Here is a 72089-nt window from a genome sequence, read left to right as displayed (position 1 = left end):
AATACAATGCAAAAATTATGTGACTTGTTCCAATCCCCCTTTGCCCATTATATTTAGAAATGCAATATGATAGAAAATGTGATGCAAGGAGATGATGCATGCCTAAACATCTTTAAACAAACATGTGTGATGCAAATCAACAACTCAAAAGCCATATATTGTAGTAAGGATGTTTAAAATAGGATTTTTTTTAGATATGATTACTTAAATATCTTTAAACGAATATGTGTGATGTAAATCAACAACTCAAAAGCCATATATTGTAGTAAGGATGTTTAAAATAAAATTATCTTAAATATGATTACTTAAATATCTTTAAACGATCATGTGTGATGCAAATCAACAACTCAAAAGCCATATATTGCAGTAAGAATGTTTAAAATAAGATTTTCTTAGATATATTCATTCTATTAGACAAGATTAGTCACTTTAACCAAACTCATAAATCTCAATATTCATTAACTTAACCAAATTGATAAATCTCAAAATAAGTTTTTTTTTTTAAATCCAAAAATAAGTTCCCCATTCAAAGTTTGAATACATCGCATTTTAAGCTATCATATTTATTTTAAAAAGTAGTTTCAACTTCTTAGTAAACCTATTGTGAATAAACCTAGCAAACACGAGAGATAAAGCACTACTATTTTATAACAAATAAATTAATACTATGCTTTAAAAAATGAGCTACCGCTATTTATAAGAAATAACTTACCAATCTATCTCATAAAAAATTAAAATTAAAGAGATGGCTTAGAAGAGATTTAAATTATATAGTTGCGCAAATGAGCCAGCTAAGATTCTCGTAGCTATCGACCCCCCATTAAATTTTACTAACAGTGGCAACCTATGGACCAACACAAACTGTTTCAAAAACCGCTGTCCGTCCACACAGTCATGACTCCTTGTGAAACCTGCAACTGTGGCCAGAGAGCATACCATTTTAGTGAACAAAACGGAAGTTGTTGTTCCATGCGAAACGCGTGATTTGATGGGTTGGCGTGGCTGAACATAAGGTTTTCATGAGCACCAAATAGCAAACCGGCACTCCCATGTATATTATATAACCCCTGAATGCTGCTCCTATGACTCGAAGCTTCATTTGGCGAGTAGATCTGTCGCCTAAGTTTACAGAGTAATAACCGCTTAGCTGTCACTATGAGAATTATATTTTATGGACCATGCCGGATCTTACAAAAAGTTTGCAACATGAATGGAGTGGGTAGGACTGGAAAGAATTAGATTAAACTCTGCATAATGGAGGATAGTGAATCTGAGAATGAAATTGTGAGATTTTCACTACGTCTATGCCATTTGGAAGAAGAAATTAATAGAATGGAGGATAGTGAACTGAAATTTCTGTTAAAATCTTTTCAACCTTTACATTCTTTTCAAAGTGAGTCCGGCTACATGTACGGATCCATGGCCTTCATGGACGGGGGTGGGAAAGTGGTTGCAGCTCTAGGAGGAGTAATTCTGCATTCAATATTCGACTATGAATGATATCGAAGGAGGAGGAAAAGAAATGCATGATGAGGACTCCGGCGTCTCTGACAGCCTTATTGATAACCTGCAAACAGCATCCACTAGTGTAGCAGTTGAGCAACAAAATATGGATGCCTATTTCAAGAGCTTGCACGAGTACAAACCTGCGCGTTGGGAAGTGGAACTTTATTTTGTTTGTCATTGCCGAGCTGATGAGGCTGTCGTTGGGGCGTTCGTGTGATTCATTTTGGAGAGTTTTTGGTGGTGTTTTACCATCGATGATCCCTGTCCCAGTCTCTCGTTGTTGGGTGCGTCTTTGCTGAGGGTTTCTCTGGTTGCCTTGGTGCTCCCTTTGTCTACATCGCTCATGTCTTTTGTGTTGTTGTGCACAATATTTGAGAGTTTTTCTCCCGAGGCAATTTTTTGGCAACTATTTGCCAGGTTGCTGTTTGGTTATTGTTTTCCAATGATGTGGTCTTCCCATCCACTTTACCTTGGTTGTTTGTGTGGCCTTGGTTGTTTGTGCTCCAGGTTTTTGTTTGCAGAGTTTTTCTGTTTCAAACGTTTGGGTAGAGCTTACTTGAATAGGTATTTAATTTGTGCATTTAATTAGAGAGCAAATATTTTTATTGCTTAATTAATAATTAATTTACATCAATTTGGATGTGAAACTGGAAAATGGAAGAGATTTTTTTGTATTTCTTGTGCAGTGGAATCAGAAAAGCATTTCATTTTTTTAATGTGATACTTTGAGACACATCAGAGCCAGTTATGAGACTGTTACAAAGTTGAGTCAGCTCATCATCAATTTGAGTAAGAAAACTATTAAATTGCAAAAAGCAAAAAACACAAAAAGACAAATAGTCCTATATACTATTTTTAATCTCATAAACTTTAAAATATCATTCCATTCAATTCATTCAAAATATAATTTTATTTATTTCTATAAATTACTAACACTTAATTTGTACATTTACAAAAAGTATTTATATTTATTTATATAAATAAAGTTACAGTTTTTTATGAGGAAAAAATAAACTAACATGATTATGGTGGAAGTTTTATATACAAATAGTAAATATATTCAATTTAAATGTGTAACAGTATAATTTGCTAGCATTTTTATGTACATTAAATTGTTGTATAAGATCTTGCTCACTTTTACATAGTTATTTAACCATTAAAATCTCGAAAAACATACATAAATTTATATATATATATAATCTCTATCACTGTAAACCTGTTTTTTTTTAAAACACATTTTTAATTATTAAACCCATTTAAACTGTAAAAATGAAAATCGTTATCGCTCACAAATTTATTATGCGGCACATTTTAACAAAAAATTTACATGTTTCCCTTTTGGCATCAGAGAAGGGATGCAATTTCGTTATGGCTCACAAATTTATTATGTCGCACATTTTAACAAAAACCCTTTTGGGATCAGAGAAGGGATGCAACTAGTTTAGATATTTGGATTTATATAATGAAAGAAAAAGACGGTTACTATTTTATGTGAGTTCATGAATTTGCTGCATCACTGTAAATAATTTTGTGGGTGGAAATTTTATTTATTTTTAAATATAAATATAATAATTTTATAAGTATAGTGAGTAAGGGGTATATATTTTATTAAAAATTATAAATATAAAATTAATAAAAAATTAAATTTTTTGATAATATAAATTAAAAATAATTAGGGATATGAATAAATTTAAATCAAATTTTTATCCATATAAATTAAAAATAATCAATTATAATAATAAATTTCTATTTTTATTGATAAAAATAAAAATAAAAATAAAAAATATTCAAAATAAAAAAGTATTTTTAAACATTTAAAAATTTATATAGAAAATAATGTTTTGCATCATCCCATTTACTTAGTTACTTATCAGCTTTATCATCTAAATATTGATTTACTTATCACCTTCTCATCTAAACTTGTTGCAACTCATTTTGTTAATTACATTGAGGAACTTATGTTAAATTCATTTTGTTCACCTCAATAATAAATTATTAAGCGTTCACCTCAATAATAAATTATTTAGTGGGCACTATAGCTATGGAAAATGATGCCAGGTTCTTTTATTGGCAGATTGTGCTAAAGTTAGAATTTAATTTAATGCGTATTAGTGAATCAATCCACAAATTGATAAGATAAATTTTTGGTTAATGAAGATGATAAATACCAAATTAGACATTAAAGATAAAAGTAGTTGTCTCTTATTTGGTGATTAACTTACTTTCATGCATTTTGGGTTTTGATTAGAGAATGACTAAAAGTAGGTGAGGTGAGGAATTATGGAATGAATGAATGAATGAAATTTTAATGTCTATGAGACTAAAAATAGTCTATGAGACCATGAGTCTCCATACTTTTAGCCTTTTGCAATCCAATCTTTTTCTTATTCAAATTAATGATGCGCTGACCCAACCTTCTAACATTCCCCTTATTGAAAAGACAATGCCAAGCAACTCATGTTAACATACCTTTGTAACTTTCTTTGGTGTCTTTGAAAGCATCACATTCCAAAATGAAATGTTTTCTCGATTCCACTGCCCCATAATTGCGAAAAGTACACACTCTTTCTCCTTAAGTTTCTTTAGGTCTTTTCCACCGACACGTTTCCCACCAAATTTGATGCATTGAACAACAAGAATCTTTGCTCTCCATGCAATGCTAGCTCCATTGTACTCTTTTTGTTGGAGATCACAAGTGGGGTTGAATTCCTGAACATAGTGATTCTTCTTTCTACCCAACGCTTTTCTCCATATATGCTTATGGAGCTTCTCCATAACAAAATTCTTTAACTCCTTATCATTTGTGGTACATACATTGAGGTAAATATTCCATTTTTGCATTCATTTATTGTTTTGTATCATCCATGATTTATTTCTTTCACTCATTCCTTCATTGTAAATAACTTTAGCCATCTACCTACTTCCATGTTCTCAATTATTTTTAGATACCTCATGAGATGCACCAGGGCAATTACTTCAATGGGATCTGCTCGTGTTTCACTCAACATTATCTCATAAGGAACTGAACTTTTTATTTTGAACTTGCTCATCATCAAGCGTTTTTGGATTTTCTCAATTTGCTTCAATTTTAAGACAAGGATGTTGCTAGCCCACAGTTCACACTCATATAATATCACTTGACAAACTAGGACCCTACAAAACACTTTGATCATTTTCCAATCCCATAACTCTCCCTCTCTACATCTGTTTTGAAGAGCATATAATGCTTTCCACCCTTCCAAAATTCTCTTCTTTCTGTAGTCCTCCCAAGTAAGCTTGTGGATTATATCGAGGAAATATATGACCTTTAACTACTAATTTTAAATATATTTTAATTTTATTTACAATTTCTCCTTAGTGTTACCATTGACCTATTAATTGTACAGTAGACTTACATCTATTTTGAAGAGCATATAATGCTTTCCACCCTCCCAAAATTCTCTTCTTTCTGTAGTCCTCCCAATTAAGCTTGTGGATTATATCAAGGAAATATATGACCTCTAACTGCTAATTTTTAATATATTTTAACTTTATTTACAATTTCTCCTTAGTGTTACCTATTAATTGTCCCCTAGTCTTTTTTTATTAAAAATTGTAACTTGATTTTTGACTCTTCAGAAAATTTATGAACTATTCTAATTTTATTTACAATTTCTTCCTAATTTAACCATTGACTTATTAATTGTGTTGCTTACTTTGTTTCCTCATCTATTTAAGGATCTCAAAACTTGTGTGATAGTCATCAAACTTTCTAGTATCTCATGATGAATAAGGTGTCACCTGAAAAGTTAGACAAGCCAAACGTCTTACACAGTTTTCTTCTTAAAGTTTCCAATAATAAAATTTAAACTTCAACAATGATGACCATTCAACTTCAATAACCTTCGATTTGACATTCAATTACTAAATTTCAAAAGCTATTCGTAATAATTTCCAATAATATTTTACACACTAATTTACACTTCAACAATTACAGCCATTGAAATTTAATAACCATTACTCTGACATTCAATTATTGGAACTAGCCATCAAAAGTTTCAGAAAGTTTAGAGTGTGTAAGAACTGAGCCCTGAGATATAACATAGGAATGTTTCCATCAATGGGCAAAGGGGGTGCCATGATTCTCCTCAACCCCTCTCCAGCTTTTCATTTCCATTGGTCTGGGGGCAGAGGCACTAACATGAGAGTAGAGTTCTTGGCCCTTTGGGGCATTTTAGGTTGTGCCTCTTGGCTCACCTTAGATGAGATTCACATTGCTGGTGACTCAAAGGTGGTTATTGATTGGACCTTGTGGCATATTTCTTTTTCAGTGCCCTCCTTATTCTACTGAATGGATCAAATCTATTCCGTGAAGGACTATTTTACTTCAATCACCTTTGATCACATTGTCAGGGAATAGAACAACCACATTGACCTATTTTCCAAATGTGGAGTCTCTCCCACATTTGGACATATATTTTTAAAAGCTTCTTGCAGGGGAGGGCAATCTGATTTGGCTCCTTTTCCATCTCATGAAGGATCCTTTGTGCCATTTTCCGATCCTTTTTTTGTTGTTGCACATGATATATCTCCTAATGGATTTATCTTAGAGACTTCTCCTGGCCTATCCTTAGTCTGCAATATTTTTTGACTTATCAATTTTGGACATGTTATGGTGGCTACACATTCAAAGGATGGAAGCCTCCCATCCAAAATTATTATCTTGATGCTTTAGTCCTTCAAGGTGCATAGATGTTTCAGATATTTTTGAACTCTGATGAATGTAACCTCTTTTATTTTTATAACGAAAAATGTGTGTTTGGTAGAAAAAAACTCCACTACTTATTAACAACTCTTCTGAAATTCAGTTGGCCAAGAATCCCAAGTTCTATGATCAAAGCAAGCATATTAATACCAAATACCACTTGATTCGACATTATGTAGAGGCCAAAGTTATTTATCTGACACATTGTCCTACTTCATAGGAAATTGTAGACATATTTACTAAGGAACTAGGACGTGAAAAGTTTGAAACCGTATGAATGTTACTTGGCATGTTAGATGTCCCTTCAGATTAAGGGGGGAATGTTAACTAATCCGTAGCCAAGGATTGTAGCCATTAGACTCCTAGTACAACATCAACACCACCCATTGGAATGGAAAGCATTGGGCTATTCATTACATATTATCCCATGGATATCTTGATATTATGGCACTTTCTAGAGCAATTTATGGTTCCTCCACTTGCAAATATCACTTGATACTTTGGTGTTGGATATAGGAAGTAATTCAATTCCTTGGCTATCTTACAATGAATAAAATTATGGGTACTGCCAGAATGAATCAACACTATTAACTTTTTCTTCTTGATATGTCCTTCTATCTTGATAGTTTGAGGAGGGTAATTCCAGCCAATGCATTACAAGATATGATCAAATTCATTTCTTCTTTCTTTAGGGTTTGTTCCTCGTGTATATCCTCTTCTTTTGACATTTCTTGTTCCTTTCTTCCTACTCTTCACAATCTATGAAAATAATTTCTTCTCAACACATTGATGACATTTAGTGTATTTGATATCACAACTATAACAAAGCCCTTTCGCTCTTTTTTCTTCCAATTGTTGTGGTGTCAAACTTGTAGGTTGTGGAAGGCTAGGGGCAATAACACTTCCATATTTATAGTTGTAAGTGGTAGGCTTCCTTGTTGCCATAATTTTTCTTTCCATTTTTCTTGCCAACACGAATGCCTTCTCCAATGAATCAGGTTCCCAAAGGCGAACCTCATGTTGGATGTTATCGTTTAAAGTCCCTATGAACACATCAATACTATGCTCCTATGGAATATATTTTACCCTTATATTCAATTTTTGGAAGTCCTAAATGTGCTCTATAATTGAACACTTTTGTTTGAGATTTATCAATTGGATAAAAAAGGTGTTGCTTTTTGTATCCTTATAATGTGCTATAATTTCTTCCATAAAAATTGCCCAAGTGAAAATTGTTAATGAGAGCAAAGCCATCGATACCATACAAACTGATTTGGTTCCAAATAGAAAGTTCCAATGCATACCTTTTGTGTGTTTTGCACATTATGGATATTGAAATATTGCTCCATCTGTAGTATCCATGTTACGAGATCCTTTCCATCAAACTTCCTCATATCGATATTTGGAACATGGTGGGTCTTCAATCCAATGTTAGAGTCTATGAAATCATGATTAACATTTTTTTTTGTTCTCATCATGAGCTTCCTTTACTACCCTTTCGCCATTAGTAAGTATTTCTTGTAGCAACTTTGTCAAATCTGTCTTCAAATCTTCCATGTTTCCTTTAAGTTTTTATTCTATACCATCCATCTTAGCTTCCACGTCATTCATCTTAGCTTCCATGCCTTTATTTAAACCATCCATCTTAGCTTCCATGCCTTTTTTTAAACCATCCATCTTAGCTTCTGTTACTTTTTGTGAGAGTGCATTTTGTTGCACTTAGTCTCGTAATTTTGATACATCATGTTGAATTTCTCCCTCTTCTTCATGATTCATGCTAGATATTTCTGGTTTCGTACTAGGTGTTTCCATTTATTTTTTCAGGGCATCAATTAATGATAACTATGCTTCACTATGCCCTTTGAATTCCTTCAAACTATTTTTTCAAACCAAATTTATGCAAAATTTAAAAAAAAATACACACATTTTTTCACTTTGTAAGAGATCGATATTGAATCTGTTTTATATTTTTAATTTCAAATCTCCAAGGTCTAAAATTGCATCATGTGGTAGCCCTCTGAGCCCTCTTTCCAACCTTGCATGTCTTATCAAGATTAGATTCTCCAAGGAAGAGTTATGCCGAATCTCCCATGATGACTGGATTATAGACTAGTTCAATAGAGCGAACTTGTTTAGGATTTACCATTTGAGCTTGAGATCCACATACAATGGGAGGATGAGCTCAAGGGATAAGAGGTGAAATATCCAAGGTGTGGTCAGATAGGATTCGATTTCTTATCCATGGTAAATAGTTAAAACAACCTTTGGAAGCTTCTGGAAGAGGAAGCTTCAAAATAGTTTTTAATTTTCTCGAATTTCTAGAATCAACGTACCTACAAAAAGGCGTAACTTATGCTAAAAAACGCTAGTGCAGAAGGGAGAAACAAACACTGAATGCAAGTGGCTAAGGAAGCAGAGTGCAATGGGGCTAAAAACGCTGATTTTGAGTAATTAGTTCCATAAATTCATACTTTTAAGAGAGGTAATGCTTAGGGATTTATGAAGAGATGATGACATCATGTTCACGGATATTGATTGATCTAGTTTGTAGGTGTATTGACCAAATGTGATAGAATGGCCTATAACAGATTAGCCCCTAAAGTACAAAGTCAGAAGTGACAGCTTATGACTGAAGTGATTTACCTTGTGACAAGTCCAAATCAAGAAAAACTGGTCGAGATCATCATCTGATACAATACATTTTCATCATGATATCTTTGTTGAGGGAGGCATACGCATTCTCATCACATAAGCTAACATTACATGTACAATGATCAAGAAGTCTCGTCCACTAATGACAAAGAGTGGAATCATGGTTGGATGACTATCTGTATTATCATAGCCATCATACTTTGTAATATAGTATTAATCTTGAAGTCAAAACCCAGATGGATGGAACTAGATTCGAGGTCTTATATCTCGTTCAGTCGATCATTCAATGTACAAGTCTAACCATGTGAATAAATGAGTTGAAGTCGAAGATGGTAGACACCATATGATTGCTGACCAATGAGGTAAGTCATTAACAAAAGTGAGAGAAAACAGTGATGATTTTAATGGCTCTTAAGATATAACATTACAATCTGTATGCTGTGAATTGATGAGTTGGAGTCGAACACCACACATAATCTATCGATCGAAGGCCAATTATGGAAACCTATCCTTGAGAGAAAGGAAGATTTACATTGATGTATGCAAGCCCAAAGGTACCAAAAGAAGTTTCTAAGTCAACTTCTTGGATATTGAGTTGATTCCAATAAGAAGTGACCCATCACAAAATGGCCTTGATGTATCCGCCATCAAAGACATGAAATGGGTATCAAGATTTGAGACAAAAAGATGCTAATGTGGAACTAGTTCAGGAATGATAGACACGAATGAAGGCTTAATAGTATCGTAGAAGATATCAACATAAGGACTTATCTTGAACACATCGACGACACTTTATGGACTTATAAACATTGACCCAAAACCAAATGCGAAGGCTTTGATATGGTATGATGATGAACCAAAAAGGAAAGCAGATTTCCCAAACCAACAATCAAGGAGATGAAGTGAAAGAGTGTTGTGTTGAAGAGCAACTCACTACCAATAATAGGTCAAATATCCCATTTTCCAATTTCCCCAACCATTTCTGGTCAACACCTCTTTATTTTTAACAAGCTCAAGGAGGATAACATATTCTTGATCTATAAGTTCATCCTTCAGATGAATCCCTCTTATTAGTTTTAACAAACCTTGAGAAGGAGTGGTTTGGTCTCATTGTGTTCGACAAGTCCATCATTGTTTGATGTTTTTATGAGTCTAGTGAAGGTACAATTCGACTCCTTTTTCATTTTTAGAGAGCTTGAAAAAGAGGCGAAAAGGAAAACTCTAACGGTTCCTTTTCATAAAATTGTCTCTTTAGTCTAAAAAGGAATAAAATGATACTCAGGAGAACCTCTTAGCCATGTTCAATAAAGGTATCCTTTTTTTGTAAATAGTCTATCTTAGTTGGGAAAAGAGTTAAACTTATATTGAGTAGACATATTTTCATTTACTTTAATGAGCTCAAAAATAAAAGTGCTTGACAATCTTTTCAAATTTAGGGAGTCTGAAAAGAGTTGAAAGAGGACTCGAGGGGGTTCATTTTTCGTGAGTTTACAAAGCCCTAAAAAGTAATAAAATTTTAATCCATTATCAAAATGACCTGTATCAACCAAAAAATGTTATAAAATCCTTTAAACTACTTTTATCTTGCTCATAACACCATCAAAAGAAAAAAATATAGATGATCATGGTAAAATTATGTTAAAATATTAAAATATAATAAAATAATCATAAAATTGACCATAAATAGGTAATATGTCATTTTATTTTCACCATTTACGTTTTACCTCCTTTTGTTTGGAGCTCTGAGTGCTTTTCTCCCCCAAACTTCAGTAGCTAATTGTGGCCAATCTGATGGACGATTTCGAGTGTTGTCTCTTCCAAGTAGGAGATCTTCCCTTTCTCTTTATTTTCACAGTTTCGTTTTTTCATATCATGCATGATATTTTGAGTTTTATGAGATTTGTGGGTATAATTATGCGCCCTATCTCTAGCACACCCCAAACATGTTGAAGAGTGCACTGGGAAAAAATGATAACATAGGGAGGGTTTGTTGCAACACTCTGTCTCCCTTTAGGAGGGTGCACTAAATGCAAACCGAAAACGGTTTTTATGATTTTTTCCCAATTTTCTCCCTAATTTTTGAATGATATTTGTTATAATGATTATTTTGATGATGGTGTAGGTGTCTACTAGAGAAAAATGGCTTTGATTTGGTCAGAAAGAGAACATGAGACTCAAGACATAGATGTTGCCAATGATCTAACAACTATTTAAGCTTTGAGAAACTATGGGCTTCTCAATTATTTTGGCTCCCTGGAATTAGAGCTCATATGGAATTATTGGAGTATCTAGTTAGAGCATGGGACATTCAAGCTCAATGCTTTAGGTTTTTGGCACACATGGTGAGAATACATGTGGAAGTTATTTATTTTTTGACAGTTTTATTGACGAGGGCTGCTCATGTATTGTTATCTGGTTCGAAAAGGTGCATAGAGTCTGTTAAGGACTATGCCACTGTACATTGTAGGCCATATTCCCAACCTAAACAATATGGGAAGATTGAGATTAAGGATGCGAGACAATTTCCTCTGAAAACAATCCTCTTTACCATAGCCAGATTAGTGGGAAACACTATTTTGAATTTGATGAACAGTTCCCAAATGCAATATGCTCTAGAGTGCATATAGCCAACTCTGTTCAACTGGAGTGAGGGGGTATTGGGAAACATGAAGGATCAACTCAAAACTACAAAGGATGAATGATGCAATAACTTTTGTTATGGATCCATCTTCATTTCACTTGCTCCTGGATTTGTTTTGTAGCATAAACCTCCATTAGGGTTTTAGTGTCCTTTTTCTCTAAGAAAACTAAATAACAATTAGCATTGAAGGATGAATTTGTTCATTCATTGAGTACCTTGTGGAAATTATTTGGTGTCCATGGCGTATTCAACCATGTTGGTCTTGCTAAGGAGGTCGACCTTTGACTTGAGAATCTATTCATCCGAGTAGAGTTGTTTCTCCCCCAAAAACTCTAGAAGAGGGAAAACTAGATGGTTGTCTAGATGGGGAGAAATATCTGATGTTAGATCGTACTCCACCATTTCTGTTGTTGCTTCCTCACCCAAGGGTTTAAGGTGATTTACAATTTAGACTGCAAGGCAAGGAAATAGAAACGACGTTGTGCCACATTATTGCTACAATGGGTGGTCACTAAGAGTTGGTTTTGGGCGGAGCCATATGTCAGGCTTGCACATCTACAAGGCTACGATAATGTGAGCCCTTAATCCATAAATTTAAGTGGTTACGACTTTAGAAATCATAATAGTGTAGTGAAAAGATTAATATTTGAGCTGGTTCTGATACCCATTTGTGAAACACAGATACCAATTTCCGAAACACAGATGCGAAATACAGACAAAATTTGTGAAACACAGATGCACAATAGAAATTTGCGAAACATAGATGCGCAATACAGATAGAAATTTGTGAAACATAGATGTGCAATAGCAATTTGTGAAACACAAGCGAAACTCAGATAGTATTTTATTTCCAAGATGATCTTACAATAACTCTTTGGTCCTATATATAAGGACCTTCAAGAGTCTTGGCATCATTTATTTTCAAATCATCCTCTCTATAAATTTTGAAACCTTATCCTACCAAATCTTCATAGTACAATAATATAAAGAGGAAATCACTATGACATAACTAAATTTTATACACAGTGGAGATTCCTTGAAAAAAGGAACCCACGAAAGGAAAATAAAGGACTCTTGAAAATGATAAAAACTGATACACAGTGAAGATTCCTTGAAAAAGGAACCCAAGAAAAGAAACTAAAGGAATCTTGAAATGATAAAAGTTGATACATAGTGGAGATTCCTAGAAATAGGAACCCACGAAAGGAAATAAAGATAAAGACAATCATATGGATAATCTTAAAAATTATACACAGGGGAGATTCTATATGGAGGAACCCCCAAAAGATGGATAATCACCAGTCTTGACCTTTGGGACTTCTGTCAAATTCATAGTCTGAAGCATAGTTGTCTAATGAATACTAATGGAATACCTCATGATGTGGATTGAGATTGATACCAGGTACAATTTGAGCTAACCAAGGTGGTTGATTTCCAAAACAAGCAAAAAATGCAGATGATGACACAAACGGGGCACGATTTTATGTGATGATGCCAATTTCTCTAGAATAATCAAGGCTTAAAATAAAGTAGTTTTTTTCTTGAGATTCTTCGGGAATGGGAATGACTATTGTGCCACGAAAAATGAGGTTGAATCCAAAAATATTATACCTAGAACTTCCTTCTTCCATATCTCCATGTAAAATACATAAAGTCCATCTTGGACTTTTCCCATTAAGTTATTCCTTCCGAGGAGGGAAAGAATACATAAGTAGATCCATCCATTGGCTCAAAAACCTGAGAGGGGAAGTTACATCCTCGCAATACATAAATATGAAAATTTCTCTCCATGCTCTAGCATACTGCATAATACCATAATAATCGATCTAGGATAAATTTGGATCAAAGATGTAGACAATTCTAGGATGTCTGGCTCATGCCTGTCCTAAATAGAGATGGAAATTATTGATAATATTCCAATCAATATTATAACTAAATCTCCCTTAATTAGAGTTATACCACTTCTCTAGGATTATTTTCATAATATCTTTAAGCAGGGCTAAGATCTTTTGAGAAAAACATTCCCAACAAAATTGGTAACAAAAAGAGGTACAAAGACTAACTTGGGATCTTGATCTGGAAGAAGAAGATTCTCCTATTTCGAACTTTTTGATAGTAAACTCATTTTTTCCTCCTATTCCTTCTTTGGTCAACATGTCTGCAAGATAATTTTCTTTTCCTGCTTTGTAAACAATGCTGAAGTCAAATCCTTCAAGCCAGAGTGCCCATCAGAGTACTCTTGAATTTCCCTGCTCTAGTAGTTTTCTGTTCTGCAACATTCCTTTCATATGTTTAAGGTCAATCTTTACAATGAAAGAAACACTTTTTAGGAAAAACCTAAATCTTTTGATTCCATTTTTCACAACCAATATTTCTTTGTGGGATGAAGGATACTTCCTCTCAGCCTCTGAAAAAGTACCTGAAGCATAAGCACAAACTTCTTCTTTTTTAGAATGTTTCTGTAGGAGAATAGTGGCCCAAGTATGCTCAGATGCATCAGTTTCTAGGATAAAAGGCAGGTCTTGTGGTAATGATAAATATGGAAGGTCTTTAATTCTTTTCTTAATATTCCATACAACTTCTGTCATTTGCGGCACCCAAGCTAAGTTTTTCTTCAACCTTTGCTGGAGGATCTTGGTATCTTTAGCTTGTTTTGGATAGAACTGCCTGATGTAGTTTAGGCATCCTAGGAATATTTGTACTGTCTTGACATCAGGTAATATATCTGGAAAATTGAGCAATGACTGTAAAACATGGGGTTGTAGCTGCACTTTTCCTAAAGATATGATCATTCCAAGATATTCAATCTTAGTTTGTGCTATCACAAATTTTTCTTTAGAAGCTGAGAGTACTAAACCATGCTAAAAAACCACTTGGTAGAAAATTTCCAGATGCTTCTTATGCTGCTGAATATCTTTGATATAGACTAATAAATTGTAGAGCCTCTATTCTACACCTACTTGTCTACCATTTTCCTCAGTTTTTCCTTATCTTTCCTTCACTTTTGCCTCATTTTCACCATAAAACCACCCAGATCATTACATTAGGTGTCATTAAGCATGATCAAGCAAGTTTTGCTAATGAATGACTATTTGTTTAGATTTTGACTTACTTGCAGGAATCCCGCAGTTATCTGACGATCCTGCAGCTATCTGAAGATCCTGCAGCCTTTTTGTTAAACGCAATGTTCCACGTGTCGGTTTGCTAGATGATCCACATGGGCACTTAGGTATCAACGTGCTCGAGGTTCCTGTCCCATTTTTCCAGCCATCCACGTCATCTTTACCCATGGTCAAAGCTGGTCAAGTTACGGTCAACTCAAGGCTGTTTAACGGTGATTGTGAGCTGCTTGGTCACGTCATCTTAAACGGTGACTTGTCCACGTTCTACAGGTGGTAGGGGACATGATCCAACATGGGATTCATTACCCATGACGACAGAAGCATTAAACTCATCCACGCAGCCGTATGATGTGTCAAGGGACCATAAATACGCATGACTGTTTGTTGTTTTTCAGTTAATTAGCTGTACGAGTAGGCTATCTTAGAAACCTCTATAAATAGCTGCGTTTGCGTACGCTCATCAGACTTTTATTAGTTGTAATTTTTGAACTTGTGTTAAATTTAAGAGCGTTGTGAACTCTGTTTTTTTAGTGCTATCCTAGTACTCTGTTTTGTACACTTTTTGCAAATGGAGGAATAGACATAGCACCGTTTTGAAGTTTCCAGATCTCTGAGTTTTCTTGTGGCTGAATGAACAGAGGGCCCCTGCTCATCTCAGCCTCTGTAAAGTATTTTATGTGCTGTATTTCTTTATTTTCTTATTCATTTCCTTAAGCATGTATAGTTTCATTTACTTGTTTTCCTTTCTTTCAAGCTGATCAGTGTTATTTCTTTGCAGGTTTCTTTTAGCCCGGGATTTATTTTTATGTGTGTGTGTTTGCTTTACAAACTAATGGTATTTGAAGTTGACAAATTCAAGTGCTGCTTTTGTTTTTATAGCTGATTTTTAATCTTATTTCTCAAAGAGCTGCTAACACATGAATGATCTTCATCATAAACTGTTATCTTTTAAGATCAGAATATCACTAACCTGCAGTCAGTTTTGAGTGCTTTTTAGACTGTTCTTTCACTACTTTCTAACCATACTTTGCATAGTACATATGGCTGAAGTAGAGAGTTAGAAAGAGAAAAATATTACCTCTAGTCTTTAAAGTAGAGTTTTGATTTTAAGTGCTTCTTAGACTATTCTTTCACTACTTTCTAATCATACTTTGCATAGTACATATGGCTGAAGTAGAGAATTAGAAAGAGCAAACCATTATCATTAGTCTTTCAAGCAGATTTTTCTCACTTTTCTAATTCAACTTAAGCTACTTTCTATCCGTGCTTTACACAGTACATGTGCTTTGAAGCATCGAGTTAGAGAGAGATAATCTTTATTTTTGGGTTTTAAAAGTGACTTTTTTTTCTTTTATTAGCAGCAGCTTGAACGGTGTCTAGTGCCATTGGAAGTGGTCATTTGCTTTCAATTTTATTTCAAGTCATTTCAGTTCACTTATTCCTTTCAAGCATTTCCTTTCAAGCAAGTAGTTAGAGATCACTAAACACACACTTTCACTCATTTAGGATTCACTCTACACACACCATCACTCACTTGTTTATAAATTATCACTTCATCTTAGGAACATAATTAACCACAACAACACCCCCAACGATAAGAAAAACTCTAAGAGGTTACTTAAGTACATATAGTACACCTTCGCTTCATCAGCTTACGAGCCCCGGGTTGACAATAAATACTAGCAATTTAGATAACACTAAATTGACTAAACATTTTGGCGCCGTTGCTGGGGAAGTGAAATTAAGTAGCCATATTCTTAGAAGAAAAAAAAATATAAAGTTTCAAGGAAAGAAGTTAATAGCCTATCTAAGTATGCTCTCCTCTTGCACTTTGAAGTGATCTGGAGGATCAGAAAGGAGAAAGTTATTGATTTAATAGTTTCTTGAGTATGCTCTCTTCTTGCACCTAGAGTGAACTGGAAGAACAGAAAAAGAACTATTTAACTTGACTTGAAGATAAAATAAAAAAAATGACATGCATAGAGCTAGAGATTCTAGTGGAAGGTTTTTAGCTAGAGCTCGAAGTTCAATTTTTACAAGTCCATCTGCTTCAAGAGATAGACAAGAGACACCTCCCTTATCTCCAACCGAAACTCCTAGTCCTGAAATTCAAGAGCCAAGAGTTGACTCTCCTATACCTTCTATTGAGTTTGAACTAGGAAGAGACTCTTCTCTTTCTCCTATAAGAAAACCAATTGTAATTGAGGAAATAGACTCACCTGAGGAGGAAGGAGAAATCTCTTCTCATTCACCCTTTGTAGAAGAACCAGAAGATTTTGAAATCCCTAGGAGAATCATCATGGCAGAGGAAGAAGGAGGCGGTAGAGGTAGAGGTAGAGGAGGAGGAGGAAATAACAATAACAATGGAGGAGGTAGAGGTCCCATTGGAGGAAATAGAGACGGGGATAATTCATTTGGGTTTCCCATTGTTAATGAGGACTCCCGAGCCACCATGAAAAACATATCACCATCCGTCCTCCCAAATTTTCATGGATTAAGAACTGAGGACCCTGAAACATTCTTGTTTGAATTTGAAGTTGTGTGTCGAACCTATGACTATCTGGATGATACTCAGAAACTCAAACTGTTCCCATCAACATTAAAAGATCAAGCTTTGAAATGGTTCATGGGGTTACTTACTCAATCCATTAGGACCTAGGATGAAATGAAACAAACCTTTTTGGATAGGTATTTGGACTATTGTATGCCTACTAATCATAAGGATGAGGTTTTTAAAATGGTGCAAAAAGAAGATGAGAGCTTAGAAGATTTACTTGAGAGATTTCAATATAATTTAAAAAGAGCAAAAATGAGTACCTTGGATGAAGAGACCTTAAAAGCCCTCTTATTAAAAGCCATTAGGGATGAATGGATAGATATCTTAAACATGATGGGAAAGGGGGATATTTCTCAAATTTCTCTCAATGATATAGCAGAACTTTGTATCCATCTCTCAAGGGGCAAATCAAAAACTCAAAAAGGGCCTAGAGATCCTTCTCTCCTTAGGGCAAATAAATCTGCAACAGGATCAGTGAGTAGGGCTGAAATCGGTAATATGCTAGATGAATTTAAAACTGACATCTTAGGGAGTCTCAGTGAACAAATTGATACCCTTAAGATTCAAAATAAACAAAAATCAGAAGCCGAGGCTATGACTATCTTTTGCCCGAAATGTAGAAAGAAGCATGCTTTAAGGGAATGTCCCTTGGAGGCACAAGTTGTGGAAACCTGTGTAATTTGCTCAGAAACCCATGAGACCAAGGAATGTCCTTCAATCCCTGGCCTCAAAGCAGTCTTTCAAGAAGATCCAAGTACGCTTGAATCTCTTTGTTTTGTTGCAAGAAGACCTTGGCAGGGGCAGCAAAATCAAGGGTTTAACAACTCTATGAATTTCCAACCCCCACCAAATTGGAATCCTTGGCAACAACCATGGTCACAACCACAAAATCCTTTCCAAGCATGGTTGCAAAGCATGCAAATGCAAAATCCTTATGGGAGATTTGCCCAATTCTATCAATATCCTCAATCCTTTCAAAATCAGCAAGCTCCCCAACTTCCAAATCAAGGTCAACAATTGTCATTACCATTCCCTCAACAACAACAACCTCCTCCACAAAATCAAAATTCTCAACTCTTGTTACAATCTCAACAGAGGCCAAATCAACTTCCCTCTCAACCTCAACCAAACCCCAATAATAGGAATCCTCAAAGTGCTTATGTGATGGAAGGTCAACCACTCATGGAAGGTCAACCATTCCCTACCTATATGGTTGTTCCTCTCAATGAAGTCCAACTCAGATCAGGTAGAATCCTAGACCAACCTTCTACAAGTGCTCAACAACCAAGAATTTCTGAGGAAGAATCTCTCAAAGCCAATAAGGGTTCTGAAGTATCCCTTCAAAACCCAAGCATTAAAGAAAAAGAAAAAGAATCAACTCCCTTAGTAGAGCAACCCACATCTTCAGCTATTCCTCCTTTTCCTGAAAGATTGCAAATTGATAAAGGAGTGGAGAAGCAGATTTGGTTGCCTGACTATAGCTTTCTAGATGAATTGAAAAATGTTTGTATCAAGATTCCCTTGTTAACAGCCATTAAGGAGATTCCCATTCTAGTAAAGACAATAAAGGAGATGAGTTTGAAAAAAACAATAAAAAGAACCAGAGATACCAAAAGGATACATCTAGTTGGAAAAATTGCAGACATTATGATGGGTAAAATTACCATGCAAAAATATGTAGATCCCGGTAGCCCTATTGTTAAAACTCATATTAATGGGGTTGAAATCCCAAATACCTTGATTGACTTAGGAGCCGCTATCAACATTATGAGTAGACAGACCATGGATCAGTTAAAACTTCCTAACCTTCTCTTTACACCTACTTTGTTGCAACTTGCAGATAGATCAATCATTAAACCTGATGGTGTATTGGAAGACATTCCAGTCTCACTAGACTCTTAGGAATATCCAGTTGATTTTATGATTTTAACTCCCAAGAACAATCTAGGAGGACATCCTCTTATTCTAGGAAGACCTTGGCTGGCCACAGCTGATGCTTTCATAAGTTGTAGGTCGGGAGACATGTATATATCAGATGGTAATTCTACCATGAAATTCAACTTGTATCCTCCCGCAAAGGCAATAACAGAAATAGGAGAAGATGAGTGGATTGATGATGAGGATACTCTTCAACCTGTTCTAACCATCTCTGAGATCAGTGAGGACAGTCAAATTCTAAATACATTAGAAAATTTTGAGGTACCTTTAGAATATGACTCTTCACAGTTTCAGTTAGATGCAGATATTGAATACCTCTCCTCTAGACAGATGTCTCTCTTCTCAATGGAAGAGTTTGGTAGTTCTACAGTTGAAATCTTTCCAGGAAAAACATTAAACATTAACAAGAACTTGGAAAGACTACAACAAGAAGAATTAACTAAACTGTTGCAAAAACATTCCACTGCCTTTGCATGGGAATATACTGACATGAAAGGAATCGACCCTAAGACTTGTATTCATCATATTTATATTGAAGAAAACAGCAGACCCATTAGGCAGCCACAAAGACGGATGAATCCAAATCTTAGGGAAATTGTGAAAGAAGAACTGCAGAAATTGCTCAAGGTAAACTTCATTTACCCCATTTCAGATAGCCAATGGGTTTCTCCCTTGGTTATAGTGCCCAAAAAGAATGGTAAATGGAGAGTTTGCATTGACTATCGAGAATTGAACAAGGCAACCTTAAAGGATCATTTTCCTCTACCTTTTATTGATCAGGTACTAGACACTTTAGCAGGTAAAAAGTATTTCTCATTCTTGGATGGTTTTAGTGGTTACAATCAGATTCAGGTAGCACCTGAAGATCAAGACAAAACCACCTTTACTTGTCCTTGGGGAACTTTTGCCTATAGAGTACTCCCTTTTGGATTGTGCAATGCACCCGCTACATTTCAAAGGGCTGTACTAGGAATCTTCTCAGATCTGATTCATGATTGTGTAGAGGTATACATGGACGATTTCACAGTCTATGGTAATACATTTGAAGAAGCTTTGGCAAATTTGGAAAAAGTACTGGTAAGATGTAAGGAAACAAATCTTTCTTTAAGTCATGAAAAGTGTTTTATGATGTTTACTGAAGGGATTGTTTTAGGACATCATATCTCAGGAGATGGAATCAAAGTTGATAGATCTAAAGTAGAAGTCATCTCTAAGTTACCTATTCCAAATTGCCAAAGAGATGTTAGAAGTTTTCTTGGGTTTACTGGTTATTACAGAAGATTTATTGAAAACTTCACTAAGATAGCATCCCCTCTTTTCAAACTACTTACTAAAGATTGTGAATTTAAGTGGGATCCTGAATGTCAATCTGCCTTTGAAGCTTTAAAGACTAGAATATCTGAAGCACCCATTTTAAGGGGTCCAAATTGGAAACTCCCTTTCCACATTTCTACTGATGCTTCAGATACAGCTTTAGGAGCTGTTTTGGGACAAAAGGATTTGATCCCTTATGCCATTTATTACACAAGTAAGAATTTGACTCCTACTGAGTTAAATTATACTGTTACTGAAAAGGAATTTCTAGCCGTTGTTCATGCTATAAACAAGTTTAGACACTATATAACCGACTATGAAACCTTTGTCCACACTGATCACTCTGCCATTAGATACCTCATGAACAAACCAGTCACTAATGGTAGAGTTACAAGATGGCTTTTGCTTTTACAAGAATTCAACATAACTGTGTTAGATCGACCAGGTAAACAGAACACAGTAGCTGACTTCTTGTCTAGAATCCAAAACACTAATGAGGACTCTCCTGTAGAGGATAAATTTCCAGATGAGTATTTGTTTGCAGTAACTACCAAAACCCCTTGGTATGCTGATATTGCTAATTATTTAGTTACTGGAAAGTTACCTTTACATTTATTTCCTAATGAGAAAAGGAAAATCATTCAGGATAGTTCACATTATTCTTGGATTTCTAATGAATTGTTCAGAACAGGGCCAGATTTGATGATCAGAAGATGTGTACGGGAGGATGAGATGCCTGACATCCTTAAGGCATGTCATGACGAACCTTGTGGCGGAAATCTTTCTGATAAGAGGACTGCCTATAAAATCCTTTCATCAGGATATTATTGGCCTTCTCTCTTTAAGGATGCGAAGCAATATGTTAAGAGGTGTGACAGTTGTCAGAGAATTGGGAGACCAACTCTTTCAAATGAAATGCCACTACAACCACAGGTATGCATCGAACCTTTCGAGAAATGGGCTCTAGATTTTGTTGGACCAATTAATCCGCCATCCAAGCAAAATAGATATATACTGGTTTGTACTGATTATGTTACCAAGTGGGTAGAAGCTATAGCATTAACTTCTGCTACTGAAAATTCAGTTGTTCAATTTCTTTTCAAGGATATTTTCACTCGTTTTGGTGTCCCAAGAGAAATTGTAACAGATCAGGGAAGCCAATTTACATCAAGGATGATAGAGAAGCTGATGGAGGAATATAAGATCAAGCATAGAACATCTACTCCATACCATCCGCAAGCGAATGGTCAAGTAGAATCTACAAATAAAGTTCTTGAAAGCATCATCACAAAGACTGTTCATCTTCATAGAAGAGATTGGGCAGAAAGGCTTCCTGAAGCCTTATGGGCCTATAGAACTACATGGAGGAACACCACAAGACATTCTCCCTATGAACTTGTTTATGGGAAGGAAGTCCTGTTCCCCATTGAGTTACAAATCAAGACCTTCAAGACAGCAGTTCAATTGGGGATGAGCTTATCAGAAGCCCAGAAGCACAGAATGGACCAGTTAAACGAACTAGATGAAATGAGACAAGATGCAATTCTAAGAACCGATCTAGTTCAGCACCAAAGAAGCAAATGGCATGATCGACATATCAAAGAAAAGAAGTTTCAAAAGGGTGATTGGGCACTCTTGTTTGATTCAAAATTTAAGGACTTCAAAGGAAAATTTCAAACTCATTGGCTTGGGCCATATGAGATTGATGAAGTCTTTAATAATGGAGCAGTTAGAGTGAAGACTATTGATGAACTTCAAACTCCCTTTATTGTGAATGGCCACTGGTTGAAAGTCTACCACAAGCCACTCTCAAAAGAGGAGTTTGTTAAGTTATTCCAAGGCGATTCTGAAATGAGGCTGGTTGAGAAGAATTCTTCTCCTCCATCAGCCTAATCTCTGTTTCTTTCAATTTCAATAAAAAAAAAAAAAAAGAGGAAAAAAAAAGGAAAAATAAATAAATGTATGAGCCTGAAAACCAATATTTGATTGGCAGTCTCATGCATAAAACATGAGGTGAAAATCAGGGTCACCTGACACCTCATGTTTTCCAAAAAAATCTCTCTCTCTTTCATCTCATTTCATTTATTCCATCTCACCATTTCCTTCCATCTCGCCATCCTCACTTCACCTCACTGCTTTCCACTCATTCATTCATTCATTCCGTTTCATTTCATTAATAAAGTTTTTTTTAGGCAACTAAAGTATTTTATGCAGCTGGAAGACTTCATTACAGTTCCTGCAGCTATTTGACAATTCCGCAGCCGTTTAGCCTTTCTGCAGCCTTCTGCACCTGCACAAGAAACACAGTCTGTCTGAAGAAAATATGTACAATTCAAAATCATCAAAGACAAGGAGGAAAGAATCATGTGCTAGCAATAAAGTTAACAAAAGGTTAGTAGCAAATTATCAGAAGCCAAATCAAATGCGGATCTGAGGTATGTTTAAAATTTTAAACCTATAGTTATTTCATTACGCGGAATTTTCTGGGTTATGTCTTGTCGGCCACTAATCGTAATGATTACCCATTTTCTTTTCCCATGCGACCACAAATCCACGAATCCTCCACGTCTACCAGCTCATAATACCCATGATTTTTGAAATCACATATGGCTGTTTCTATCATTAAGGTCTCGTACCCTAATGACGTAACCTACCGTATTACGTCTCTCAGTTCTCATCCCGCAGCCATGTGTCAATCCACAGCCGAAATCGGAGAATATAGCCGTTCCATTCATCATTTCGAAACCCTCTGCGCTCATAACACTCCATTCCTCGCTATCATCTCCCTTATTCCGTTTCACTCACTACGATTACCTCCATAAACCATACTCTGTTTTTCCCTCTGCTGTATAGCCAGTAAACGTGTGATACAGTTGTATTACGACTGCTAGTCACCGTTTCACTGTGTTCACGCTGTTATCCACCACTTAACTCTGATTCAAGCCATGAATTCTCGGTGTCTGAGGCTGTTGATGCACCCATATATCCTCTATTCCACAAAGTCTGAACAGGAACCGAGGAATTACTGTGTAAAGTCACGGAATTACTGTGTAAAGTCACCATCAAAGTCGTGTTTTAAACAGAGCTGAGGAGTCGATGGGAAAACTTTTAAGGGCTGAACCAGAAGGTTCGAAATTCTTGGAGGCATACCCTCAGGTTGAGGAGGCATTGCAAAAAGCCAATTGGCTACAGTGCATCAAGAAGTTTAAGGGCTACCACAAAGAAGTAACAAAAGCCTTTGCAAGGTCATTCAAGGATAAAGACAGTCAAGTAGAGGTGGGTGATTTAACATTTGCAGTCAGTGAAGGAAGCATAGCAAGGGCTACATCTCTTCCACAAACCGGTGAACGTTGGTTCAAAAACCGAGCAGTCCAGGATCAACAATGGAAGCGGATTTTTAAAAACCCAGGTATGGATACAAGTGTTTTCACCAAAGGAATTCCTATCTCTCATGTTAAAGAAGAATGGAAAATTCTACTGTTGTTAGTGCAAAAATTTTTCACGTGTGAAGGGAGATTTGGAGTATTGTACGTTTATCATGGTAAAATTATGCTGCAATTTCAAGGAGAACATGATATAAATCTTCCCTACTTTCTATTCCAAAGCCTTAGGAAAATGTGTTCCATGGCTCAACGGAATCCACGAAACATAGAAGCTTACCTCTGTCACCATAGTCTTGTTAAGTTATTGATAGAAGAACAATTAAAAGAAAAACAAGACACATGGGAGAAATTCCTTGTAAGGAATCATTTTGAAGAACCTGGAGAATCTTCTATACCTAGGAAAAGCAGAAGGAAGAGAAAAGAAAGTATCTCTGAGACTGATATCTTAGAGGAAACTGTTCAAGGACAAACTGTAGAGGAAATAGAAGTACACCATCCTGAACCTGAGATTGAACCCACTGAAGACAGTGCTCAAGAGATTATCTCAGAAACCCTCGCTGAACTTGCCAAAGAAGCTGCCAAAAAGAGAAGAGAAGATAAAAAGAAACAAAAACAAGACAAGGGAAAATCCATAATTCAAGAAACCGATCAGACTCCAGAGCATTCTAGTGATGAAGAAAGAGATAGCCAGCCCTTAGCACAAAGGTCAGCTAAACTCCATGAGAAAATTGCCCTCTCCAAGAAAGTAAAAGTACAAAAACCAAGGAAAAAGGCACAAAAAGAAACACAGAGTGCTGCCACTGTAAGAAGGAGTAGTAGATTGCAGAATAAAGGGAAAGCCACAAGGACACTCTTCGTTGATCTAAGCACACCTGAGAAGGGTGCTATAAAAACAGACCTTGAGGATAGTCCACAATGTGAGGCAGCTACTCCTCCAAGGGAGGACAGTCCGTTTCAGCCGGAGTTTGAAACTAAAACTGAGCATGAATATAGTCCAAGGAAGTTACCAATTGTTGACCCAATTCAACAAGAGGTGTACAACTATTTTGAAACATTGGAGCAGAACACTGCTGGCCCAAGTAATGTCATACCTCATGAGCAGCAAATAGACTTACTCAAACAAGAGATCTATGAACTTGAGGTGCTACACCGTCACATTAAACAGAGAAATGAAGAAATGAAGCAGCAAGCTGATATTGCCAAAGCAATCCAAGATAACACCTTTCTTCACATGAGCATGTGGCAGAAGAAACACAGCAGACTCAAGAAGAGATGTAGAAGGCTGAACAGAGCCTTAATCAATTTGAAATTCAGATGCATGTTCAAGAGACCAAAGGTTAATGTTTCCACACAAAGGAAGAGGAGGAGATTGGATGTCTTAGCTGAGGCATCCCAGCAGGTGGATTGAATTGTGTTTTCATTGCATGAGGACATGCAATACCCTCGGAGTGGGGGTATGTAGAGCCTCTATTCTACACCTACTTGTCTACCATTTTCCTCAGTTTTTCCTTATCTTTCCTTCACTTTTGCCTCATTTTCACCATAAAACCACCCAGATCATTACATTAGGTGTCATTAAGCATGATCAAGCAAGTTTTGCTAATGAATGACTATTTGTTTAGATTTTGACTTACTTGCAGGAATCCCGCAGCTATCTGACGATCCTGCAGCTATCTAAAGATCCTGCAGCCTTTTTGTTAAACGCAATGTTCCACGTGTCGGTTTGCTAGATGATCCACATGGGCACTTAGGTATCAACGTGCTCGAGGTTCCTGTCCCATTTTTCCAGCCATCCACGTCATCTTTACCCATGGTCAAAGCTGGTCAAGTTACGGTCAACTCAACGCTGTTTAACGGTGATTGTGAGCTGCTTGGTCACGTCATCTTAAACGGTGACTTGTCCACGTTATACAGGTGGCAGGGGACATGATCCAACATGGGATTCATTACCCATGACGACAGAAGCATTAAACTCATCCACGCAGCTGTATGATGTGTCAAGGGACCATAAATACGCATGACTGTTTGTTGTTTTTCAGTTAATTAGCTGTACGAGTAGGCTATCTTAGAAACCTCTATAAATAGCTGCGTCTGCGTACGCTCATCAGACTTTTATTAGTTGTAATTTCTGAACTTGTGTTAAATTTAAGAGCGTTGTGAACTCTGTTTTTTTAGTGCTATCCTAGCACTCTGTTTTGTACACTTTTTGCAAATGGAGGAATAGACATAGCACCGTTTTGAAGTTTCCAGATCTCTGAGTTTTCTTGTGGCTGAATGAACAGAGGGCCCCTGCTCATCTCAGCCTCTGTAAAGTATTTTATGTGTTGTATTTCTTTATTTTCTTATTCATTTCCTTAAGCATGTATAGTTTCATTTACTTGTTTTCCTTTCTTTCAAGCTGATCAGTGTTATTTCTTTGCAGGTTTCTTTTAGCCCGAGATTTATTTTTATGTGTGTGTGTGTTTGCTTTACAAACTAATGGTATTTGAAGTTGACAAATTCAAGTGCTGCTTTTGTTTTTATAGCTGATTTTTAATCTTATTTCTCAAAGAGCTGCTAACACATGAATGATCTTCATCATAAACTGTTATCTTTTAAGATCAGAATATCACTAACCTGCAGTCAGTTTTGAGTGCTTTTTAGACTGTTCTTTCACTACTTTCTAACCATACTTTGCATAGTACATATGGCTGAAGTAGAGAGTTAGAAAGAGCAAAATATTACCACTAGTCTTTAAAGTAGAGTTTTGATTTTAAGTGCTTCTTAGACTATTCTTTCACTACTTTCTAATCATACTTTGCATAGTACATATGGCTGAAGTAGAGAATTAGAAAGAGCAAACCATTATCATTAGTCTTTCAAGCAGATTTTTCTCACTTTTCTAATTCAACTTAAGCTACTTTCTATCTGTGCTTTACACAGTACATGTGCTTTGAAGCATCGAGTTAGAGAGAGATAATCTTTATTTTTGGGTTTTAAAAGTGACTTTCTTTTCTTTTATTAGCAGCAGCTTGAACGGTGTCTAGTGCCATTGGAAGTGGTCATTTGCTTTCAATTTTATTTCAAGTCATTTCAGTTCACTTATTCCTTTCAAGCATTTCCTTTCAAGCAAGTAGTTAGAGATCACTAAACACACACTTTCACTCATTTAGGATTCACTCTACACACACCATCACTCACTTGTTTATAAATTATCACTTCATCTTAGGAACATAATTAACCACAACAACACCCCCAACGATAAGAAAAACTCTAAGAGGTTACTTAAGTACATATTTCACACCTTCGCTTCATCAGCTTACGAGCCCCGGGTTGACAATAAATACTAGCAATTTAGATAACACTAAATTGACTAAACATAAATCATCAATAAATACAATAATAAAATCATATGATTTAAATATATCCTCCATTCGCTTCTGAAACTCGAGTGGTGCATTTTTTAGACCAAATGACATAACCGTCCACTGATATTGTCTGCCAGGTACTACAAAAGCTATTTTGTACCTATCTTCGAGGTTAATGCCAAATTTCCAGAAACCACTTTTTAAATCAAATTTGCTAAAAACATTTTCTCTCGAAATTTTAGAAAATAGTGTATGCTTACGAGGAAGAAGATACTTGATTGGTTCTAATGCTTCATTCAAAGCCTTGTAGTTTATGACAAGTTGTTGGCTTGTGGGGGCCTGACCCAGGTTCAACGTTAGTTAGCCAAACAAATCCCTACACTACTGGCCCTTTTAACATCAGTCCGCGGAGTGTGGACTAAAGTCTCACCCCAAGCAGTATGGGGGGATGCTGGAACCAAGTTTCCGCACCCTTGAGATGGATGTGATGTCGTTTTATTCTAGCTATACCTGCCTTCATGCAAGTTTCTTAACAATCTATTCCACCCTTCAGTACCTTCACGAAAGGGTACAATCATCTTCTGCCCAACCCTAACCAGGGGCTGAAGTGCTTTCGCGCTACTAGGGCAGCGAATTGCGATATCTTCCTAACTAGGCTAAGTGTTTTTATTATCATATCTTAGTTAGCTTCGCGTAAACAAATGTTCTTACTCGCAGTCACTTATCCAAGACAATTATATATATTCGTGCATCATATAAGCATTATAAGTGAAATTTATACCCAATATAATAGATGCATAACCAGGAAATAAAGACATAGAAATTGTAGAAAACTTCTCTTTATTGATAATTCCAAACAATTACTGACTCAACCCTCCTTGCACACTTAACTGCCTGGGTCTGCACACTTAGTTGTGGATTTCTAGGCCTCTGTGCACTCAGCTGCAGAGCCTTTACTTACACGACAACCCAAAACATAGATTTCTACTTAGAACTATCTCTCATGCATCATATCTTGCTTGATTCCATTATTCAATAATTGCCTCTAACTTCTTAGAGCTTAGCTCTATTTGTATAATCCCATGGTCCGCGGACCATGGGTAGATCTTCTATAGCTGACAGTACATTTTCAAAATAAGGGCGAACATCCCTATGACTCTTTAACATCTACACACTCTGTGACCACAAAATGCGGAGTCTTTACACTTGGATTACAAAATTATGACCAAAATATGGGCTTTTAGCCCCAAAATTTCCCTTGGGGGATCCCATGCCCAACAGGCCCCCAACACAAACATCATGACTCGCCCTCAAGTCACTCTGCAGGTGCAGAGATCTTAGCGTCAAGACCTCTCAACTTCGCTTGGATCACCGCAGCATTGGCAACGCACTGAGCGACCCCCTGCTGGACTTATTTCACTCCTTGTTCGGTGACTGCTATTGAACTGCTGCTCTGAATCTTCTACTGAGCTGCCTGTAGTTTCACAAGCTTTCCTTCAATGGAGGTTGTGATCACGTAATCCTCGTCTATCCATGGCTATAGGTGCACTTTTAAGACTGAGTCTTTATGCCGAGTGACATCCACCTGTTCCTTGAGCGCCTTTGCCTCCTACATCTGTGCGAGCCTCTGTGTAAGGGAAACCATATACTTGGTCCCTTTTACCTCATCATACCTTTACTGTAGCTCGTGTGCCTCTATCTCCAAGCACTCTACATTTGGGTCCTCCTGCAGGGTTGTTAGGACCTCGAATGACTGTTCAAACAGCTGCATGCAGTCTGCCACTGCACTGTCAACCATCGTTAAAGCTATTACAACAGCGGTGGTACGTTGTTCCCTAACTTCCAGCGGAGTTGAAGGCTGTGCTTTCAACTGCAATTTTGTGATCTACAGGTTTAAATCCAGTTGAACCCTGGCCATCTCTGTTCGAGTGTCGCATACCCCTGTGGCCAACTTGCTGATGCGTGCCTCCACTGGTTCTTCTACCTGAATGTCTAACTCTAAGACCATCCAACAAGTTTCCTATACTACTTGTAGAATCTAATTATTCTACTCCACTGCCTCATTATGATGTAGGCCCAACTGCTCGATGTTGATGCACTACTCGCTCATCACCTATAGAGCGCGACTCTCCGAGGCTCTGAGTTCCACGATGACTCCATCATGCAAGATGTAAATCATCTCCCGAGGAAGTGCCACCATGTTCAATCTGACCCCTTTCAAACTGCTAATCGTGGACCTGTCGGCCTCCTTCTCTGTAGTAAGTGCCCCATCTGGTAGCACTATCATATTAGTCACCATTGTGTGCAACATCTCCTCGGCAGCTGAAGTGACGATCGCGAGGTTGGTGGAAATTGTGCCAACCTATGGAGTGCATACCTGCAACTCTAGTAGCTCTATTCAGAGAGCCCCCAATACCAACAACTATTTCTCTTCGAACTGTTAGAGGGCCTTCGCGGTGTCATCCCTCACCATTTCTCCGATATCATGCAAATCCCCCTCAGTAAGGGTGATTAGATCGAAGGATGTATTTGATGCCTTGGTTTTCCTTCATGGCACTACCTTCTCTCATGGTCACAGACAGTTGAGTTGGGTGGACTTCGTGTGTGGGTCCATGCCACCTTGTTCTGTCTCTGTTTCTGCCTCAGTCCCAGGCGAAGGTGACTTCTATCCTTCGCACTCTTCTCCTCCTGTCCTCTGTTGTTCATCTAATTTCACTGTGTCACGCGCTGCCTGGGCCTTAGCATCTCCTTCCTCCTTTCTGCACTTCTCCACCAGCTGTGCCATGCAGAGCTTGGTTTCTTCCTTTTTACACTGCATGACGGACTTGTTCATTTCCACCCTAGATCCTGATGGAGCATGACATTCCGGTGCCCAAGACTCAATAACTACAAAAATTACATCATTAGTCGCTAGGTACAGTAGGTTATGCCATGTCTTTGTAGGTTCCTTCCGCCCCCTGATAAAATCATGGTGGAAATCTGCTTTGAACTCTACAAAGCTTTGTAAACTAGCATATATTGTGGGTGAAAACCACGGCTTGCGATTGATCCCCATTTGGATATTCATCTCCATTAATACCCAAAAGTTCTTTCTTTCTTTTATTCATTACACATCCTTGGTCGCCCACAATGAAGTGTACTTTGCTGCCTCTAGAAGGTCCGACGCGACCGAAGGGAATTGGCTATCTTCGAGCAGCTCCCATGCCACCAGTATGATTGACAATAGGAGCCATGCGTAGTGAAACATTTTTCCCTGCTCCTGTGCCTCACGATAGTTTACAAGGAACTCACCGTAGAGATAATTCGCCCAGTTGAACTAGACACCTTCCATGCATTGGGTCGCTAATGCAATTACGGGCGCGGGCACCTCATCCACGTGGCACATCCGCATCACTTTCCCTACTAGTATTTGTGTTGTGACATTGACCACAGGGTTGTTAATGCTGGAGATGGCATATCTTCACTTCTTTTCTCCAACTTGAACTTCTTCTTTATCACTTTTGCGAGGGCCAACTCACCACCTTTTCTTTCTACAATATTAGCTGGATCCTCCCCTCAGTAAGGCAGCTATGTAATTCAATGAATTAAGTGGTCTGTGATGGGAATGGGCTCCTCCAGCCATGAAAACCCATCATGCACCAAGCAAAGCAACTGCCTAATGATGAAGAAAGTTACTAGGGTGCGGTGGTAATGCGACACCCAGAGTAGGTTCAGCAACACGGCTTTCTCTACACCCTTGAGCCATTTGAGCAGCTCCAATTCAATCATTCTGGCCATCGTGTCAATCCGTCAGTGCATTAGCTCTTCAATCGCTAAATGTGGGAATTTCTCATGATCTGCGAGGTCCCAATCTTCAAACTTCAGTACAGGAACTCGTCCTAAGTGCGACCCGTCAAAAACAATATCATCTGGTAGCAACAGAGTTTACAGGGAGCTCTTGCTCTCGTCTATGTCCTTCAGGACTTTGGCTTTACCCTTGTGCAGAGTAACATATTCTGGTAGCTAGGTAATAAGGTTCACACCTTGTGTTTCAGATTCCATCTCTACATCCTCTTCTTCCACCAGGATTTCTTCACATTCCTCCTCGTTAACCTCCAGATTAATAGCCTTCCCCTTTTCCTATAAGGTGAGCATGGTCCTCTGTGGGTTTCTTGGTGAGACGCACACCAGGATCATAGCTTGCTTATCCTTCTTAGGTCTCGGTGTTTTGGATAATTTATGGACCTCAACTATTATTCTGGCACTCTTTGGGGCTTCTACCACTGCAATTTACTGCGTGACTTCCTCAGCTATCACCACTCCTGTGTCCATGGCTTCTGCGGGTGCTGACATAACACTATTCCACAATTCTTGTAGTGTCTATGGTAGTTTCCCAAACAATGAATTCGCTTTCAAAGTCTCAAATAGGTCTCGGTTCATGTATACTTGAGCGCCCAACAACTCAATTCTCTAAATGCCAAGTGTTTTCCGCTGGAAAACCACTTGTAATTTATAGCGCATTTTGAATTCAAATTAGAACGTTCCCCCCACATTTAGTCCGTTAATGCTAAATTCGTGACACATTTCCAAGAATATAATCCATAAAGTTCGCCTTAACTGCCTGCCACCTGCTCCATTTGGCCTTAAACCGACCATAAAATTGTGAATAGTGACTTTAACGGTCAGTTTCCAGCAAACCTGCGTGCTAGCGCAGCTCTCTTCACACTGTCGCAGACCTTGTGACACTTCGATGCTCCGTGTAGTCTTGAAATCACACAGCTTTCCAAACCGGGAAGTATAGTTTATAGTCTTACGCCTCCTTTTAGCTGCCTGGAGTGCTAAGATTGTGCTTTTGTTGGCTAGTCAGGTGGCTGGGCCACCTGTGTATGGCTTCAATCGGCTTCCATTCACCTTTCCTAGGAAGGGATCTCCATTCATTTTAACCAAATAGACCTCCCACTATCAATAATTCCCTTAATAACATAGGGCACAAACCAATGCATTCTGAATTTCCATGGAAATTTATCAAATTTACTCTCATACAATAGCACCAAGTCATTCACCTTAAAGGTGCGCAACATAATATGTTGATCATGCCATGGTTTTTCACACTATTTTTGGACCTGCTGGTGAAATCCAGCCAAAAATATCTCTTTTTCCAACTCTTCCAACTGCGCGAGCCTCTCTTCCAAGGCTCTGTGATCCGTCATACCTATGATGTTGTTATGTGTAGACTAGGCACGATGTATTCCACAGGCATCACCGCTTCAACCCCGTATACCAACCTAAAGGGTGTCGGTCCTGTTAACTTCTTACACATCATGTAATAAGTCCATAATACTACAAGAATCCGTAGGTCTCAATCACTTCGATGAGAATTGCATACCTTGGTCAACGTGTTTTCAAGCACTTTGTTGAATGCCTCCATTGTCCTGTTAGACTATGGGTGATAAAGGTGTGCTCTTTTGATGATACACCTGAATCTCTTCCATCAGTGCACTAATCGTTTCATTCAGAAAGTGAGTACCCTAATCACTCATCAAAATATTTGGGTATCGAGATCACATTATTACATGGTCAAATAGAAACTTCATGGCACTCATGCTTGTGTAGTCCTTTACTAGTTGCACTTTTTCCGAATGAGTCAAATACTCCGTCGCAGTGATAATGTACCTCACGCCTATCTTCCCTTGAGGTTGAATAGGTCATACAAAATCTATTGCACACTTTTCGAAAGGTTGCAATGTCATTTGTGGATTCAAAGGAATTTCATCCCTCCACAATGTCCTACCTGTTCTTTAACATACGTCACATGCCTTGCAATATGCTTTTGAATCCTGACGAAGGGTTGGCTACCACAAACCAGTGCGTAGAATCTTCTGCGCGGTTGCTCTCCCTACATAATGTCCTCCCACAATGCCCCCATGCACGCCCGCGAGGATGCTGCTTCGTTCAAACTCAGGTACATACCTTCGCAGCATCTCATCAATCCCCATCTTGTATAGATGGCTAGCAATGACAGAGAAATATGTCGTGCGCACCACTAATTCATTCTTTTTCTAGACAAAGTATCCTTCCGGTGTAGTTCCTGTTGTTAGGAAGTGTATTATATCCTCAAAATGTCCATCTACAACACGCAAAGCAAAGAGCTAGGCATCAGGTAATCCTTCCTCCAAACTAGTGGGTTCCTCCCTTGTCTCAATGCGCGATAGGTGGTTAGGTCTCGCGTTCAATCGTCCAGGCTTCACAACAACTTCAAAATCATACTCTTGAAGAAACAAGAGCCATCTACAGATGCGGCCCCCAAACATAGGCTTATTGACTAGGTACTTTAGTGCAGAGTGATCCATATACATCTTAAAGTGACCCCCTAGCAAGTAGTTTCGACACTTCTAAAGCGCATACACCATAGCTATCCCCTCGCATTCAGTGGTGGAATAGTTCTTCTCTGCTTTGGATAATCTGCGACTTGCGAATGTGATAGGGTGGTATGAGCCTTCTCTACCATCCTATGTTAGTACTGCCCCCAACGCTATACATGATGCGTCAACATGTACATGCAATTCTTTCTTCTAGGTCGGGAAGACTAGAATCAGCGCGATAACCATTTTTTCTTTCAAGATATCTAGGCTTTTCTTACAGTCATTGTTCCAACAGAATGAGACATACTTCTTCAACAATTTTTCCATCAGCAAGGTGATCTAGGCATTCATAGTTGGTGTGTGTTGGAAGATTAGACATAGTGCATTTTTCTTCTTACCAGTGTGTATGACAAAGAGATTTTGTAGAGAGGGTTTTTATGGACTCAGTGTTGAACGATGATCACTTTGTCTACGTCGCTCATGTCTTTTGTGTTGTTGTGCACAATACTTGAGAGTTTTTCTCCAGAGGCAATTTTTGTGGCAACTATTTGCCAGGTTGCTGTTTGGTTATTGTTTTCCAATGATGTGGTCTTCCCATCCACTTTACCTTGTTTGCTTGTTTGTCCTTGCTTGTTTGTGATCCAGGTTTTTGTTTGCAGAGTTTTTCTGTTTCAAACGTGAATAAGTACCAATTTGGGTAGAGGTTACTTGAATAGGTATTTAATTTGTGAATTTAATTGGAGAGTAAATATTTTTATTGTTTAATTAACAATTAATTTATATCAACTTGGATGTGAAATTAGAAAGTGGAAGAGATTTTTTTGTTGTGCAGTGGAAGGAAAAACATTTCATTTTTTTAATGTGATGTTTTCAGGGACATCAGAGCCAGTTATGGGACTATTAGAAGGTTGAGTCAGCTCATCATCAATTTGAATAAGAAAATGATTAAATTGCAAAAGGCAAAAATCACAGAAAGACAAATAGTCTTATAGACTATTTTTAATCTAGTAAACTTTAAAATATCATTCAATTCAATTCATTCAAAATGTAATTTTATTACTTAGTTTATACATTTACAAAATGTATTTTTCTTTATTTATATAAATAAAGTTACAATTTTTATGAGGAAAAAAATAAACAACATGATGATGGTGAAGTTTTATATACAAATAGTAAATATATTAAATTTAAATGTGTAACAGTATAATTTGCTAGCAGTTTTATGTACATTAAATTGTTGTATAAGATCTTGCTCACTTTTACATATAATCTCTATCACTTTAAACCTGTCTTTTTTTTAAAAGACATTTTTAATTATTAAACCCATTTAAACTGTAAAATTTTAATTCACTATAATTCAAACAATGAAAATCGTTATCGCTCACAAATTTATTATGCGGCACATTTTAACAAAAAAATTTACATGTTTCCCTTTTGGCATCAGAGAAGGGATGCAATTTCGTTATGGCTCACAAATTTATTATGTTGCACATTTTAACAAAAAATTACATATTTCCCTTTTGGGATCAGAGAAGGGATGCAATTAGTTTAGTTCATGAATTTGCTGCATCACTGTAAATAATTTTGTGGGTGGAAAATTTATTTATTTTTTAAATATAAATATAATAATTTGAGTAAGGGGTATATATTTTATTAAAAATTATAAATAAAAAATTAATTTTTCTATAATACAAATTAAAAATAATTAGCTATACAAATAAATTTAAATCAAATTTCTATCCATATAAATTAAAAATAATCAATTATAATAATAAACTTAAATTTTTAATGATAAAAAATAAACTTAAATTTTTAATGATAAAAAAAAAATATGTAAAATAAAAGGTATTTTCTAACTTTTTAAACATTTAAAAATTTATATAGAAAATAATGTTTTGGATCATGGCATTTATTGAGTTACTTATCAGCTTTATCATCTAAATATTTAGTTACTTATCAGCTTTATCATCTAAACTTGTTGCAACTCATTTTTGTTAATTACATTGACAAACTTATGTTAAATTCATTTCGTTCACCTCAATAATAAATTATTTAGCGTTCACCAATAATTATTTAGTGGGCACTGTAGCTATGGCAAGTGATGCCAGGTTCTTTTATTGGCAGATTGTGCTAGAGTTAGATCTTTGAGAATTTAATTTAACGTGTATTAGTGAATCAATCCACAAACTGATAAGATAAATTTCTGGTTAATGAAGATGATAAATACCAAATTAGACACCAAAGATAAAAGTAGTTGTCTCTAATTTGGTGATTAACTTAATTTCATGCATTTTGGGTTGCATTTTGGGTTTTGATTAGAGGATGACTAAAAGTAGGTGAGGCCAGGAATTATGGAATAATGAAATTTTAATGTCTATGAGACTAAAAATAGTCTATGAGACCATGAGTCTCCATACTTTTAGCCTTTTTCAATCCAATCTTTTTCATATTCAAATTAATGATGAGCTGACCCAATCTTCTAACATTCCCCTTATTGAAAAGGAAATGCCAAGCAATGATGTTAACATACGGTTGTAACTTTCTCTGGTGCCTTTGAAAGCATCACATTCCAAAATGAAATGTTTTTTCAATTCCACTACCCCATAATTGCGAAAAGTACACACTCTTTCTCCTTAAGCTTCTTTAGGTCTTTTCCACTGACACACTTCCCACCAAATTTGATGCGAGTTAGTTCTTAATTGAACAACAAGAATCTTTTCTCTCCATGCAATGCTAGCTCCATTGTACTCTTTTTGTTGGAGATCACAAGTGGGGTTGAATTCGTGAACATAGTGATTCTTCTTTCTACCCAACTCTATTCTCCATATAGGCTTATGGAGCTTCTCCATAACAAAATTCTTTAACTCCTTATTATTTGTGGTACATACATTGAGGTAAATATTCCATTTTTGTATTCATTTGTTGTTTTGTATCATCCATGATTTATTTCTTTCACTCATTCCTTCATTGTAAATAACTTTAGGCCATCTACCTACTTCCATTTGCTCAATTCTTATTAGATACCTTATGAGATGCACCAGGGCAATTACTTCAATGGGATCTGCTCTTGTTTCACTCAACATTATCTCATAAGGAACTGAACTTTTTATTTTGAACTTGCTTATCATCAAGCGTTTTTGGATTTTCTCAATTTGCTTCCATTTTAAGACAAGGATGTTGCTAGCCCACAGTTCACCCTCATATAATATCACTTGACAAACTAGGACCCCAAAAAACACTTTGATCATTTTCCAATCCCATAACTCTCCCTCTCTACATCTGTTTTCAAGAGCATATAATGCTTTCCACCCTTCCAAAATTCTCTTCTTTCTGTAGTCCTCCCAAGTAAGCTTGTGGATTATATCGAGGAAATATATGACCTCTACTAATTTTTAATATATTTTAATTTTATTTACAATTTCTCCTTAGTGTTACCATTGACCTATTAATTGTACAGTAGACTTACACCTATTTTGAAGAGCATATTTCCACCCTCCCAAAATTCTCTTCTTTCTGCAGTCCTCCCAATTAAGCTTGTGGATTATATCGAGGAAATATATGACCTCTAACTGCTAATTTTTTATATATTTTAACTTTATTTACAATTTCTCCTTAGTGTTACCTACTAATTGTCCCATAGTCTTTTTTTTATTAAAAATTGTAACTTGATTTTCGACTCTTCAGAAAATTTATGAACTATTCTAATTTTATTTACAATTTCTTCCTAATTTAACCATTGACTTATTAATTGTGTTGCTTACTTTGTTTCCTCATCTATTTAAGGATCTCAAAACTTGTGTGATAATCATTAAACTTTCTAGTATTTCATGATGAGTAAGGTGTCACCTGAAAAGTTACACAAGCCAAAATTCTTACAGAGTTTTCTTCTTAAAGTTTCCAATAATAAAATTTAAAATTCAACAATGACGACCATTCAACTTCAATAACCTTCGATTTGACATTCAATTACTAAATTTCTAAAGCTATTCATCATAATTTCCAATAATATTTTACACACTAATTTACACTTCAACAATTACAGCCATTGAAATTTAATAACCATTACTCTGACATTCAATTATTGGAACTAGCCATCAAAATTTTAGAAAGTTTAGAGTGTGTAAGAACTAAGCCCTAAGATATAACATAGGAATGTTTACATCAATGGGCACAGGGGGTGCCATGATTCTCCTCAACCCCTCTCCAGCTTTTCATTTCTATTGGTCTCGGGACAGAGGCACTAACATCAGAGCAGAGTTCTTGGCCCTTTGGGGCATTTTAGGTTGTGCCTCTTGGCTCACCTTGGATGAGATTCACATTGTTGGTGACTCAAAGGTGGTTATTGATTGGAACTTGGGGCATATTTCCCTTTTAGTGCCCTCCTTCTTCTACCGAATGGAGCAAATCTATTCCGTGAAGGACTATTTTGCTTCAATCACCTTTGATCACATTTTCAGGGAATAGAACAACCACATTGACCTATTTTCCAAATGTGGAGTCTCTCCCACATTTGGGTAGATGTTTTTAAAAAGCTTCTTGCACGGTAGGGCAATCTGATTTGGCTCCTTTTCCATCTCATGAAGGATCCTTTGTGTCATTGTCCGATCCTTTTTTTTGTTGTTGTACATGATATATCTCCTAATGGATTTATCTTAGAGACTTCTCGTGGCCTATCCTTAGTCTACAATCTTTTTTGACTTATCAATTTTGGACATGTTATGGTGGTTACACATGCAAAGGATGGAAGCCTCCCATCCAAAATTGTTATCTTGATGCTTTAGTCCTTCTTAGTGCATAGATGTTTCAGATATTTTTGAACTCTGATGAATGTAACCTCTTTTATTTTTATAACGAAAATGTACGTTTGGCAAAAAAAACTCCACTACTTATTGACAACTCTTTTGAAATTCAGTTGGCCAAGAATCCCAAGTTCTATGATCAAAGCAAGCATATTAATACCAAATACCACTTGATTCGACATTATGTAGAGGCCAAAGTTATTTATCTAACATATTGTCCTACTTCATATAAAATTGCAGACATATTTACTAAGGAACTAGGACGTGAAAAGTTTGAAACCATCTGAATGTTACTTGGCATTTTAGATGCCCCTTCAGATAAAGGGGGGAATGTTAACTAATCCGTACCCAAGGATTGTAGCCATTAGACCCCTAGTACAACATCAACACCACCCATTGGAATGGAAAGCATTGGGCTATTCATTACATATTATCCCATGGATAGCTTGATATTATGGCACTTTCTAGAGAAATTTATGGTTCCTCCACTTGCAAACATCACTTGATACTCTAGTGCTGGATATAGGAAGTAATTCAATTCCTTGGCTATCTTACAATGAATAAAATTATCGGTACTGCCCGAATCAATCAACACTATTACCTTTTTCTCCTTGATATGTCCTTCTATCTTGATAGTTTGAGGACGGTAATTCCGGCCAATGCATTACAAGATATGATCAGATTCATTTCTTCTTTCTCTAGGGTTTTTTCCTGGTGTATATCCTCTTCTTTTGACATTTATTGTTCCTTTTCTTCCTACTCTTCACAATCTATGAAAATAATTTCTCCTCAACACACTGATGACCTTTAGTGTATTTGATATCACAACTGTAACAAAGCGCTTTTGCTTTTTTTTCTTCCAATTGTTGTGGTGTCAAACTTGTAGGTTGTGGAAGGTTAGGGGCAATAACACTTCCACATTTATAGTTGTAAGTGGTAGGCTTCCTTGTTGCCATAATTTTTCTTTGCATTTTTCTTGCCAACCTAAATGCCTTCTCCAATGAATCAGGTTCCCAAAGGCGAACCTTATGTTGGATGTTATCATTTAAAGTCCCTATGAACACATCAATACTATGCTCCTATGGAATATCTTTTACCCTTATATTCAATTGTTGGATGTCCTCAATGTGCTCCATAATTGAACACTTTTGTTTGAGATTTATCAATTGGATAAAACAGGTGTTGCTTTTTGTATCCTTATAATGTGCTATAATTTCTTCCATAAAAGTTTCCCAAGTGACAATTTGTTTATGAGAGCAAAGCCATCGATACCATACAAAATCATTTGGTTCCAAATATAAAGTTCCAATGCATACCTTTTGTGTGTTTTGCAGATTATGGAGATTGAAATATTGCTCCATCTGTAGTATCCATGTTACGGGATCCTTTCCATCAAACTTCCTCATATCGATATTTGGAACATGGTGGGTCTTCAATCCAATGTTAGAGTCTATGAAATCATGATTAACATTTTTTTTGTTCTCATCATGAGTTTCCTTTACTACCCTTTCGCCATTAGTAAGTATTTCTTGTAGCAACTTTGTCAAATCTGTCTTCAAATCTTCCATGTTTTCTTTAAGTTTTTATTCTATGCCATCCATCTTAGCTTCCACGTCATTCATCTTAGATTCCATGCCTTTATTTAAACCATCCATCTTAGCTTCCATGCCTTTCTTTAAACCATCCATCTTAGCTTCTGTTACTTTTTGTGAGAGTGCATTTTGTTGCACTTGGTCTCATAATTTTGATACATCATGTTGCATTTCTTCCTCTTCTTCATGAGTCATGCTAGATATTTTTGGTTTCTTACTAGGTGTTTCCATTTCTTCTTTCAGGGCATCAATTAATGATAACTATGCTTCACTATGCCCTTTTAATTCCTTCAAACTATTTTTTCAAACCAAACTTATGCAAAATTTTAAAAAAAATACACACATTTTTTCACTTTGTAGGAGATCGATAATGAATCTGTTTTATATTTGTAATTTCAAATCTCCAAGGTCTGAAATTGCATCATGCGGTATCCCTCTGAGCCCTCTTTCCAACCATGCATTTCTTATCAAGATTGGATTCTCCAAGGAACAGTTATGCCGAATCTCCCATGATGACTGGATTATAGACTGCTTCAATAGAGAGAACTTGTACAAAGTTCAATGTGTCACTGTTTCAACCTTAGGACTTGAAACCGATCAAAAGAAAACTATAGACCATCCTCTTTCTGTAACATTTTACAGAATTTCTATCTGATGCTCAGAGAGAAAGTTAGGACGATTTTCCCCAGGTCACCTGTTTGAGATATAATTCTCGAGCATGCAAAAACCCTAACTTCATTGGATCCTATCTCTGAAAATATAACAATTAAATATTGGAAATTCAGACCCAAGGTTCATCCGGATTTCATATCAAATGGGTTTTAATTTTATCTTTTGAAACTTCGTAGAAAACAAGTTATAGCGAAAATTCCACGATGACGTGTTTGGAGTAGCGAAACCCGAGAATCCAAAGCTCTGATTCCAAATGTTATGTAACCAGCTCACAAAATAGAAGAAAAGATAGATCAATGACTTCAAAATCAACCTCTTTTAGGGAGAAACCTCATTTACATTACACAAATGAACAATTCTTCAATGATACAAATGACAAAACCTCCTTTCTATATATACGAGTCTAAGGGGTTATAATATAATCAAAGCCAACATAACAATAATAATATAAAGGCACGAAAATAACAATAGTGGGCTTCTATGAGGCACAATAATAACAATATGGGGACAATTGGGGCACAATAATAACAATAAGAACTAGAATGACAATATTAATGGGGTAATAACTAGTGTTATAGGGACCTAAAATTCAAACTGGAGCAAAAATTGAGGAAAAGGAATAAGCAGGAGTTTGGGTCTGCAAATCTATTGCAAAAAGAATTGGAAAATGAGGCCCTAACTCATAGAACAAGTGACAATGTGAGGATATCAAAACTAAATATAACCATAAAAAGTCATAGGAAAATAAGTGTAATGGGAATTCGAGGAGGACACTAGAAAGTGATGTGAGTTCCATAAAATACCTTAACACAACACTCATGAATTATGCTTGATACAACCATTTTTGGTTAAGATTAAAGAGAGAAAAAAAAGAATCTGGCTCATATTTTGATTCAAAATAGAATAAAGGAAATTTGATCATTGATGTAGAACATAGTGCTACCATCATGATCACAATTATCCAACCAAAAAATTATGGGGAGACTAGGGAGGGGGAGTGCCTCTTCCATTCACAGATGTGGCTTAAGGGTATCCCACTACATTTCATTGTTGATGGTAGGATCCAAAAATACCTTATCTCTACAAATATCATCAAGAGATTGAAGTTTCTGATAGTTCCACATCCCCAACCATACACCATTGGGTTGAGCCATAGATAAGAAATCTATGTTAGATAGCAATGCCTCCTATCCTACAACATCAACCCCTTCAAAGATGAGGTACCGCGTGACATTTCCCTACCTAAGTTTGTGATGTTATTATAGGAAAACCTTATATGTAGAAATATTATGTTGTTTATGAGTCTCAACCCTGTAGTTTCATTGTTACTTTGGGGTATCAACCCTACAAGATATCAGTGATAGTTCTTGTTAGTGTCAGTCTTTGCAGCCTTCCACCAGCGATCAAACATTCTCTTACAAAGTGGTCTTAGGGTGTCAAAGTCAAATTTTTTCATTTCAGTGAGTCTTCAAGTAAAATTTGGTCACTAGGTATTAGGTCTAGGATTGTTTTCACTCCTTCCAAAGTTTTCCAACTATTGGTCCATGTCACCATTCAAATGAGTGTACCATCATTCAAAGAGTTTTCATCATTATTTTAGGTTCCAATGGGTCATTTTACACCTTGTTCATGCTTCTGTTGTGCTTAGGTAAGGTTGATTTCCCTCTCCTAGGGTTTTGAAGGTAATTTTCCTTGGATGGTCAAATTATCAAGAAAACTTGTATCCTGATGCTCATACACCTTCCCCTATCCTTAATATACCTTCTTAAACACTTCCCATCACTGATATCCCTCAAATTCATCATTTTCCCACAAACCCTAGCCTATTGCTACAATTTGACCCTTTTCTAGGTTAGGCCCGTGTTTTTCCCTTTTGGACCCCTTCTCCTCACTCAATCCTTGAAATTACACTTTCCCCTGCTTCCTAACATCCCTCCCTAGTTCCCAAAAGTTTCTCAAGAATTTAGATGCCCCTCATCCCCTTCATTTCCCTTCATTTCTACAAATCTCCTTTTCCACACATCGGGATAAGTTTTATTCAAATGATGTTTCTGAGCAAGAAAAGATGAATTTGACAAATGTGAGTGAGGTTTTTTTCCATTATAGACCCAAGACAAAAAAAAGTCCTTCAGCTTTTACTGAGGTCTTATAGTTTGGGAGAAATTTCCAAAACATCATTTGCCTCAGGAGAGTTGATGCACTTCTAGAGTGACCATAGTAAAATCAATTTTTATCCTAGATGGAATGTCCAAAAGACTTGCTTGATGAGTCAAATGATAACTAGACACAGAGACCTTTTCAATGAGGTATCATGAGCTCAGGTTTGAGTTGAGTAAGACCTCCAAAAGTTTCTTGAAACAAAACTCTGCATTTTGGTAGCCTCATTCTGCACATTTTGACTAGTCTTGGGAGATTGAGCTTTGGACAGGGAAAATGAGCTCCAAATTGAAAAATTCAAGATGTTCGGGAAAGCACACTCGACACGCTTTCCAAAAAACTATAACATGCTCAATTGGGACATAGAGAAGGCAGTCAAAAGTCATCTTGAAGTGGCGCTACGTATTTAAGAGGTGGTGTTGCGCGTTCAGGAGGTGGCGCTGCGAGCCTGTGGTTGGCGCTGCACGTTGAGCAAAAGGGCCAGAAAGCCCTCAAAACATACATAAACTTCAAAATTTCTCTCTATTACCTTCATTTCAAGTGATTTAACCTCCCTCACTACACTTTTGGTTTGCATTTCAAACTTTTAAGCATCATGTCCCTTGGTTATCCCTAAACCCTAAATTTTCCCCTACTCATGCCTAAAACCATAAACCCCCATTGTTCCTCCTATCACCAATCACTACAACTCTAAACTCTTTCCCACCCCTTTATCCCTATTTCCCTATCCATTTATCCCTTTACCCCTTTATCCTTATTCCATAACATCCCAATCCCTTTATCCCTCTTCCCCCAAGGGTAATTTCTCAAACAAAACAAGCCCTCGCTCTCATTTTTACCATTCTTGCTCCCTCATTCATTTTCTAGCCCATAAGGCCATCTCCCATCCCCTCACTCCTAAAAACACTCTCACTCATTCCCTTCATACAACCTCAAGCCTTGCAAACATGGACAGAGAAGACAGAGACTATGGGGAGGCTAGGCTAAGGCAGGCTCTAAAAGGAAAAAAGGAGGAGGATGGGCTTAGGTTGCTTGTTGAAGCTTCCTTGGCTCATCAGGAAACTTGATTATGGTGCTTCTCACTAATTATGGGTAAGTTTGGAGGAATTTTTGTCACTTGCCAATTTATGAAATTCTACACACAGGAAAACTGCCTAAACGCGCAGTGCCACCGGCGTTGAGCTTTTCCTAGGGGTACCCAATGAAGAAATGGTTTGAATTTTTGGATTTAGAGTGATGAGTACATGCACCCTAGAGATTTTCAAAACTATTGGGGCAAAACTGGTCCACCAAAAGGTCAAAAAACACCCTTAAAATGACCTTTCTGCCACTTTTTGGACACACAGAAGCAATCTTGGCAGAATCAAGTTTTGAGGTGTCAAATGAGCCTCAAATGCAGATATTCTAGGTGTTTTAGAACGTAGACTTGAAGACCTCTCGAATGAGCTATCATGAGCTCAATTTGGATGCCGGGAAGGCCTCCCAAAGGGACCTAAAAGTGGTGATGCGCGTTGGGCTAGTGGCACTGCAGGTAGGGCAGATTTTGCATGCAACTAGGGATTCAAGGTTGCATCCATTGATCTAGTAGTTCAAATGGCTCTTATGCGTAAAGGCTTCACATATTTGTTCCTCTCTTTAGTTTGATTTACGCCATTTCTTTAATATTCTTTGTGGTTTCAGGTTTCTTCAAGGTTTCTTGTCCTTTCGATGTTCCATTGGGCGACTCCCTCCTGAGCTTAATTTTGTGAGTTCTTTAATCACGATCACTCCAAAACATTACTTTGGTCCTTCAATTGGATTCAGGTGATCCAATATGATTCTCTATGTCATTCTTCTTCTCTGTTTTCTGACAAACTCTACCTTCATACATATATTATGCAGAATCTCGATTCACTCATAATTCATCATTCAATACTCGAAACACACACTTATACAGGTTTGGAATTAAACCTCTATATTGATAAATAATAATTTACACAGTTTCTCTATCTTTTCCCTGATCTTCTAGTGTCAGTGGCCTCTGTTTCACACTCTTCATGTAGGCTTACAATCAAACCTATCTAACCAGCTCACCATCTAATTATCTAACTTATCTAACCTTTGCTTTTTCCTTTTAGGCTTACATTTATACAAAAGGATGCTAAAACCAATTCCTAGTTTAGATCCGTAAACTCTTCAACAAAATCCTAAAATCTCTTCCTCATCCCTAAGGATCCTCTCTAATCCACAAAATCATGAACTGACTTCTAATCTCAGTTTTACAATTAATTAACAAATCCCTCAATCTCTCAACTATCCTAAATCTCTCATATTCTCCTACATTAGAGAACATTTAAAAATATGTCTCACAATATTCAATTGAATCCTAGTCTCATTAAAATCACTCAAAAGCCTAAATCATTACATTAATTCAACACTTAGGAAACCAACTTCCTTGGAAACACAAGAGCCCCTATGTCTACTAAAATACAATGATAATATTGGGTTGAATCCTGCTGCATCACACTCCCAAAATAGAAAATATTCATGATCTTTTGACCATGTGTGTTCATATGTTAATAGAAAACCTCTAGGGTCCCAAACTTTAGTTTGTAACTACCCAAATGCTTTGCACATTTGTTGTTGTTGTATGTATGTTGTCTTTTGTTTCATCTTCCTCTCCTTGTCAATCAGGTTCATACACTGACTGATCATGCTTTCTACTACTATCAATCTCCTCCATATGAATTGTTTCATCATTAGATGCCATAATTCTTCAATCTCTATTTCCATCACATCCTTGGACTGGTCCATACTCTACCACTTACTTCTACCTTTTTCTCTTTGTTTCGGGTTGTTGTTGTTGTCCACTAACTCTTCAAATTGTTGTTTTACGCTTTGAAGTTGTCGAATTCTGATTGCATCCCTTTCATCCTTACCCTCTTTCAACGTTATTTCTTTCTGCATTAAATCCTAACTTTCCAGCATTCTTTCCAACAATCTAACATCTTTGTTCCATGGATTTAATACTTCCACAAAATCTTCTTCTTTCATTTTTATTTGGTTGCTCATCTTTACTAAATTTCCTCCAGCATCTGCAACTAAACCTACACTCACAAAAAAATTATTAAAATAAAAAACATAAGGCCTCAATATCTCTTCTTCCTTTAGCAACACTTCAGTATGCTACTCTGATTTCTCCTCTTCTATCAGCACATCAGTTTTCTATTTTGAATTCTCAATAGAATTCATGAGACTGAAAGCTAGTCTCTCCTCCACACCATCTTCTCTAATGATGTCTTTCTAATCTTTTCCACTGTAATGAACTCCTTCCTATGCAATCACATTGTCATACTCTGAATTTCCCAACAAATACTCTAGCAATTCAATTTCTCTATGACACTTCTAAATTACTTCATCATTACTTATGATTCCTGCATTTATACACAAATTATCAATTTGAAAATTACAAGGTTAAACAATCTCAACTATTGCTTCACATATCAGTTCTTCAGACTAAATTTCATCTCCTTTCACAAGAAATTTTTCATGTGTTGTCATAGCTTCAAACATCAATTCATTACTAAGTTCTTTCAGCTACAATAATTCACTGCTTTCCTCATTCACGAGACATTCTCCATCATTCTTTACTTCAGAGTTTTTATCTTCTGAAAGATGCTCTTCCATACTTTTGACAGCTTCAAAAGATTACTCATCCTCTGCAAAACCTATAATCACTTCAAAATTATTAGATTCAATAATATAAGGTTTTACATTCTCTTGTTGGTCTGCAATTGTCCAACAGTTCAGAAATTCATGAATAATTCCTTCTTCTTCACCCAGAACTTCACCCTGCTCTAGTTCACAAATGGACACTTCCATTTCCAACTCAACTTCTCTGAGTTTTTCCATTAGCCATGTTACTTGCCTCTACTATAGCCTTCTCTGTAACTTATGCCATTTAACTAGCTTCTTCTTTAATACCCAACCTTGTCTTTGGTTTTCCTCTAGCATCATCTGCAATACATCGAGTTTTTCTTTCATCTCAACAATCTCTTTGTCAAACTCCTCTTGACTCATTCTCTTTCCATTTGCCTTGGCATCCTCCTTCTTTGCCTTTATTTTGTTGTGGTCTTCCTCAGAACTTCTATTATGACTATCAGTATTCATCTTCTTCCCCATCTCTATATTCATGAGCTCCTCACTCATTTAGTATGAGCTACACTAAAGCCTCTACAATGAAAAGTCCTCCCTACTACCACTTACCTCACCAAGCTTTCCTCTGTACTTGGTATTTTGGCAAACACTTGGTTCTTTGTCTCTGGAACCTCCTTTTGAGCACTTCTCTCTGCTCCATCTAGGCTTTAACTCATCTTCACCTCTCAAGAACACAATTGTCCTCTTATATTTCAATCACCATGAAATACTTGGTTCTAACCACCTCTTCTTTCACATAGAAAGTCTTACGAGCTTCCTTCATTACCTAGCAATTCTACCCACATCCTTTGTGGAATTGCCTTTGTGATCTACCACAATACCTCTGCAGTAATAACTCCTCCTTCTCGCTACATATGCCTCACTAAGCTTCTCTCCTTTGAGCTCAATCTATTAGCATTTCTCTGGTTCTTTCCTCGGGAACCAATTGAGCACTCCTCACTCTAGATTACTATAATCTTCTCACCTTCTTATGCTGCTACCTATGTATCAATATAAAAACCACAACTCTCTACTCTTCAAATCAAATCAAAACAAAATATATCACCTCACCTTCAAGATCTCTGCATGATCTTGTTCCACCATTCACCTACACTTTGAATGAATTGTTCTCTGTCTCTTGCATCTGCACGTTCTCCCAATATTTTGTTATACCTTACTTCTGTGTGCCTAATGTTTGTCAGATTAGAACCTAATCTCCTCTTTCCTGTGTATACATCTTAAAACATAACTCTATTCTAAATTATTTTTAAAGAACTTTTCACCCAGAGTTTCTTTGTGCTGCCTTAATACCAAATGTTTCAATTACAATTATTCTCTGATACAACTTTGATGCAGGAAAACCTGCGTATACCCACAGTATGCATGTCAAATGCATATATCCTATTTTCCCCAGGAATTTAACTCTCTGATGAATCAAATATTTAGTCCTTAATGGTTTATGGCTCTCTTTAATTAAATCTCTGCGGAAATTATTTATTAACAGCCACAGTCTAACCCGCAGGACTCATTGACATCATTTTCATTAACTTTTCGTTAATCTCTAATGCACCCTCATGAACTTCCATTAATCCTTATGCCACACATATATCCAATTTCATTAAACACAATGTACTGCGCATATATATAACCAACCACCACTCTTATACTATGGTTATTCATGGACATAAACCTCACAACACTTTTATCGCTTTTATTTCTATTATAAATCTCATACAATAGAAATATTCACAACATACGTAAATCATACCTTTTATCTCATTTCATCAGTCTTTGCACAGTTATCAATGCTTCCCTTTATCGCTATCGCAATCGCATTTTTTATAAGCTAAGGTCCATATCCCATGGAATGTGGCGATGCGGGGTTTATCAATGGTCCTCTACCGTTGATCAAAGCACATGATCCAACGGTCATCAACGATATCACATATCGCAATCACAATCACTAAAGGCTACTTCACTCACTCCCGAGATATGTTGCGATGTGATATTACTTGCTCCGTTCTCTACAACTTGATCCCATCCGTTGATCTGGCAGAGCCAATGGCTCCTGTGCATTAAGGATTCCTATTCATTCCTCTCTTTACTTTGATTTACATCATTTCTTCAATGTTCTTTGTGGTTTCGGGTTTCTTCAAGGTTTCTCGTCCTTTTGTTGTTCCACAGCGTGACTCCCTCCTGAGCTTAATTTTGCGAGTTCCTTAATCAAGATCACTCCAGAACATTACTTTGGTCCTTCAATCGGATTCGGGCGATCCAATATGATTCTCTGTGTCATTCTTCTTCTCTATTTTTTGTTGAAATCTACCTGCATACATATATTATGTAGAATCCCGATTCAATCATAATTCATCATTCAATACTCAAAACACACACTTATACAGGTTTGGAATTAAACCTCTGTATTGATAAACAATCATTTACACAGTTTCTCTATCTTTGGCCTGATCTTCTAATGCCAGTGGTCTCTGTTTCACACTCTTCTCATAGGCTTACAATCAAACCTATCTAACCAGCTCACCAACCAATTATCTAACTTATCTAACCTCTGATTTTGCCTTTTAGGCTTACATTTATACAAAAGGATTCTAAAACCAATTCCTGGTTTAGATCCATAAACTCTTCAAAAAGTCCTAAAATCTCTTCCTCATCCGTAAGGATCCTCTCTAATCCACAAAATCATGAACTGACTTCTAATCTCAGTTTTACAGTTAGATCTCAAATCCCTCAATCTCTCAGCTATCCTAAATCTCTTATATTCTCCTACATTCGAGAACATTTACAAATATGTCTCACAATATTCAATTAAATCCTATTCTCATTAAAATCACTCAAAAGCCTGAATAATTACATTAATTCAACAATTAGGAAACCAACTTCCTTGGAAACACAAGATGCCCTATGTCTACTAAAATACAATGATATTATTGGGCTGAATCCTCCTGCATCACTTGGTCGTGTATTCGTTATATTTTGAATATTTTTATTTTAAGCCTTCCTGGGCCCTATTGGATCTTTAAGTGTCTCTAGAGCAACATGGATCGCCAAAGATGGCCATGTCATTGTTGGAGATAACACACCTGCAAAGTTGTTGGGACAAGGAAAGGTCAGTCATGGTGATGAGAAGAATAATGTATTTGATGTATTGTCAGTTGAAGGATGGAAGCACAATATCTTGAGTTTGATTCATATGGTTGATGGAAGTAAGGAAGTGATGTTCAACTCCAAAGGGTGTTATATCATAAAAGAAAGGTCAAATAGAGTAGTTATAGGAGGAAACAAGACCCCAGATAATGTGTACATGTTGAAGGGAAGATTGAGAAGAAGCAAGAGATTGAGGATAGTCTCTTCCTCTTTAAATTTTGAGTATGAGAATATAGTCCCCACAGTAGTTTGTTGTTACATGACATATCCATTCACAAGCAAGACTACAAACATTATGTGAGGCCTGCATAACATCAGGTGGAGCACATGGAAGCAACATAGGAAGGAATTTGTATGATTTGTAGCAGCAACAATAAGGTGTGATTAATATCCTAGTAGCATGATCAGGTCCACAAGATCAATGAGAAGTTTGGATCAATAAGAAAGTATAAAGAGCTTAGGGGGATCTATGCATGCAACTAGGGATTCAAGGTTGTATGTCACTTGATCTTGCATTCACTCATTTTTCGTTTGTAGCAGCTTCATATTGTACTCATGATTGAAAGGCATGTGAATCAACCTCATTTTTCTTTTTCATGATCAACATCTGTCAATATGGTTGAATAAACCTAGTATGAGTCATGTATGGGAAAGAGAGTCACTTGCATGCATGGTGGAAGCCATTTTGTTTCTTCCATGTAAGCACTATTGAGTGCACTATATAGCCATGTATCATTCTTGTTTCATCATTGGGTCTATTGGTTAAGATTCATTTCTCTAGATCTACATACAAGGAGGAGTCACTTGGTCTAAGCATGCATTAAGTGAGTCATGTTTCAGCCATATATGGGTTGTTGAGTATCATTTTTATAGCCTTGTATTTCATTTTGAAGCTACCATGATCATCATTTCGTATTGGTATCTCATGGAGTCATTCATGTAGTGGTGTAGGCTCTTGCATGTGGCAAGGAGTCAATGACAGCAACAAAATTCATTATACAACAACATGAAGAAGTTGTTTGCAACCTAGCATATGTGCAGGGGGAGCGTGTTCATCAAGAGAAGTGCATGATGTTGGCCTAGAGGCATGTTGGTTGCAGTTAGAAATCATCTTCCTTGATTCTAATGAGTATCTTACAGGGATGTTATTGTTGATCTTGTTTCATTAGCAAAACAGTTGGTATCAGCCTTGTCAGTGGTGTCAGCTTGGTGTTTTAGCAAGATAGGACCACCCTTTCCCATTGATATCAAAGGGGGAGAGTGAGTCAGTCACTAGTAGAGAGTGAAGATCATCTAGTTAGAGAAGATTTCAAATCAGTATAGAAGATTAGTTTAGTGACATGGCTCAAGGTTGAATTAAATGCCAAAGGGGAGATTGTTGGCAACGTGGAGTTGGCATTGATGTTGACCATGGAGCCAATTATGTTAGCATTGAATTCAATAGCCAAATGACCTTGTGCATGGTTCTGGTAAGTAGAAGTGTTCCTGGTGTTTGGAAAATGTGACTGGATGTTGTATATGTCTTGGAGGTGTATGAGGAAGTAGGCTTGAAGTTGGAAGCAATTCTAGGTAGTGAGAAATTTGAGTTTTTTCTAGTTTATCGAATTGGCGTGGTCTTACTTGAGTCACATAGTGGCACTGGATTATTGTTGCAGTCATGCAATGCTGTGAGCATTGAATTTGTTGCAATCTTGTATTTTATCCCTGGACACTCTCTTGTAGGTGTGCAAGCAAATACCACGAGACAATCCAAGGAATTGCCCAAGGTAAAGTGATGCAATGACTTGTTTGATTTTTTCTAAAAGAATTTTGTTGATTTGGTCATCAAGTTAATGTTTCAAGAGTATGAACACATTGAAAGTTGAGTGTGTTTGTTAGTGGATCAATTTTGTCGAAGCCATAGTGGTTTTATTTGGTCCATGAGGTTAATGCATCGTTGATATGGTCCTGGTGATTATGGAATTCATCGATCATCTTGATTTGGTCAATCTAGAAAATGTTGGGCTCATAATTGATATGTCGGCACTAGACGAAGTGTTAAATTTACATAGTTGTTGTATGTTGGAAGGTGAGGTAGAGCCATATTTTTCTTCTTACCAATGTGTATGATAAAGAGAGTTTACAAATAGGGTGTATATGGAGTGAGGTTTAAATGATGATATAATGCACGTAGTGGGACTGGTGTGATGGTTGAAGCATAGTACAGAGGTTAGATGATCATTGACATGGTGTGTGTTGATGTTTCTAGTAGAGGTTGAATGGCAGAGATCAACATACCTATAGTTGTGATTTGAACACTTGTAGAAGAGTGATTTGGTGAGAAGAATGCACATGGATCTGCTCAGATTTTGATTGTGAATGTCAGGGGAAATGTGTATGACTGAGCAGAAGAGTTGGCGGTGGTGGGCTCACAGTGATCAAAGATACCTGTAGTAGAGTATCACTCATACATTGGCATAGAAACTATTGTTTATGGTTAACAATGCTATTGTAGGGATCATTGTGCTATAAACGTTGCTTCCTTGCATCCAGATCAGTGACGTCCATGGTTAGAGCTGGAGCATGTTGATGTTGTTTTTGTAGTTTGTATATTATCATGTCATGAGGATTGAGTTTGTGAGTGAGTGAGTTGTATTGTTGGTGATTGTTCTTTAGTTTCTTGTTATATGTTGTATGTACTACCATGTATGATATGAACAATGTAATTCTTATGAGAGTTGAGCATGTATTCTTGTATATTATGTATGAGTAAGAGTTGATGTTGCTAGGTTTTGAGACAAAGTGTATGTGATTTCAGATTGATTGTATGAGGAGTTGTATTGTAGAGGTGTTTGTATTTAGTTGATGAGCTTAGGGTCATTAGTGGGTCCAATATGAAAATGGGATGAAAAGTGGTCTACAGTTTATTGAGTTGAATATTGGATCCTAGTTTGAAAATGTACCAAAATTGGTCCAATGAAGCTTGAAGGTTGGGGCCTTCAAAGGGTGAGTTGTGGATTGTCAGCAAGTGATGGCTTCCTGATTCAGAGAGTGGCGACTTCATTGGGTTGTGACATGAGAACTTAGAAGTGGTGACTGGAAAAAGCTATTGGGTGTTGGGGCATCCAGGAGGTAGTGTCCTACATAGTTGAGGTACTAGTGGCTTCCAACAAGTGGTGTTCTTCAAAGTACAAGTAGTGGCCTAGAGTGAGTGCTTGTTCGCATGACTAGGAAATTAGGGCTTGCACACTAGTGGTGGCTAGTGCATATGTAAAATAAATTTCAATACTAAGAAAAAGAAAATGCAAAAACAAATGGTGGTTTTCTCCCAGAATGGTTTCCACCTTAGATCCTATGTTCTTTTGTGTGATGATGTTTTGATGTGCTTGTCTCATGGTTATTTTCTCATGTGTATTGTTGCTCTTATGCATGGATCATATTTTTGTTTAGATTTGTTATTTATGTATGGAATTGTTAATGAATCAATCAATTAATCAGTATTTTAGTGCCTTGGCACAGGAAAAATAGCTAGTGTTTTAGGCATTTTCAAAGGTTGTTCTCCATGGAAGGTCACAAAGGAGCGAACTCAACCCCCTCCTACAATCAGGCTGTGGCCAGCAGGGGTAAAAATCCAATGGAATATGATAGAGGCCCTTCAAAAGGAAGGAAAAGAAATAGTGAAGAGGAACAAGATGGTACTAAGTCAAGGGAGAATAATAGCACTAAGGAAAATGAGGAAGAAGACAAGGAACAGGGAACAAAAGAAAAAGCACACATGGGACCATGTAAACCCAAAGCTGCGGTTACACCCAAAGTCGTTTTAAATGATCCTGCTCTGCAGGCACAGGGACCACATGTAGACATATGCAATCATTTGTAAATTCATGGGTTTGTGGCCCACTGAAAAATCTTTACAAATGTAGATTAAATACCACTGGAAACCAAAAGAAATCATTGACCCACATCTTGGGTCAAAGGGTTTCTTCAATTTGGTATTTGCAAACATTGAAGATAAGGATAGAGTGTTTGAAGGAGGGCCCTACTTTTATGCTGCAGCAGGCCTCTATATGTGACCATGGATTATGAATTTTGTTCCAGAGCGTGAGACCTTTACTTCAGTCCCTGTTTGGGTAAGACTCTATTCTCTACCTCTTGACTACTGGCAAACAAAATCCTTATCTGCCATAGGAAATAAGTTAGGACATTTTGTCAAAGCTTCTGAGGCCACTAGAAAGGGAAAGTATACTTCCTTTTCTAGAATATGTGTGGAGATGGATCTCTCTGGAGCTCTACCGGATGAGGTAATCTTGGAAGTATTTGACGAAGAATGGGTGCAAGTAGTAGATTATGAACATATTCCATTCAGATGTTGCAAATGCCATGAGCATGGGCACCTATTCAGAGATTGCCCTCTCAGTAAAATAGAGAATAACAGTAAAGCTAACACAATGAAATATTCTGAAAGCTTTCACAAAGTGACACATAAAATAAAAGGAAGCAAAAGGGGGCGAAAGATACAAAAATCGAAAGGGCAACAAGCCAGTCATAATAGGTTCCAAGTTCTCGAAGAGGAAGAAGGGATAACAAATGCATATCAGGAAAAGGGAGGAGGTCCAGTGGAGGAGGGGAAAGAAGAAGATAGGGAACAAACACATGATAATATTAAACAGAAAGAAACTATGATGAGTGATGCAGAACTGGAGATGGACCATGAAATGACCCAAAGTGAAATGGAAATGGAGGACCATGAACTACAGGAGATTCTTGAGAAAGATAACCTAGATCTGGAAGGTTTCTTGAATCAAGGAACCAGGGTAGGGGTAGACTCGTTACCTCCAGAAGAGTTCAACAAAGTTCATCAGTTGTTTATATGGAAAACCCAAACCAAAGGGCTAGAGAGGCAAAGAAACAATGAAAGGTATGGCAGCGAAGGTGTGAAAACAATGAAAACCACACCAGGATTAGCACCCAAAAACCCAGGAAAGAAAAGAGGTAGGAAAAAGCAGAATGAGCTCTTGATGGAATGTGGAAAGCTAATGATAGACTCAGGTAAGATGAAAAACTAACCAGCTACTCCTTTACCGATCTTTAATAATGAAGTTCACTTCTTGGAATATTAGGGATCTAGCCAGTAAAAGAAAACAAAGACCAATTAGTAATAGAATGAAACAAGCAGCACCGGATGTGATCTTCATCCAAGAAACTAAATGTTCCATTCAAAAAATAAAAGAGATTCATAGTAAATGGCTCAATCGATTTGAGTTTCTGGAAGTCAAAGCAGAGAATATAGAAGGAGGCATACTCACTCTTTTGAATCCCCAAAAAATTGGCATTTTAGATGCTGAGGCATCTAGGGAATATTTATCAGTGGTCATGCAGCCTGTGGGAGATAAGGAAACCTATTTGGTCACGAATGTGTATGGCCCCCAAAGAGTGGATGGCAAACTCAAGTTTCTATATTCTCTGGAGGATCTCAAAGACATACATTCAGGCATACCATGGATCTTGGGGGATGATTTCAACATGATCAAATCACTTTCAGAGAAAAAAGGGGGAACGAGAGTTCTCAGTAAATACTCTTTGGCATTTCAAACTTTTATAGATAATATGAAGCTAGTGGACATTGTAACGAGTAATGGTATCTATACTTGGAACAATAAAAGAGGAGGAAAGTCTCAAGTGGACTCAAAATTAGACAGATTCATAATCTCAGAGGACCTTATGATCAATGACAAGGAAATATTAGCAAGAATTCTCCCCTTTGGAGGCTCATATCATTGGCCAGTTCAACTGGAGGTTCAGGGCATTAGTACCCCTAGGAACAAACCTTTTCGATTTGAGAATATATGGCTTTCCCATCCAGATTTCATCAGCAACATTGCCAAATGGTGGTCAGAATATTTGAACATGCAAGGCACAAGAATGTTCCTTCTTCAAAAAAGACTAAAACACATCAAGCTCAGGCTCAAAGATTGGAACAAGAAAAATATGGCAATATTTTTGAGAAAAAACAAATGTTGAAGGTAAAATGTAGGAACTCAACCAAACCCTTATCATGGATGGCTTTGATGAAGTTAGAAGTGATCAAGCCACCAAATATCATCAATACTGGGAGAATTTATGTAAACAAGAGGAAATATTTTGGAGACAAAAATCTAGAGTTCAATGGCTAAAATAAGGAGAACGTAATACTAGATTTTTCCACAAATCCACTATGGCGAACAGAGCTCATAACAGAATTTCTTTGATCAAGGACGGGGAAGGTAATCTTATAAATTCTCATGAAGAAATAGAAGCAGTACTAGTTCAACACTTTCGAGGTATAGCAAAGGAAACCTGTTATGACAGAGAACACTCCATCAGGGACTTCACTAGACATATACCTAGGCTGGTGTCTAGAGAGGACAATTTCAACCTTAACAGGCCAGTGACTGAAGAGGAGGTTAGTGAGGTCCTAAAAGAAATGTAGAACGGTAAAGCACTAGGCTCGGATGGTTTCAATGTAGATTTATTTAAAGCTTGCTAGAAAATTGTCAAACAGGATATTCTGAATGTAGTAGAAGATTCCAGGATGAATAGAACTATTTTGAAGGCGTTGAATACCTCCTTCATCACCCTGATCCCTAAACAGGAGATAGCCCAATATCCTGACAGGTTTAGAACAATAGCTTTGTGCAATGTGGTTTACAAGATAATATCAAAAGTTGTGGCCAATAGACTCAAACCTCTCCTTCCTACCCTAGTTTCTATGGAACAATCTGGATATGTGGAAGGAAGGAAAACTCTTAAAAACATCATTCAAGCACATGAGGTGGTGCACTCTCTAACTAGCAACAGGAAGGCTGGAATGATCATGTAATTGGATATAGCCAAGGCCTATGATAAGATGAATCGGACCTATATCAAGAAAGTTCTTATTGCTTTTGGGTTTGATCACAACTGGGTGAGATGGGTCTTAGCCCTGGTTACTTCCTCCAACTTTTCAATTCTGGTCAATGGTTCTCCCTCAGAGACTTTTATTCCTTCTAGAGGCCTCAAACAGGGTGACCCACTCTCTACCTTTCTCTTCATTCTCATGATGGAAGGACTGGGTCGGTCTATCAAGCATGCAAAAGAATTGGGTAAGATCAAAGGTCTCCAACTTTCTGATAGTGGTCAGGCCTTGACTCATCAACAATTTGTTGATGATACCATGCTGCATGGAATCCCCATAGTCAAAGAGGCTCTTGCTTATAAGCAAATCCTAAGTGACTTTTCTATGGCTTCAGGTATGGAAGTTAATCTCTCCAAATCTAATATTTTTTTCTTCAATACTAATATTGCTATTCAGAGGAATATCTCTAGAATTCTAGGATTTCAAAAGGAAACTCTCCCCTCAAAATATTTGGGAGTTCCTCTAACTACTAAGCCATTACACAAGAGCATTTGGGAGCCGATGATTAATAAATTGCAAGATAAAATCAGGAAATGGACCATGAGATCCTTAAACTTAGCTGGTAGGTTGGTGCTTACAAAGGTTGTTCTTAAATCAATCCTAGTCTTCATGCTATCAGCTCTCCCAGCACTTAATAGAGTCTTGCAACAATTCATAACCATTCAAAGATACTTTCTCTGGGGCAAGGGGGAAGAAAGGAAGAAGTGGGCCTTGGTAGCCTGGGAAAAAATATTTAAACCTAAAAACCATGGGGATCTTGGATTGATGATCCTAAGATTCTTAACAAGGTTGTAGGGGCAAAATTATGGTGGCGCTGGGTAAAAGAACCAGAGGCTCAGTGGGCTATAATTTGGAAAGAAAAATACGCCAGTTCATGGAAAAATAATGATCACATAAGGATGAATGGAAATATAAAGGGATCACACATTCGGAATAAGGCCTGGGAAAACAGGGGCTTAATCCAAGACAACAGCTTCTGGGAAATTATAGAGGGAGACTTAGCTTTATTATGGGAGGATATATAGCAACAAGAACCTACTCTGTTAAAAGAGGACTTCGAGGATCTCAAGGTAGAGGCAAACACTAAAGGGATATCAAAGGTAAAAGATTTTTGGGATCAAACCAACAGTATAGGAAAATGGAGAACCTGGAGGAACTTTGATTTCAGGGATGACAAACCCCTGAAAACTAAAGCTGAGAAACTATTGAAAGAGTTATAACAAAGGAAAATTTTAGTGTCAAGGGGGCATGGCCAGCTGAGATGGGGCAACAACAATGAGGTTACCTTTAATCTTAAGGAAGAAAAACTCATTCTCCTTGAATTGGATTCCCATGCTCCGAACAGGGTTTGGCGAAACCTATGGAGGCGTCAAGGTTGGATGAAATGTAAACTCTTCATGTGGCTGGTTCAACATTGGAAAATTTTGACCTTTGGATAATATTCGAAAGAGGGGTGTCCTGGGGCCTTCCAGATTCCAGCTCTATGAAACATAAGAGGAAACAATGGAGCACCTTCTCAACAATTGCATTTTTACCTCTTGGTTGTGGGATTCTTTCGCCGCCATTTTCCAACTGTCTGATAGGGAAAAAGGAAGTATTATCAACACCCTAAACAACTGGAGAAGAAAATTTTCAGATTATGAAGTTCTTGGCTCAGCTTGGGCTCTTATGCCAAGCTTCATTATTTGGAATGTATGGAAAGAAAGGAACAATAGAATCTTCAAGAATGAAAAGAAGCCATCCCTTTGCCTTTTTGAACAGATCTTAAAACAGCTTAAGGAGTCGGTGGGCACTATAGTCTGAAATCTCTCTAAGAATCCACCTTCTATAACAAAATTGAGGATTCTCAGTTAGCTAGGGTTGCAGGGACTTATTCCTCAGGGCCTGGATAAGAAGGTTTTAATTTTTGATTCTGAGCTACATTTCTAGCATCCTCCCCCTAATGGTTTTTGGAATTCAACATTGATGGTGCTTCAGAAGGCAACCCTGGAACGACAGGTCATGGAGGGGTTTTAAGGGATGAAAACAGAAGTATTCTTTTCATCTTCTATTGCCATTTAGGAAGAGCCACCAACAATATGGAGGAATTAATGGCTATGGAGCAATGTTTAGATTTCTTGGTTCAAGATAATCGCCATAATGTGATTGTTGAAGCTAATTATGAGTTAATCATTAACTCAGTCAAGAAAAGCAGTTGGGGCGCAAAGCCGAAAAAACCCTCAAGAAACTAGAGGGTGATCCAGGTCTTTCAACGGATTCACAATCACCTCCAGTGCCTTCGAACAGTCAGTTTTAAACATGTAAGAAGAACGGCCGGTAAATTAGCGGATCTTCTGGCCAATCAAGGAGTGATTTGCACAGAAAATAGGGTTGCAATGAATTGGCAAGAGCTACCTCAGAACATATTAAAGGTGAATTGTCATGACCAAGCAAATGAAGATAGGATGGTGTTTCAGAACAGAGCCATGGAGGTGGGGTTCAGATGACTCAGCAGCTTTATGATTAGCGGTTTGTTCACAGTCGGGTCTTTAAAGGGTTGCAAGCAATGTTTAGCCTTCGCAACCCAGCTCAGTACATTCATAGAGGCTCTTAGAGGTAGCAGCTCGGGCGATTTGGTTTTTAGATGATAGGCAGGATGGCGGGAGCTGCATCTCACAGTGGTTCAGGTAAAGTAGATGCAGCGAGAGGCCGAAAACCAGGAACTCTCAGTGGCCTCAAAACCTGGGGTTTTTCTTCTTTGTTCGTAATACTGCGATCAGGGCGGTTTTTCGGTGATCGCAAGCCTTGCAAGCGAGAAGTGGTTTTTCCTATTTGGGAGCGATTCCATTCAGCAAGCCCCACGTGGCAGTGGGGTCGGATGGAATACCGCCCTCATCGTATGCTATTGTTCGGTGATGTAGACCGGTGCAATATGATCCTCAACCGTTGGATCTTGCATCGCAGATCTACGAATGGGATTGATCGAGCATCTTGGTGGGTCCATATGTGTAAAATTCATGCCTCTAAGCACAACGATATTGGCCATAGCTATAGGATGGGGTGAGAAAGTTCGACGATTGAGATTAAAGGTGCTAGTCAGGAAAATGGCGAGAGGAGTTAATGTTTAGTGCTCTTGGCGGGAAGCAAATTGTTCTTGGCGGGAAGCGCCTTTCTTATCTGTTCCACATATTTGCGGGTTGTGAGTTATGCGGACATGAAATCTTTACAGAATAGCACATTGTTTCGCTTCGGGTCTGACTCTAGATTCTTGATTGCTGGTTTCCAGAAAGTTTTGAGGTTTGGTTACAGGGATCGGGGCTTTTGCCTCTGTCCCATTAACAGTTAGTGTTGGGTTTTCTCCTTGGTTCACATCTTACTGAGGAATGTTTTATTTTATGTATTTTATTTACTAATTAATGAAATAGAAGGTCTGAATCTTGCTTTAGCAAAAAAAAAGAATCAATCAATTAATCAATTGTAAAGAAAGGGGAAAAATTTGTATAAGTTGATCAATTTGTACAATACTGATTCACCCCTCCTTTCTCAGTATTGTCAAGCCCCCAACATTTGGTATCATAACTTCCAACAATAACATAATTAACAACAATGTTAATGCAAACTTATCTAATACAACACCAAATACAATGCGTTGTGATGCAAAAATGATGTGACTTGTTCCAATCCCTTTCTCCCTATTATATTTAGAAATGTAGTATTATAGAAAATGTAATACAAGAAAATTATGCATGCCTGATAATGTCACTTAGACAACTTTAAATGGACATACCTGATGCAAATCAAAAACTCAAATTTCATATATTATAGTAGTGATGTTTAAAATAAGATTTTATTAGATAAGATTCCTTCTATTAGACTAGATTCATTAGCTTAACCAAATTCATAGAGCTGAAAAATATTTTTGTAACAATCCAAAAAAAATACCGCATTCAAACCTTGAATATATCAAAGTTGTCATCAAAGTTTGAACATATCAAAATATATATATATATATATATATATATATATATATATATATATATATATATATATATATATATATATATATATACCGACCCTGATAACATTTTCTAACAGTGGAAACCTATGGACCAACACAAGTTGTGGCCAGAAAACAGAACAAAAACCTGCAACTATGGCCAGAGAACATACCATTTTCGTGAACACAATGGAATTTGTTGTTCCATGCGAAACACGTGATTTCATGTGTTGGTGTGGCTGAACATAACATTTTCATGAGAACCAAATAACAAATCGACACTTTGATGTATATTATATAACCCCTGAATGGTGCTCCTATAATTTTAAGTTTCATTTAGCGAGTGGATCTGTAGCATAAGTTTATAGGGTCTTAATGCCTTTAATAACCGCTTAATTGTCATTATTTTGATTAAGCAACATGCAAAGAAGTATATTTATGGGTGGGATTAATTTCAAATCAATTCCAGGCACCAAAACTCCGTAAGTCAGAGTACACTAAAACTCCATACAATAGATTTAGTGATAAGATTTACTTTCATATTGCCTGTGTTTTTTTATACTAGCGTATAAGTGATAAGTGATGCCTCCAAAAGCCAGAGTTGATATGTTCTTACGAAAAATTATAACATGATTGGAGTGGGTATGACTAGAAAGAATTAAATTAAACTCTACATAAGGTGCACCAGTATTCTTGGAAAATGGGAACAAGCAACGGGAGATAGAGGCATTGGTAGTGTGCAAGAGTTTATTTGAAAATGGGAACATGCAATAGGAGATGGCATTAGTCGAGACAGCTGAAAGGGAGGTGAAGAGGTACAAACAAGGCTGGGTTATCATATAACTTTCACATTATAAATCAGTTGAATTAACAAGTAGGAATAGAATTCTAGAACTTTTGTAATAGAAAGAAAAGATTAATAATCTACAAGAGTGTCATGGACAATTATATTGTTGGTGTTTCATACTGCAGTTTCTTTTAATTATTTCAGAAATATCAACAGCGACAACACTAGTGTGGTGAAGGGCATAGTTACCAAATTTGAATTCAAGTTCGAATTCAAATTCGATTCGATAAAATAAATAAATAAATAAATATATATATATATATATTGACCATCTAAATTCAATACGGAAAATATTTGAGAGTATGCATCATAGAGACATTTTTTCAAAATTTTAAAAATTGAAAGGAACAATACTTATATTCAAATCATTAAAGAAAAGCTATTAAAATCTTTTGTCACAAGAATAGTCATGTTTACTTATCTCTAACAATGAACTCTCTTGTCTAAGGTGTTGCAACCCCTCCTATTTAGGATGATAAAAAACAAATGAGGGGCAAACTAAAACATGTAAAGTAAAATCAAGGAATGAAAACTCAAACTAAATCCTAAATAAAAGATGGAATACTAAATATTAAAAATAGGCTTAAGTGATGTCCACATACTAGTAAATTTATGTCTCTATCATTAAACAAATCCATATAAACTTTGAAAATGTAAAAAAACATCCTCATTTCTGAAAAGAGAATGCATGCATTAGTTCAAAGTTTCAAATAGCCCTAAGATTAATAGATGAAAGCTAAATTATCAACTAATAAATCAAGTTCTAAATACAATGGAATATAAGAATATTAAATTCAAAGTTTAGATAATCATATAAAAATTTGATACTAAAGTTATCAGATTTTCTAAACAAATTTAAAATTTCAACTTCATTTAACTAATCTTTATCAAAACCAAATTTATTCAACAATAATGAAGAATAATATTAGCAAAATTATTATTTTTATTATAAATTGTAGAAAATAACCTCTATTTGAATTCCATAACAGTAATTGTTCAGTTATATTTTTTTAAATATAGAATTTACCTTATTTCAAATTCTGTAATATAGAAATTTCTATTTTTTTCTATGTGTTTTACATATTTTTAAACGTTTTTTAATATAAATTTACTTTGGTTACTCTAATATACAAATTTTTGTTTTTTACCATATAGATCGCTTTCTTTTTGGGTGGGACATCCTCAAAAGAAAGGAGAGGATAAATATTGTTCATAGGGTAAGATACCTCCTTCCTAACTCATCCTTAACCCCTAGTTGGTAGTTGGTTTGGAAGAATTGCAAAAAGCAGTAAATCCAATCCTTTCAAGGTTCTCTTGATTCAATCCTTAATTGGTGGACCAAGAGGAATATTTGGCCACTAAATCATTATTTCCAAGATTGACGGAACTAAGGGATAGTGATTGGGTTCAGAACAATAGCGAGAGGAAGCTAAACCCGTACGAACTAGCAGACAAATCGAACTGAACCCACGAATATTTGGATTTTTTGGGTCAATTCACCCGAATTTGGTAACTATGGTGAAGGGGGAATTGAGGGGGGAGGGGAATTAACAACTGGAAACCGTAGTTGTCATTGCCCTACGTTTCGTGTTGTCCTTCCCATCTACCATGATCTTGATGAATTGTCCAGTTGCCTTCGCCTTTGTTGTCAGTATCGAGCTCTCGTTGAGGTGCTTGTGTGACTCATTTTGGGGGGATTTTGGTGGCATTTTACCATCAATGATCCCTGTCCCTGGCTCTCATTCTTGGATGCGTCTTTGCTAAGGGTTTCTCTCGTTGGCTTGGTGCTGACCTTGCCTATTTTCCATCGTTTATGTCTTTTATGTTGTTGTTCACAGTACCTAAGGGTTTTCTTCAGAGGCATTTATTGTTCAACTATTTTCCATGTTGTTTTTTGGTGATTGTTTTTGAATGATGCCGTCTTCCCATCTACTTTACCTTGTTTTTTTGTTTGGCCTTGGTTGTTTGAGCTCCAAGTTTTTGTTTGCAGAGTTTTTCTATTTCAAACAGGGGGTCAAATGATACTAATCTCGGAAGATCTTAGTTGAATACATATTAGTTTGTTCATTTACTTGGAGCTAGCATTCTGTAGAGAGAAAAGATTCCTATTGCTCAATTAAGAACTAACTCACATAAACTTTGATGTGAAATGGGAGGGTGGAAGAGAACTAAAGAAGCTTGGGAAGAATGAGTGTGTGCTTTATTCACTTCTGGGGCAGTGGAATCAGAAAAGAATTCCATTTTAGAATGTGATCCTTTCATAGACATTAGGGACAGTGATGGGAGTATGTTAGCATTAATTCCTTGGCTTTGTCTTTTCAAGAGTGGACTATTAGAAGGTTGGGTCAGCTCATCATCAATTGGAGTAAGAAAACAATTGAATTGCAAAAGGAGTCCCATATACTATTTTTAGTCTTGTGGATACACACTTAGTTTGTGCATTTACAAAATGTATTTTTCTTATTTCTATAAATAAAATTACAGTTTTTTACGAGGAAAAAAACAAACAACGTAATCATGGTGGAATTTTTTTTTTTCACTTTCTGGTTCACGGATACCCGGGTCAATGGGTAGCCGCTACATCCAGGGCTGTTCAACACTGAGTGGACGCACCCGAAGGCATCAACACCCCTCGGCCTATTTACTGACCTAACCCCAAGAGCTTCCGGGATTCGACCCTGTGACCTCGCATTGGCAAGGCACTTGATTTGACCGATTGAGCTAACTCTTGGGGCTAATCATGGTGGAATTTTTATATACAAATAGTAAATATATTAAATTTAAATTTGTAACAATATAATTTGCTAGAAGTTTCATGTACCTCAAATTGTTGTATGAGATTCTCCTATTTACCAAATAAAGTACTCACTTCTGCATAGCCATTTAACCTTTAAAATCTCTAAAGACATACCTAAGTTTGTATATATCTATTATCCCTATCACTTTGAACATATGAATTTTCAAAAAGAAATATATATGTTTATCCATTAAATCCATTCAAACTATATTAATGTTAAAAAAATACAATATAAACAATGAAATTACCTATTAAAAATTTAATTCTACTATAATTCAAACATAAATGAAAATCATTATGGATCAAAGATTTATTGGGATTAGAGAAGGGATGAAATTAATTTGATTGTGATCAGAGAAGGGATGCAATTAGTTTCATTGTGGGAATGATGCTTAGATAGTAGGATTTATATAATGAAAGAAAAAGAGAGTCATATTTTTTCTCAATCAGCGACATGTAAGTTCATGAGTTTGTTGCATCACTGTAAATAATTTTGTGGGTGGAAATTTTATCTATTTTCTAAATATAAATATAGTAATATCACTAGTATGTGAGGTTTATATATTTCGTAGAAAAACAAAAATATAAAGTTAATAAGGAATTGAAATCTTTGACCATAAGAATTAAGAATAATTAATTATAATGATAAATTTAAATTAAATCTTTCATAATATAAATTAGGAACAATTAACTATAATAATAAATTTAAACTCTTATCAATCAAAATAGAAATAGAAAAAGAGTTTTCTGAATAAAAAATAATTTCTTAATTTTTAAACATTTAAAAATTTGAATAAAAGATAATGTTTTACATCATCACATTTACTAGGTTAATTATCAGCTTTATCATCTAAACTTGTTGTAACTTGTTTTGTTAATTACATTGACCAACTTATGTTCATTTTGTTGACCACAATAATAAATTATTTAGTGGGCACGGTCATGAACTTTCCTCCAGTATAGCTATCGCAATTGGGTTCTTTTATTAGCATATTGTGTTGGAGTTAGATCTTTGAGAATTTGATTTAATGTGTATTAATGGATCAATCCAAAAATTCACAAGATAAACCTCTGGTTAATGAATATCAAAAATACCAAACTAAATGGTAAATATAAAAATAGTTGCCTGGTATTTGGTGATTAACTTATTTCTAGGAACCTTGGGTTTTCACTCGAGGATGACTAGAAGTTTTTTTTTACTAGATTTCACGTGAGGTGAGGAACTATGGAATGAATGAATGAATGAAATTTTAATGTCGACGAGAGTAAACAAAAATAAACTATGGCATCACCAGACTCCCTACTTTTCTCTTTTTGTAATTTAATCCTTTTCTTACTCAAATTAATCATGAGATGACTCAACCTTCTAATAGTGCTCTCACTGAAAAGACAATGCCAAGGAATTGATGTTAACATATTGTTGTAACTGCCTCTAATGTTCTGACAGCATCACATTCCAAAATGAAATGTTTTTCTAATTCCACTACCCCATAATTGCAAAAAGAACACACTCATTCTTCCCAATCTTCTTTAGGTCTTTTCTACCGACAGATTTTTCATTGAAGTTGATGTGAGTTAGTTCTTAATTGAGAAATAATAATCTTTTCTCTCCATAAAATGCTAGATCCAATGTACTCTTTTTGTTGGAGATCAAAAGTGGGGTTGAATTTTGATGCAGCCGACGCCTCTCCCAGGCCACTAGTACTAGGATATTTCTCCCATCATGCATATAAGCTTGATTCATGGCTTGTAATATCGTGATAACAACCCATGCTTGGCATCAATCCAATTCCTATGATTTATGTTCAATTCATATTGTACCAGTTTATACAGCAACTAATATGCATTCCTTTTACCTTGTTACGTTGTCCAAGCTTCCACCGTAAGCAAACACACAACAACTATGTAACCAACGAATATTTAATGGATTTGAACATATAATACGCAGAGAATATGGGTTCACTTACGCCATGCGCATACGCATATACATACTTTATCTTCCTCGTTCATATCGCCGCTTGGCTCTTATTCAGTTCTGTTGTTCGGGGAACTCAACCCACGCTGTCGTTGTGTATATCTTTATGCAAGTGCTCAACAAACACCAGTTAATACCCTTTCACACAGTCTTTGATGAGTCGTCGTTCCATTTCCATATTCGCTCTCCTCAAGAACTTTGTTACGCTGCTTGGACTTAGTTCAACGTTACATGGCTTCAAACTCAACATGCACATAAACTCCAATCGCAAACAATATCTGGACCGATACGCTTATATGTGTTCTTGTATATATCGCCAATACGCAATCTATCTTTACTTGGCAGCGCTTCAAGGATTAACCATTATGCATATACGACTTATTTAACCAGAACCTGTCATCAATTAAAATTGACCAGTGAGGCAATACATATACCGATTGCGCAATGGGAAACACCAACCACGGATCAATAAACAACAGTTTTTGAATGGTGAAAAACTAGAACCATCAACTCCTCATGCAAATTCCAGTTATGTAACATAACAACCAGAACGCATAACTGCGACCTTAAGCCAGTATGTATCAAACGAAAGGCAACTATTTCAATAATTATTACACAGCAAATGTGCATACAGAATCGAATTCATCACTCTCATATATACATAAAAACAAACATTCACAAGAGCTTTACATTCATGGCCAGATATACAATCTATGGCCCTTATACAAGCTACCTGAAGGCTTCCAAGGAGAACCCGTTCTCCCACTCACTCCATCACTCTCACACTTCCTTCTTCCTTCAATGCCTATGAGGCTCCATAATTTATTAACTTAGCATGCTCTAAACCCTAAAATCACTCAACTAAAGCTCATGCAATGCATACATATGGCAAAAGCATCTTTTTAGCTTTATTCTGTTTTTTTCCTATTCTAAAATAGAAAAGCTATCCTTATCACTTAATGATCCACATCCACTCCTTTATTCCTAAAAGCTCTCCTAGTTTTATTTGAGAATATCTAATTACTTGGAATTTAGAAACTAATGCATGACCCTATGTCTATTATTTACAATAATTTCCCTTTGGTTGATGCTCCCGCATCATACTCCCAAGGTAGAAAATTTTCATGATCTCCTGATCATGTGTTCAGCTCCATGTTTGCCTGGATCCCATATCTTGTTTTGTAACTTTGCACTTGCCACTACTTTTGTCTGTTGTTCTTCTCCAGGTCTCCACACTTTATGCTGCTTTGCTCCACTAGCTGTACTCTTGCAATCTTCTGCTGTCTTCCTCTTGCTGCTTCTGCTACTTCTCTTCTTTGCTGATGTCTTTTTCTGAGACACTTTCAGCATGATTCTTCTGATTAATTCAATTTCCTTGTCCAATAAATCTTCAAGCTGCTGATTTCTTGCTTCTATGCTAGTCTCTGTTCTGACTGCCACCCGATCATCCACCCTCTCTTGTCTTCTGGAATAGAGAACTTCTTTCCCCTTTAATTGACTGTTCAGCTAAGTCAAATGTTTCTCAACACTGGCGACCATACCTGCATTCACAAAACACATGTTAAAACAAAAATCACAAGGCATCAGTGCCTTACTTCCCTCTGCTAGTATCTCAGTATGCTGTTTCACCCCAATCAGCACATCAGTATGCTGATTTGCCTTCACCATGAGACTGTTAGCTGGTCCTTCCTTCTTACCATCTTCAGCTTTATGATTGTCATTCATAAAGAGTCTCTTTCCTTGTTTCTCCATCCAATAAGTCCTCTGTCTCTCCAACTCTCTTCTTTGGAGATCTAGTTTCCTATACAATTCAGCAACTTCATTAGGGGTAGACCTTGGAAATTTCACATGATTTTCTATACCTCCACTAGTTTTTGACCAATCATCAGCTGGTCCTTCTCTTTCTGCCTCAACATCCTGATTAGACTCCTTCTTCTCCATCTGCTTCTGAGATCTTGCTAACTCATTATCGATCTGAACAGCTTTCAGGTTCAACTCTTCTTGCACAAACTCTAAAGTTTGTTTATCTTCCTGTTCTGTACCTGCAAACATGCACAACTCATTAGTTTTTAAATTATGAGACTTTTCAGTCTTGACTACTTCCTTCAACATTTTTCTCTTAATATATCTGCATGCGGGAATTTCAAACTCCAACTCTGGCGCAAGAACTCTAAGTCCCTTTTTCAACAAGGCAATCATAATTTGCTTCAACCTTCTCTGCAACTGTCGTCAAATCACTCTCTTTCCCTTCAGTGGAAAGATCCATTTTCCATTTTGATCTTTCTGCTCTTGCAGCCATTCTTCCAGTACCTGCAATTGTACCTTCATTACTGCAATCTCTCTTTCTCGAACTCCTGCAGTCATCCCATCAGCTAATTGTCTTTCACCTATAAACATCCACAAATTGTTAGATTTAAAACCATATGACCCTTTGGTCTTACTTGAAGTTTCAGTCTTCAAGCCTTCATCTTCACTATCTCCCAGAAATTCTCCTTGTTCTGGTTCACAAATGTATTCTTCCATTTCAACTTTCTCTGGACTTATCTTCTTGCCATTTACATTGGCATCCTCTTTCTTATGTCCTCTACCGTGGCCTTTTCCTGAACCTCTGCTATGACTATCAGTAGTCATCTTCCCCGCCATGAGTTCCTCACCTATGAGTTGCATGAAGCCTCTACCACAGCAAACTCTCTTGCTGCCACTTACCTCACCAATCCTTCCCTCAGGATCTGGTCTTTTGGTAATCATTGGTCCTCTGCTGGAACCTTTCGAGCATCCTCTACTGCTCTTTCAGGCTTCTCTCATCTGCAACTTTCTTCAACCTCTGTTGATTCTCCTTTGCAACAAGCCTCTGCAACAACTAGTCCTCCTGGCTGCAATCTTACCTCACTAAGCTCTCCTTACTTAGTCTTTTGGTAAGCACGGTCCTTTGTCTGGAACCTTCTCCTGAGCAACAACTTTGCTCCCTCTAGGCTTCTGCAATCTCCTTCTCTCTCCTGAGAACACTTCATTTGTCCTCTTTATCCAATTCCTTATTGGATTCTTCAGGTTCACTGCCACTTTTCTGCAACCATAAACTTCAATTACAAATTTTAAGTCAGAAAAATAATCTCACCTCCTGCATGATCTTGTCTTCTTTCCTCTTCCGCAATCTTGTTCACTTGTGTAGTTTGCATATCAGATAAAAAAATCATTCATCACACATTCAAAGAAACATACTTCAGTTCAAAAAACTTGGCTCTGATACCACCTGATGCAGCCCAGGCCACTCCCAGGCCACTTCTACCAGGATCCTTACACAACTGCTTACACAAGAAATCTTAGTGCCTCGGACATTCCCATAATTAATATCAATACATATATTGTTGGAGTCAATCAAGAAGTGCGCCTTACCTTCTCTTTGACCAGAGTTCAATCACAATATTAAAAGTCTAATTTTACCATGGCCGTAGGCATATATATATGCAGCTTCAACTGAGCATTCTAGCTCTGATACCACCTGATGCAGCCCAGGCCTCTCCCAGGCCACTACTACCAGGATCTTTCTCCCATCATGCATATAAGCTTGATTCATGGCTTGTAATATCGTGATAACAACCCATGCTTGGCATCAATCCAATTCCTATGATTTATGTTCAATTCATATTGCACCAATTTATACAGCAACTAATATGCATTCCTTTTACCTTGTTACGCTGTCCAAGCTTCCATTGTAAGCAAACACACAACAACTATGTAACCAACGAATATTTAATGGATTTGAACATATAATACGCAGAGAATATGGGTTCACTTACGCCATGCGCATACACATATACATACTTTCCCTTCCTCATTCATATCGCCGCTTGGCTCTTATTCAGTTCCGCTGTTTGGGGAACTCAACCCACACTGTCGTTGTGTATATCTTTATGCAAGTGCTCAACAAACACCAGTCAATACCCTTTCACACAGTCTTTGATGAGTCGCTGTTCCATTTCCATATTTGCTCTCCTCTAGAACTTTGTTACGCTACTTGGACTTAGTTCAATGTTACATGGCTTCAAACTCAACATGCACATAAACCCCAATCGCAAACAATATCCGGACCGATACGCTTATATGTGTTCTTGTATATATCGCTAGTACGCAATCTATATTTACTTGGCAGCGCTTCAAGGATTAACCATTATGCATATACGACTTATTTAACCAGAACCTGTCATCAATTAAAATTAACCAGTGAGGCAATACATATACTGATTGCGCAATGGGAAACACCAACCACGGATCAATAAACAGTAATTTTTGAACGGTGAAAAAATAGAACCATCAACTCCTCATGCAAATTCCAGTTATGTAACATAACAACCATAATGCATAACTGCGACCTTAAGCCAGTATGTATCAAACGAAAGGCAACTATTTCAATAATTATTACACAACAAATGCGCATACAGAATCGAATTCATCACTCTCATATATACATAAAAACAAACATTCACAAGAGCTTTACATTCATGGCCAGATATACAATCTATGGCCCTTATACAAGCTGCCTGAAGGCTTCCAAGGAGAACCCGTTCTCCCACTCACTACATCACTCTCACACTTCCTTCTTCCTTCAATGCCTATGAGGCTCCATAATTTATTAACTTAGCATGCTCTAAACCCTAAAATCACTCAACTAAAGCTCATGCAATGCATACATATGGCAAAAGCATCTTTTTAGCTTTATTCTGTTTTTTTCCTATTCTAAAATAGAAAAGCTATCCTTATCACTTAATGATCCACGTCCACTCCTTTCTGCCTAAAAGCTCTCCTAGTTTTATTTGAGAATATCTAATTACTTGGAATTTAGAAACTAATGCATGACCCTATGTCTATTATTTACAATAATTTCCCTTTGGTTGATGCTCCCCCATCAAATTCCTAGACATAGTACTTCTTCTTTCTACTCAACCTTTTTCCCCATATACGCTTACAGAGCTTCTCCATAACAAAATTCTTTAACTCCTTGTTTTTTGTGGGACAGTAATTGAGGTAAATATTCCATTTTTGCATCCTTTTGTTGTTTTGTCTCATACATGATTTGTTTCTTTCACTCATGCCTTCATTGTAAATAACTTTAGGCCATCTACCTACTCTCATTTGCTCAATTCTTCTTAAGTACCTTATGAGATGCACCATAGCAATTTCTTCGATGGGATCTACTCATTTTTCACTCAACATTTTCTCATAAGGAACCGAATTTTTTATTTTGAATTTGCCCATGATCAAGCATTTTTGGATTTTCTCAATTTGCTTCCATTTTGACACAAGGATATTTCTAGCCCACAGTTTAACCCATATAATATCACTAGAAAAACTAGGAGCCCAAAGAGCACTTTGATAGTTTTCGAGTCCCATAAATATGTCTCTTAGAGCATATAATGCTTTCCACCCTCCTAAGTTGTTCTTCTTTTTGCAATCCTCCCAATTAAGCTTGTGGATCATATCGAGGAAATATATGACCTCTAACTACTATTTTTTAATATATTTTAATTTTATTTACAATTTCTCCTTAGTGTTATCATTGACCTATTAATTGTTCCATATTATTTTTCTATTAAAATTTGTAATTTGATTTTTGACTTTTCATAATATTTCTGAACTATTTTAATTTTATTTACAATTTATCCTAATTTAACCATTGACTTATTAATTGTGTTGGCTACTTTGTGTCCTCATCTATTTAAGGCTCTCAAAACATGTGTGCTAATCATTAGACTTTCTAATCTCTCATGATGAGTAAGGTGTTACCTGAAAAGTTAGACAAGCCAAATTTCTTACAGAGTTTTATTCATAAAGTTTCCAATAACAAAATTTAAACCTCAACAATGACGACCATTCAAAGTCAATAACCTTAAATTTGATCTTCAATCACTGAATTTCTAAAGCTACTTGTCATAATTTCCAATAAGATTTTACACATTTTTTTTTTCTGAGTTAAGACTAACC

The sequence above is a fragment of the Pinus tabuliformis genome, chromosome 6 (genome assembly GCF_031772625.1).
Source record: "Pinus tabuliformis cultivar Carrire ecotype Pingquan chromosome 6, CPIR1, whole genome shotgun sequence".
NCBI classification, from domain to species: domain Eukaryota; kingdom Viridiplantae; phylum Streptophyta; class Pinopsida; order Pinales; family Pinaceae; genus Pinus; species Pinus tabuliformis.
The sequence above is the reverse complement of the archived record's forward strand: the minus strand, read 5'-3'. Positions refer to the sequence as shown.